This window comes from Mizuhopecten yessoensis, unplaced genomic scaffold (genome assembly GCF_002113885.1).
Source record: "Mizuhopecten yessoensis strain PY_sf001 unplaced genomic scaffold, ASM211388v2 scaffold11101, whole genome shotgun sequence".
NCBI classification, from domain to species: domain Eukaryota; kingdom Metazoa; phylum Mollusca; class Bivalvia; order Pectinida; family Pectinidae; genus Mizuhopecten; species Mizuhopecten yessoensis.
Genome location: NW_018408880.1, coordinates 530,288 through 602,376, shown reverse-complemented (window position 1 = coordinate 602,376; position 72,089 = coordinate 530,288). Strand labels below are relative to the sequence as shown.

Genomic DNA, 72,089 nt, shown 5'->3' with positions numbered 1-72,089 from the left:
ATTTACAGATATTTGTTCCATGTGTGCAGAAAATTGATATCAAATTCCCTACTGTATTTTATATCATGCATTCGCTGGTAGGTTAATCCATATCCTTTAATTATAATCGATTGTATAAGAAATACAATTAGAAAACTAAACAAAAATAAAAGCCAAACAGGAGTCAGAAGGTTTCATAGTAACCTTATTTTCAACTTTTACTCGCAATACTCTCCCTTGCAAAAGTGATTTGTTTAGGTGGTGTCAGTATAATACTGTGCCGGGTGCCTTCGGCTTGATATTCGAGTGATTTAGCACTCTAAAATCGGCATCAGATCGACGCTATTGCCAAGAGGAAAGCACGCTAACAAACTTCCTCCAACACATGTGCATCCATTACACACATGAAGGCACGTCCTCTAAATGGCCTTAGCTGTTAATAGGATGTAAAACACAAACAAACACACACAGGATGGCACGTCCCCTGAATGGCCTTAGCTTTTAATAGGACGTAAAACACAAACAAACGCACACATGAATGCACGTCCCCTAAATGACCTTATCTGATACACTAGATTATTCATTAAAAATGGCTTTTAGCCCTTCTATCAACATTCATTAGTGTAAACATTTGTATAGAAAAGCAGAGAACAAAAATTAAAAGAGCAGGATAAAACAAGAATTGCCCGTTTGATACGCATCATTTGAGCTTACAAATCACAAATAACGAGTGGATGTGCACATAATTTCAGGTTTGTTTGCTCAGGGACATTCTACACATATCATCCTTGATATTACCTTTTTAATTAAAAACGGCTGTATATTGAATAGCGTCAACTGCGATCTTTATCATAATTAACGTGCTTTTGTATTCTTGTGAACTTCTTAATGCATTATTTTGTTGAAACGTTTCCACAGAAAGTTGCCTTTGACACTACAATACATGCATTTTCTGCCATCAGGCCAGTGTCAGCGTTTAACACCATTTAAAAGGCCCAACTACTGTTTACAAGCTTGTGTTACTATCAAAAAAAGCATTAAAGTTAACAATTACACCGCTTTACAAAGTAAAATGACATTGAATTGAATTGTTATTCGTTGAGAAACGGCAGTCGGCATTGAACATTCAGCTTAAATAGAAACAGTGAATTTTTAAATGTCTCTGGTTAGGAGTGGCCAGCTTTGGTGTCGTAACTATCGTAATTATAACTTATGACTGTATAGACCACCAGGATATTTAAGCAATATTGACAAAATTCTTTTATGAAAAGTAATAGTTTGTGATGGTTACATGATTTTATTTTTATATATTTCTCAAGTCAAGTGAGCAAACATAGATGCTATTAAATAGGATCAGAATCTCAATATTTTATCGTTTTATGACCCTAAACAAAGCCCTTTCAAGGAGGGCCGAACCCCTTAGACTAACTGTGGTACATTTATATACATAACCTCATGTTATGATCACGGAACTTAATCCTTAGCGGTCGTCAGAACTACTAGGAGACATCTGTATTTCGGTTTAATAGGGTTTAGCGTAGGTCATTTATTGTCGTGCCTCCATGTGTGTGTACAGAGTTATGTATGTTTGCTGGAGGCGGGTATGTTATTGTATTTACCTACATTGTACGTGCGATAGCACGGATCTGATACCATCCTTAGAGGGCTACAATGCTGAAGGCATCTAGCAAAATTTATCATAACTCATAACAACTACCATTTTCAGGACTTTCGTATGACGTAGGACGAATTCATAGGTCCAATTTGTAATTTCAAGTTTGACATGAAGCAATTCTCCGTTTGAGTGAGAATTCGTAATCCACGATTTCATGTACATGTACTAGCAAAATGCTGTTTTGTTGGGTCACGAAACGTAAAAATAAATATTTTGGGTGGGAGGAACTCACCATGGTTTCAGTGTTATTATTCGTCACCAGTACATGTATTATATTTTTGAAATGCGACTTTCAACCATCCTTAGTAATTAAACATGTACATAAATTATGTATTACGAACACATAAGAAGACTTAATTAAGATATTATGTGATAACGTTTACTGTTGATTTCAGCAGTATAATGTTATGCAGAGATAGAAGTGATCAGGCTAATTAAACTACGATACGAACTAGTGCATGGCATAAATGTGAAATATATTCACAATAGACTACGTAAACGTACATGTATACAACACTGTACTTCTCGTCAATCATATGTTCTGTGCCATGACCGAAAAGACGACGGACCCAGCAGGACTGAAATTAATATCTTAACGAACCACACCGGGGAACATGTCGACTGAAAACAAGCAAACTTTAAATAGTAAAGATCCCTGTCTAACTGCACTGTATTTTTCGTATAAACAGTTACCTCCCCTTAGTTTCTTTTCGGATATGACTGTAGCACCATATTGTATGAATACTTCCGTTAACCATGCTGGTTAGTCGCTTAGAGCGGTAGTATAACAATCTGAGATATAGGATTCGAATCACGGCCCAGCTTGTTTCACACTCAGAACACTGTTGTTTATCAAATTTTGTTATTTTCATCTTGATGACCTTTGCTTTAAAGTCTCGCATGGTTGGGTTTTCTTTCAAGAAATGATTTCATAAAGCTATTGTCTAGCCCGAAAATAAGTTTCCAATGTGAAGTTACAGTGTTTTGGGAGTGGTAGGGCGATCCTTAAAATGTCTTCTGCGTACTGATGAAATAAGGATGATCACGTTAAATTTGGTTTGGTTTTATTTTGTTTAACGTCCTATTAACAGCTAATTAATTTAAGGACGTGCATTCATGTGTGTAGTGTATGTGTGCTTGCGTGAGTGTATGGAGTAGACTCGGTGTGTTAGTGTGCTGTTTGCCTCCTTGTCATAGTGCTATCTCACTAAAATCTTTATGACATTTGCATTAAAGTCTCGCATGGTTGGGTTTTCTTTCCAGAAATAATTTAATACAGCTATTGTCTAGCCCGAAAATAAGTTTCCAATGTGAAGTTACAGTGTTTTGTGAGTGGTAGGGCGATCCTTAAAATGTCTTCTGCGTACTGATGAAATAAGGATGATCACGTTAAATTTGGTTTGGTTTTATTTTGTTTAACGTCCTATTAACAGCTAATTAATCTAAGGACGTGCATTCATGTGTGTAGTGTATGTGTGCTTGCGTGAGTGTATGGAGTAGACTCGGTGTGTTAGTGTGCTGTTTGCCTCCTTGTCATATTGCTATCTCACTAAAATCTTTATGATGACATTTGCATTAAAGTCTCGCATGGTTGGGTTTTCTTTCCAGAAATGATTTAATACAGCTATTGTCTAGCCCGAAAATAAGTTTCCAATGTGAAGTTACAGTGTTTTGTGAGTGGTAGGGCGATCCTTAAAATGTCTTCTGCGTACTGATGAAATAAGGATGATCACGTTAAATTTGGTTTGGTTTTATTTTGTTTAACGTCCTATTAATAGCTAATCAATTTAAGGCCGTGCCTCCATGTGTGTAGTGTATGTGTGCGTGCGTGAGTGTATGCAGGAGACTGGGTGTGTTAGTGTGCTGTTTGCCTCCTTGTCATAGTTCTATCTCACTAAAATAGCATGCCGAAGGCACCACTCACATCATTTCGCCTGGTCACATTAACCTGTCAACGGGTTAACCAGTTGTTGCTATTCCCCTAATTACTGAACGTTAAGCAGGGAATAACAAGTACAACTTTTAAGGGCTTTGGTTCAGCATTAAAGCCAAAAGGGAGGTGTTACCAAGCAAGGCGCTAGGAAATAAAGGGTAGTTAGAAGTAGAAAGAAAGATAGAGATCCCAAATATTGCAAAGGGTGCATCAGATTTATTTTGGTCGCTTTTGTGTCCCCAAATAGAGGACACCGAAGCAAATCCCAGTTAACCAACTGTAAACAGATATATTTTATTATTCAAGTATATTTAGTGGTATTAAACTGTAACACCACCTCATTTCAAAGTTTGTTATGTTACAGAAGTTAACAAATAACATATTTGAACCGGCGTTATTGTTGTTGTCTTTTTTTATCCAATTTTCGTTTTGTCCTTTGCTGTTACCGAAAGATTCGAAGGAAGAATTCAATATTTAATGAAGCAGAAAAATGTCACATATTTAACAAATAGAACTAACCAACGCTCTCCTAAATTCATATAAGTTAAGGTTTGGTATAAGGTCAACATCCATGCTTGAGCATGAAAATTGTTTTAAACCAAGGTGTTCCGGAAGGGTAACAATCCTTCATTTAGTCCGGGTTGGATGCATGTGTTAAGAAAAGGGAGAAGCAGAAGGGTGGATTTGTTAAGAATAACTAGTCGGTCAAAATATGAAGTTACAGTGTACAGCCATGATTATACATGGGTATATGGTACATATACATACAGATATATGGGACACTTGTGCATCAGTTTTAGTGTTCCTATGAACCCTATCTTGATAAGATTATTACTCAACTTTCACATTGGAATATAAAGTAAAAATATTGTTTATTTCTTTATTTTATTTTTACTATAAATTGTAGATCAACATGATTTTGATTGATGTTCAAAAGTGAATTATTCCAGAATCATTGATTTTATTTTGTATTGTAGAACGTATCTCTGCTCAAAAGAAATGTCTGCGGTCAAGTGTAATACTGCATCAGTTAAAATATCGAAGAAGAGATTCACTTCCGAGCTAGTTTTAGACTTGTGCGGACCCTTATATAGAATATTCAGCGACAAAAGAGTATCTTGTCCTGCACTTGTTAAGGAGATACATTGATTTGTTTTTAAATACATATTTTTTAGACCTTGCTGCATCTGATGAGTTCTTTCTCACTTTGAGGTATTTATAATATAGATCAAAACAAACTTTAATGGAATAATTTGAAATACATGTGGATGAATTTGTAATCACGTGACATACCGAAGGGGTCATTGAATGCTTAATTTTTTCCGTCCATTGTCTTGAACGTACGTCACCTTTTTTAGACTAAATGTCTAGCTCCTTTACACATACTATATGTTGAACTGTCATCAAACCTTATACCTTGGTACATGTTGAAGACACCTGCATGAACATCTGGGTCACCGACCTGTATTTTCCTTTTTTCTAGTCAAACAGTTTGGCTATACTCCATTTCATTATCTTCCTTGTACCCTGGATGGCCACATTTATCACATTTGAGTAGTGGCAAGGTACATAATTAACATAGACTTGATACATAAGAGAAATATTGCATGTTGCCCCTGTATGGGCTAAATTATCAAGGGTCATGAAAAGGTCTAACCTCACATGTCGTACCAACAGATCTATGGAAAAGGCAAACATTGCTACTGTGACCTTTGACCCGATGACCTTGAAAGTTTGTCACAATGTAGCCTGCATAATTGGCTACGATACTTTGATGCATAAAAAATATCTACTATTGTAACTATGGACGCAAAAGTGGTGAAGAATGACACTAAGACTGGATTACAATATACACAAAATTTTTTTTTTACAAAATATACATGTTTTTGTTATTTATAAATAGCATAAAACTTTGCTTTCTCACTCTCACACAAAGTAAGTTTAAACAACAACATGATACTCACACAAAGCAAACAGGTAGACTATACATCAATACTGGCAAAGTCAATGTATCAGTCACTGTATGAAATCACTGCCTGGATACAGTGAACATGACAAGGCTGGTCCACCGCGGTCTGTAGTCCCCGGTCACGTCTCTCCTCTTGACCACCTTGACCATATAACTCCTGTGCTGATGGGCTCAACAAAATCCATATGAGGGGTTTCACCTAACGAACAGTCAGACCAACTGACATAAAATGTCCACACAGGGCACGGTCCGTCCGCATAAACAATTCACTGCCCCGGTAGCTATACAGCACACAGCACTCAGTTCACACAGAGCCTAAAGACGTTGTCCACACAGGACGGTCATCATAAATAATAGCTACCACCTCAGCTAGTGGTTCTTGCAGCCCTCACAAGATTGAATAACAGGCAAGCCTATGTATTTTATTACCATTGATGGCTCATAATTTGATCGAATATACATATACAATGTAGTTACAAAACAAATGATGAATTAATTTAAGGATACTTTGAAATGAAAAATTATATATATATGTATAAAGAGTAATACTAATTAAAGGATCAGGGGAGACAACTCCAAAATGATAAACACAAAGGGGATAAACTCATAGGACATCACAATAACAATACACAAACAACTCACAATTATACATCCAACACACATACAACTATTTTCTAATTAAATGAAGCATAGTCATAGTCAGTATATCAAATGTACAGTTAGAGTAGACTTTGACCAAAAGTCCATGTTCATGAATGTGCACAGGTCATTGCTACTAATATTGTTTATGAGTAAATATGTACAAATTTAAATAATGTTACAGAAAGGCAATATAGTATTGTGTTTTTAATATATTGAACAGAAAATAAACAAGATATAACAAAGCTGCCCAACTGTAATCTCATTTATCATTATGCATCAAAAAATAATATTTACCCTTCTTTCACCACCGTTTTTAAAAGTTGAAGCTTCTTCTCTGTTATTAACTTTAGTTTATTTTGTAATTTTTTAAACAGAGCAAGAGATGGAGTGGAGAGTTAAACATATCAGTATCCATAGTGTGTACATTGCGACACATAAAGGGAAAAAACTCTCAAAATAGTTATTACTTCTACACATAGGTGGGTTAAAGAGTCAGATTTGTCTAAAACAGAAGAGATTGTAATTATGATTGTTAATAAAAGGATTTGTGACATCTTGTATGTATTGAGATGAGAGTCCATGCATTATCTTATACATCATTATTTGTTTATGTTTATACCTTCTTGCCGACAATTATTCACTAAAAATAGTTAGGTTCTACCTCGGGCTTCCAAGGTGTGTGTGTGGGTAGGGGGGGATATATATAACTGTTTATAAAACTCTTTATAATACTAATAATCAATGATTGATCTAATACCTCTCGTTGATTTGTTCCCATATTCTCTTGTGAAAAACGATTGTGCTTACTGTTTACTGCTTCGTGTTCTTACGGACATCTACATATTTTTGCATGGTGGAATGTCCTGTACTGAATTGGAAACATTGCAAAAGTATGGTCGTTTGTTTATTTGCTATGGTTCAACCATTTCTCGTACAGTTGTGCTTATTTTCCAAGCGTTATGGACATATACATGTCTTTTAGAGGACGATTCATTTATTAAAAATGAGGATGATACACAAATAGGGCCATTGCTACACAAAGTTAAGCACGGCATGGTTTAACATTTAAACTATTGTTCTATACAAATAATTACAATATGAATCATTACGTGAGCCAGCATTAATATTTTTAAACGATTTTAAGAATCGTGAATTCATTTCAATCAATGTGCAATTCATAATGTGGTGAAATTTTCTGTTGCAACGTTCTGAAATCTTCCGACAAATGACATGCATTCTACTCGAATTTTAAATGTATATATGGAGACAAAAACCATGTGGTTTCGCGGTTTTCTTAATAAATGCTGATTTTGTTGACGTATTCGCCTCCGAGAAATGTAGACCGACATCTAAGAAGGGGATGTTACAACACATTTGCTCACCCGGGTGAGAAACCGTGCTAAAATTGCTGCGTTCGCAACAAGTTTTTTACCACTACAGGATTTTTCTACCAAGTAAGAAAGCGTGCAAAACGTTGGTATGGTGGAGATGCTTTTTCCATCGGCACGATTTGTCACTTCTTTCTCTTTCCACTCTCCCTCTGGGATATAATCAAATCAAATCCTCTCTTCATAAAAGTCTTAACCCTCAAAAGATACGTGCCATTAATCTAGTTAAATATGAGGTGTAATACTGTGTGCGTTATGCTATTGTTTTTGAATTGGTCCATCCACCCTTACATTAAAGACTAATCAGCAAAAGGTGGTTTTATTTTTTTACTTAGTGATACTGCCCCTTGTTCAAATACATTTGTATGTGTTTTCATTTTGATAAACATCATGTATTGCATACATAAATTTATTTATTATGTAATAATCAACCGAAATTAATTTAAATGTATTTACAAGCCTAAGGACAATGTCCCTACTCATTACGCAATTTCTAACCCGGTTGTGAATTCGTGCACTTTCTCATCCGAGTGAGTTATCTTGTCTGTCCGTCAAATTGAATGCCGAGATGAGGGAGACAAGTTATCGGGGAGTACACGCATTATTTTATCATATTAATACACAATATCCCATATCATATACGTACATTGCAAATTGTCCTCAGAAATACGAGTCTCGGTTTACTACCTAATCTGATTTTGCATTTGTTACAACCGTTATTTTACCCATGTGCGTCTCTAACAGCTGCACCACGTCTTCCTTTTCAAAATGCTTTGCGTCATCCAATGGTGTTTTTCCCCATCTGCCAAAGACAAAGCAAATATAACAGTACCTATATTTGTAAAAACATCAGGGATATTCTCTCTCACGCTTTAAAGATTTTCCAAAAAACTGACATGAAAATATGGATTTAAATATGTAGATAATTTTGTCAAACGTAGAAAATAAGAAGCTACCAATGCCATTAAATGACGATATTATAAGGGTTTGAAATCGTGAACATAAAACAGGTTATCTTCACATTTTTCATCAGTGAAACCAAGCAAGCAGTTATTGTACCTTTATGAATTTTCTTGTGCAATCTATAAAAACATACTTTCCCGTCAGAAAACCTAAATTATCAATGCCTGTTTTCAAAGTGATTGTAGGAAAATACACAGCGACTCTCTTCTCTTTTCGATTTTACATGTTGGCTGTAAAATATGACTGCTATAATAAAACTTAATGATACATCATCTTTTAAAGGACGCTTTGACATTTTTAGCACTAAAAACGTTTAGGATTCGTTTGAAATGTATGATTTAAATGCCTACCATTTTTTATGCATATTTGCACGGATTTGACAGGCGACAACATGACGGATTCATGCAGCATGTGGTACATAAAACAGACACTCTCGCAAAACACAGAATTAACAAAAGTAAATATCTTTGCCATGTACAGAAGACCAACTGCCACTAGAACTGTATGTAACAGGCATATCAATATCTTAATTTATTTGTTTGCAATGTCCCAAACAATCAGGGGCCGTGGCAGCCGTTTTGAATCCTAAACATGAAAAGTGAGTCGTTTAGTGTAAAGTATATCCATTATGGTTCACTCACAGTAAGATTAGTTGTGATTGGTCAAAACATTTTGAAAAAATGGTAACAGAGATGTCAAACTCAAAACAAACAAACCGTACTTATGCAGTGTTGGGGTAAAATGCACTAATCATGAATTGTAAGTGATGGGTAAGCATACCTGTCTGGTATTCCACAATCCACATCGCATTTCTCTATGAGGAATCGGACGACGTGTATTTTCCCTTCGGCAGCAGCTACATGTAGCGCCGTTCTTCTGTCGTAGTCCTGCTGTGTCATCTCAACGCCCTGAAGGGCAAACCTTGGAAACGCAATAATATGCATGTAGAATGAAAAAGATCTATTTCACAAGGAGGCAAATACAATGTACACCAACATACTGCCTCAAGAACACACACACACACGCATGCATGCCATACAAATATGAAGGCACGTCCGTAATTTCTTTAGTTGTTATTAGGTTGCTAAACCAAGCCAAATTTGAAGAAAGCAATACGTTCTTCCTCAAGGCTGCTTTCGTTGTATTTAAGTGAGGAGGGTTACGAGCCATTTTATGTTTTACTATTCTTAGACTTTGAATTGTTTTGAGTAAATACAAATGGTCGAACACCATAAACTAATGTCTTACCTTTTCATTGCAGAGACGTCCCCGTTGTAAGCTGCATAAAGAAGACTATGGACCTCTGTTGACTGTGAATTGGTGTTGGTATTACGGGGGTCACATTTCGTCCCACATGCGACGTCGAAATTATGAAAATTGAAGTTTTTAACAAAGTTCTGTTCAAACAAAGAAAAGAAATTATTTTTCTGTTTTTATGAACTATTATTCAGACATCGTATAATTCAAATGTAATACATAATCCTGTATTAAAAAATACATACAACCAATAAAAAGGCATTGTAAGTCCTATTTACAGCTATGGTCATTTAAGGACGTGGCAGGTTTTGGTGGTGGAGGAAAGCCGGAATTCCCGGAGAAAAACCTCCGACTTACGGTCAGTACTTTGCGACTGCCCCACGTAGGCCTCGAACTCGCGACCAATGGGTGGAGGGCTAGTTGTAGCAGAATGCAAGACGCATTAACCACTTTGTCAACAACAAAATCATGTTATCAGGAAACATTGAGTAACAAATATAAATGTTTTTTGGTACCAAAACTATGAAGTGATAGGGCTGTGCACTACCTTTAAGTTGTTATTATTTAAATGTAAAAACATTGACATACATACACACATATATAACAAACACGGAGGGATTTTCTTAAATGAAATAAGCTTTTATTAGGACGCATACTTCATAAAAGAAAGAATCTGTTACAAATTTGGAGGGAACAATATAATTGCGTTTTGTCGGAAATACATATAATGTTATGATTATGACGTCATACTCATTTGACGTGAGATTTTTTTCTTGAATACAGTTGAAATAATAAAAGTAAGCATATGATTGGGATTTTTTACTATACGATACGTACCTTAAATGCGAATTGTCCGGAGTAATCATACAACCCGCAGGAGAACATTAGAGAGGCGGTGTCGCAAAAAGACTTGGATTTAAGAACACGTTCGTCAGTTGTGGGGCACATACCACCATTGGCTAGTGTGGCTGCAGTATTAGCTCCCGAGTCACAGGTGATCCCCACTGAGTAGAGCTGTACAGTTCACAAAAGTAATCAAAAGTGAATCAATATAATATTTTAGCATTTCTTCGATAACGGTTACGATTGATTGAAATCGTGTATAAGTATTCTGCACAAGAAAATGGTTAATGTAAATAAATACCAAGTCACATTTACATAAGGGAAGGTGGTGCATTCTGATTTAACTTTAAAAAAATAACTCAGGAGGGTCGTTCTATTACACTACTATGAACTTTCTCAATCTATTATAACGCAGCAACATTCGAAGTCTAGACAATATATAATATAATATGATGTTTTGACATCTTTTGATACCTTTTATCGATAATATAAACAAAAAACACGTTCAAAAACATTAAAAACTCTTGGGTTTCATTATTTATATATAATAAGGTTGTTGTTTATTTTTGTATATAAAAAGCATTGTTGTTGATAATTTGTATGCAAAAAGGACTTGATTATTATTTGTATATTATACATTATTGTGTATTATTTGTATATTAAAAGGCATACCTGGAAATGTAAGTCCAGTTCATCATTTAGCTTGGTGTCCTCTGGAAAGCACTGAAACACTCATAAAAAACAATTACTTATTAGCTGGAAAAGAAACTGTAAGTATGCTTGACAGGCATAAAAGAATACAACGTTATACCTGCTTAATATATCGAATTCTATGATTTCAAAAAAAAAAATTCTATTAAAGCTATACTGTTACTGCGCTCAATGAACAAATATATAATTCTTCGACGGGGGTTGTTTGCAGTCATGAATATGTATACGTTTGTATTTATCGAATCCAAGTTCATGATGAGCTTTATTGCAAGCGCATTCATAAATGAGAACATATTGTGTAATGTAAGTTGGGTTCAGTGGAACATTGAATTTACCTTGTTAGCTTTCATGTAGTGAGCTATGGCAATGGTTTGGTCAGCGATTTCCTTCTCGGCAAGGTAGCTAGGGTAAATCATCATATCTCTTAAACACGTTTTATTGACAAATTTGGCTTTAGACAGTGTCTTTTTACAGTGAAATATTGAACTTCTCAAGAGCAACATCTAGTGTCAAGTGTGCAAAAGGAGACTTTTACTTCTAAATATGTTATAGACATACATAAGTCGATCACTTGCGGGGAAAGTGTTGCAGTGGACCAGTGGTTAATCGGTCAAGCCGTCTATGGTCACCGTCCCTCAACCACTTGGTCACGGTTGAGCAGTCGCCAGGCTCTTGTCGCAGAACAGTGGTGGTTATTTCCGGGCAATCCGGTTTTCCCTTCATCACCACCATTTGGCTCGTCCTTAAATAACTATTGTTGTTAATAGGACGTTAAGCATAAACAATTCAAACCGAGCCAAGATCATTAAGGTCTAGCAAACAAAATCCGTATTACATACAAATTTATGTTACAACTCTGGTAATTTTATCTATGAGAACCAGGGCCAAATATTAGTCATTATGTATTTTATTAAGACTGAAGAAAACTTTCTTTCAATTTCTTAGTAAAGCTGGAATGTTTATAGATGATATTAACAGGAACTCGTATAGGACAAAAAAAGATGACACATCAGTTTAGGTTTTTCCTTTAAAACTTCGAGTGCAATACACTGCAAAATGCGGTTGTCGTTAATTGGTAACAGGGTTTGACACTTCGAACCGTTGTAAATATAGTTTACGTTACATATTTATTATGCATTCTTTAACAGGTATCTTAACAAACCCTCAACTAGCTCGAAAAAAAAGTAATGCTTTATATATTTCATAGTAGTTAGTAAGTATTTTTGTTCGAAATAAAATATTATTTTTTATCATTATTTATCGAAAAAAAACATGTTTATCTCAAATATTGTCGAGAACTGTTAAATATTCGATCGACAACGCAGAAACGTTACTTTAATTTGCAACCATATTACCTAAAAAAGGTTTTATTGTAAACCTGTTGCTACGATTTACACTAAATCTTACTGACAATGAAGTTGGTCAGAAAAAAATCACAGTAAACCTCATGCAATTTAATCCACTATTTCTCTACTACCATAGAAAAGGACACAATTGACAGGAGATCGTCCTCTCCCGCCTTCGCAAGGGTTATACATGATTCGGCGTGAGGAATAGCGATTCTGATCTCCAAGAAAAAAAAAATAGATTGGTTGGCTGTACAGGGTTTAAGTCTGATCAACAGCTAGGGTCATGTTTCATTTTTTACGAAAACCAAATTGTATATAATAAGAATTTAAATAAAAGCATGATATATCCGATAATTTGACACTGGTTTGAATGTAATTAAGATACAGTTTCTCTTCATTTAATATTACATTTAGACTATTTACATTCAATTGATTTAAAAAATGAGTTATAATTTTTATGCAATCGGAACGTCTGCTATTTGAAACAATATGCATTTTTATCTTTTAACTTTTTAATTTAAATTTATTTCTTCGTCTGGCCAAGAATAATATAAACTTGTCCATAAAACAATATAATAATAAATAAATATGTCCATGACTACATTGCTGGTCAATTGCCTTTTTTGATGAGCTATAATATACTTACATATGGAAATGCTTAAGTACGGCAGATCCATGAAATATCAGCATTAAATTGTATGTAACACTAAATGGAATATCCCGAACGTCCCTGACCTATTGACGTGACGTTAACACATTTTGTTCGGAAAATAAAACGTTTAAACGAACATCACCACCCTGTTATAAGTTCTTTGTATGTGCTGATATAACATACAATATAGCCACAATCGCAAGTATATAAATACAACTTGTGATATACAAACATAATCGAGTTTGCCAGCAGGATCCATTCTTTGTTTTACTAGGGAACATGACATCACGCCGCCAGTATTTATCATCGGATTGTGAGGTTTCCCTTTAAGGAAAAACAACATTACGTTATCCAAACTCAACGAAATTATGCACGTTGCAAAAATAAGCTTTTTCGTACCTGTGCATAAAACTGTGTCTAAGTGTTGGAAACTATATGATTCGGGTATGACCATAGTTTTGATATTTCATTTCTGAAATACTTAACCGTACTTTAGGCTACTTTAATGAGAAATATAAGATAGCAAATAAACCAATTTCTGTATTATGTTCTGAGTGAAAAAATACAACACATCCCAACCGGAATTCGAAGTCTGAGGTGTTTTACCATCGCTCTAACCGATTGAGCTACCTTATTAACGAAAATGTCCTTGCCAAACACTTTTTTACAAACGGAAGTTGAGTGGAGGTCACTGTATATTTGACAACTCCATTCCAGTGGGACAAAACAATTTGTATCAGAATCGCAAACTATGAGATATGTTGTTATTTTCAGCGTTATCTATATTTTATTTGCCATTGAAAATTATTTGAAATAAAAATAGATGTGTAGTTCCCATTTATTTTTGTTGTACGCATATTCAGTTTCACAATATATCAAGATATTAGAGCAAGTAAGCTCCCTTTCCAAAATTTAAAATTTCTTTTTTAAATGATGTAACAAAACGCAAAAGAAGGAACTAACGCCATAGTACCATCACGATCCAAACACATGTCGTTGAACCACTAGGTTCCTGACCAACATAGCGATGCATTTCCTTAGGTCCGAGTTCATCGAGGACCATGGAATATGTAAGCGCCTTACTGACAGATTGCAGGCAAAATGGATGGTCGAAGTCGCCAACGGAGTGACTAACGGAGGAAAATATATACATGATTCAATGACCATTTCTTTTTTAATTTTAATACACTATAGCATATAAGAGGTCGTTATTTTAAGTAGTAAGGACACATGAGAACATGTACCTGCATAGGAATATCAATGGGTAATCTTACCTGAATGCTGACTTATATGGAGTATGGAAATATGTCCCTAACCGTTGCCCATCCACAGTGCAGACTGATACAGCCCAATGATTCGGATTATGCTTCGCCAACTGGGAATTACGCTTCGACACCTGTGGTGGAGAAACGTAAAGATTACAAACGCAGCAGCATTTAAGTAATTATAGTTTTCATGAATTCGTATAACTGTAATATAAAAGATATTATTAGATTTCTTACAAAATATTACAAGCTCGAAGACTACTTCATGTGAATATGATTCAATAGCACGTTTTATTTTGGTTATCTCAAAAAGGAGGAAGAATGTTGCATCTTGGACCAAACAAAATAATTGGGAGATTGTTCATTATGTCAAAAATGATATTTAATTCAATAAATTTTTCAAGAGCCATTGTGTAATTGAGTAATAAAACTGACAACACATCAATTTTGAAAGATAATAACAAATAATAGCAAACCTGCAAAATAATAAATTACATAAATGTGAACCACAAACTATAATCTGTATACAAGTCTTAATGCTGTGCTAAGGGATTTTTTGAACTGGGTGTAGCTTCTTTAATAATTGTTCTCTTTCTAACATAGTGGACACATCTAAATCAGTTCAAGAAAAAATGGTTTGATAAACACAAAAATAAAAAAAAGTTACCAAAAAAGAGTTCTCTGGAGTTCATCACAATAAACTTAAGCACTTCCTCCAAAGCAGTTGATGAAGATCATCACTCTTTTAGGAATATATTGATGATTTAAATGACACTGAAAATTGTTGCTGACAACATAATAGCTTTAAGGAGTGGGCTTGGTACTTGTAGTACAACAGAGCTACTGGTGCTGTCAACAGGAACACTGGTTGTGGAGCTGTCCCTGGAATAGCACGTTTTATTTTGGTTATCTCAAAAAGGAGGAAGAATGTTGCATCTTGGACCAAAAAAATAATTGGGAGATTGTTCATTATGTCAAAAATGATACTACAATGGATAATGATTAGGTTACAGCAAAGACATTAAATATCAAATAGACATGTCCTTTCGCAGAATCAAAGCTCATTTTATTGAGTCACAAATTTCTCAATAGTCATTGAATATTGACAAAATACTGAATTGACACATAATTAAATGAAATTCAAAACTATTTTGTGCATTTTGGGAAAGTCAGGTTTAGAAAAACTTTAAATTTTAAACCTGATTCATAGTGCTGGGACAGAAGTTTATGTCACATTGTTTTAACGCAGAATACATAAAAAAGAAAAAAAGAGCTACAAAAATGCACCATGTGGAGTAATTGCGAATAATTTGCACTAAAATATGTATATGATATACACATACATGTTTATGATTGACATTTATCTCAATGAATTCATTAGAATTCAACCATATCCTATTTTTGTGTAGGAACACCGGACTGTAATACGACTTCCTGTGATATTATCAGACTAAACTGAAATCACAGAAATCACAGAAATCAAGAATATTTCTGTATCAAAATAGTAATGACGAAAAAGGATATACAAGTGGAGCCAAAATGGTGGAATTCAGGTTTGAAAAATGCCTTGATTGTTGCCTAGAAATATAAACTTATAAAAGTGTGTGTGTGTGTGTGTGTGTGTGGAGGGGGGGGGGTTATATGCACATACATTAAATTACCTATTCCAAAATCTCAAAACCTTGACAATAACATACAAAGGTATTAGGTCAGCTGATGTTCTGTATTTTTTTTATAAATGGTGTAAAAATTAAAATGATGTAATTTGACAAACTTATTAAGTTTACCCTTTAAGTCACTTCTCCCACAGGGGTTTCGTTACAAATGTCTAGTACACATAACGTTATGCCATACTGATATAGGTCACAGCACACATAAACATATATGTGCTGTGACCTATATCAGTGTACATGTATGTTACACATTTGTAACAAACTCCTGTGCTTCTACCGTGCTGTGTACGCCCTCGAAATCTAGCTACCTATAGCTAATGGATATCGATTTTGGTCGCTTGATCCATTTTTTTTTTTTTTTTGTAGAATATATCCTATTACCTCCGAAATCTTTAGTTTTATTTTCATAATCTGTATATAACTATCACGAAACGAAATGTCAGTCATATTTGACAATGATGTATCTGTTTGACATAAACATATAAGCTTGCGACGTCATCATGTGTATGCATTCGTTTTCTTAAGTTTTAGCCACGATGATTACAGGATGTCAAATCAGTGTCACATTATCGGTCTCTCGTCACCTAGGTAAACAACGTGGATATCGATACCGGAAACCGGTCTGTGAGATAGCACGCAAGCACAGTACATGTATATTGGCTCCAGCGAGAGGGTCATACGCCGTCACGGTTAGGTGCACAAATACAAGAGGTGGACAATGCACACACGAAATAAAAGTGGTGTTGCCAATCCCTGCTATCTAAGTCCGTGGTGATATATAATACAATACAATACATATACATGTAAACAATGATATAGTTGTAAAGTTTCAAAGCTCGACAATGTAATTATAATGGGGATGGAAGGGGTGATGGTGTGTTTTAAGGTATTTCATACAGGCTCATGTCAGTGTATATAGTATGAGATTGGCTCATGACTTTTCCTCAAAATGATAAAAATGTGGAAGTTGGTTGGGATACCCATGTCAGGAAAAATGTCAATAATGACCTTTGCAGAAATTATTTGTTGAAAACATTGTTGACTTTGTCTGAAAAGTAACATTTGAATGCAGAATTCTAGTGGCGCAAAATTGCAATGAATAATGGAATTAATGAAAAAACTTACCTGAACATGCATTCCTGAAGTATCCATTTTTGACTATTATCGAGAATAATAGCATATATTTCCACTGAATAAATCACACAACTGAGCACAAAGCCAACAAGGCTGCTTGAAGTTGGGGAAAAGCATGCAAAGCAAGTGCGATTTTACCTGTACACCTTTCAAAACACCATCAGGTTCTCACTCAGGTAATCTGGCTTGACTAGTATCAATAGCCTTGTTAGCTTCATGAATTATTGTAAAATATCCAATGAAAATACATGCCATCATTCTTGAGATTTGAAGTATTTTCTTACATTTTTCTCGATAATGGTCAATACACGGATACTTCAGAAATGCATGTACAGGTAAGTGTTTTCATGAATTATAATATTCAATGCAATTTTGCGCCACTAAAATTCTGCATTCAAAAGTTACTTTTCAGACAAAATCAAGAATATATATATATAAAAATAAATATATTAAGCAAAAGGCAAAAATGCCTTTGTGCATTACATAATAACAATTCACAAAGGTGGTAAAGGTGGAGTGGAACATGAACATGGACAAAGAAATATAATTGTAATTGGTATAATACACATACATGCAGCGACAGGTACGAGGACTTGTTTTCAAACTACCCATATTTAGGCGACCATATATCCATTACCACGTGTTTCATAGCAATCGAGAAAGTACATATTGTTTGTATAATGTTAAAAGTTTGTACCCAAAAACCGTGGTGTTACATATGTGATCAATGGGAGATTACTCTCGATGCCATTAACTAATGCTACACAATGGTTAAATGTATATATACACTTGGCTCGTGAATCAAATAGATATTTAACGAATTGAGTAAGTGCGTAGCAAAAATACAGAATTTAGGATAAAGTTGCCAGAAACACGTACAGAATAAATACCCAGTCGCCCAGAGTTAATTATTAAAAAGAATATTATTTCTGATCTCGTTTGGCTTGAAAATATAAATTGCTAGATTTCTTACAATTGTAACATTATATGATGTAATTAAATCCAAAAATCTTTCCCTAGTATAGTATCTTCTTAGAATGAACTGTGTCCTTACCTCAGAAAAATTATTACATTCAATAATAAAATGATACTCGTCTTCTAAAACATCACAAAATATACATTTTCTCATCTCATATGGTATTACAATAGGTATATGCCATCGCCCTACCTCTACACTGAGGCGGTGTGATGATACTCTTAGCCTTGTCAATGCTATTCTAAATTTATTTACATTTACGATATCCAGATACTCTTTATATTCGAAAATGTCACCCAATTGTACGCAAAACCTAGCTCGAGACGACTCAGCTAGCTCAGCATTCAAGTTTTGGACAAAAACATCGTTCACTCTTGTTTTAAACAGACACATAAACATATTTATACTGCCAACAGCCTGTAGATTCCAGACCTAACCGAAACCATGTGTAAAAAGCACGGTTGTTACTAAGCTTGCCCAATTATTAACATTGTGCATCTCACATTGATCATATAAAACATTGTAAACAGATTGTACTAAATTATTTGCATTTCCACATACAATTTTTAGCCAGTACTTAATAATTCTACTATATATCAAGAACCTTAAAGGCATTATACCGAGTTCCCCATACACAAAATTATTCTGCGTTGTTGATTTAACTCCCAATAACCTTTTACAAAACTTCAGATGTAATCTCTCAATAGCCATAGCAGTACGAAAACCCCACACCTCACATCCATAACATAAAAAGGGACTGACAAGTTTATCAAATAAAGTACACATATGCTTTGGAGTCAATTCAACAAACTTTCTTGTCCATTTTTCTAAATGAAATAATGCCTTGGAGCCTTGTTCCGCTAATGTCTTTTGAGTTTCAGAAAAAGCACCTCCCGCTGTGAATAAAACACCTAAGTACGAATACTTGCTGACCACCACAATCTCTTGGTTACCAAGAAAAACATATTAAAGCTTCACTTAGCCTTCCTCCCCTACGAAACCCCATGATTTTAGTTTTACCCACATTTACTTTCATTTTCCATCTCTCACAGTAATCATACAAAACATCTAAACCTTTTTGCAAACCAAAAGCAGTATCTGAGAGTGTTGTGATATCATCTGCATACAAAAGAAGGAAAACTTTAAGTACATTTATCGACACTCCCTCAAAACCTTTGTCAACTAATTCACTCTCCAAATCATTAATATACATTGCAAATAAAAGGGTGACATACTTTCGCCTTGCCTTACCCCCGTAGTGCAAATGAACTCATCTGATACTTCATTATTTACTTTAACTCTAGACCTAACAGTACTATACAAAGACTTGATAATGTCCAACATATTTCCTCGGACGCCCAACTTGATCAACTTACACCATAAATTGTCCCTGATCACATAATCAAAGGCCTTGGAGAAGTCTATAAAAGTACAAAATGATTGTGTATTAGAGTTAATAAAATGGGAAATTAAGCCATGTAGGATACAAATATTGTCAACCGTACTATGGTTAGATCTGAAGCCTGCTTGGGCATCAACATATACCTTGTGTTCCTCCGCCCAGGCGGTAAGTCTATTATTTAGAGTTCTTGTAAACAATTTTCCTACTACACTCAACAGAGTTATCCCCCTAAAGTTTTCAACGTTTGAAAAAGACCCCTTCTTATGCAAAGGAATTATAAACCCATCAGACCAAGACTCTGAAAAAATGCCAGATTTGAATAATTTGTTAAACAGTTTGTGAAGATAAGGCAATAAAAACTCTTTACCATTTATCAAAAACTCATTAATAATCAAGTCAGGACCAGCACTCTTACCATTTTTAACTGCTTTATGGCCTTTTCGATTTCTTCAATTTTAATGTCAACATTCAAGCACTGAAACACCACTTGCGTATGGTTATTTTCATATCTCTCATTAAAATCAATTATATCCTCATCTGGTGTGAAAAAAAAGGATCCACTGGATTTTTTAACAATTGAAAAAAAGAAAAAAGAAATCTTTAAATTCGCTTGCGTTTATCTTTACTGCTGTACTTTTACCTGTTGACCTCTTTAATATTTTCCAATATTCTTTAACATTTCTTTCATTAGCAACTAATAATTTACTAGTATTTTCCTGATCATAGCTAATACGACATTTTCTTGCTTCATTCTTAAAAATGTTTCTGGCCCTCACCATGTTAATTCTACTGGATTCAGACTCTTTTGCTCTATAAATATCCAACATTTCAAAAAATAATCTGCACTTTTCTTCACATACCTTGTTGTACCAAGGAATAAACCGTCTTTGTTGACAATGTTTAACATTTGATACTCCTGTACTGTATTTTGCCATAATAGGATCTGCAACTGCAGATAATGTCTCATTCAACAATTCCACCGCCCTATTTAGAGATTCTCCATTAAATTATCAAGTTCATTAAAATGCACCAGAGAATTAACCTGTAGATTTTGTAAAAATGTGACCCCAAGTTCTGGTTTCCATGTAAACTTTTTAAATTTCACATTACCGTTATTAACAAGATCACCCTCCTCAGGCTTAGTTAAATATTACAAAAGAGAGAAAGAAATTGACATATGATCACTGTACAAATTAGGTTCTCCAACAACAAACTCTGAAAAAATGTTAAACAATTCTGGCGAGGCAATTACATAATCAACAAGACTGCAACCTTGACTATTTGTAGAAGTATAAGATCCTTTTCCAGCATCTTTATTAAGTCTACCATTTACAATCCGTAGACCAGTAGTTTTACAAAAATCTATTAATTTAATACCATTTCCATTAGCCAGCCCCTTATCGACGGAGGCCCGGTTCACAATATTGTCAGATTGATAATCATCATTAACAGGTAAGTATGTATCAAAATCCATATCTACATAATCAGGTGTGGTACCAGTTCTGGCATTCATAATAAAATCGCATGTCTCATTAGAACAATTTACAATATCCATCATGTGGTTATGTAATCTATCTAAGGTGTCAACATTGATAAATGCCTGTCTACCCGAGTTTTCTGGCAAAACATAACACAGGCCTACATATATGTCGTAAGTAAATCCAAAATGTGTTTTTTTCATTTTTATACTGCATCATAACGGACCAATTCAATTCCTTTGGATATAATACTACGTATATAAACAATCAAACCACCAGAGTCCCGTTTCGAACCTTTTACCTTCTCAGTTCTATGTAATATGAAATTTTCAAAGTCATTTACGTTTAAATCATTTAATTCAGAAGACCATATATTCGACAATTAATTTCAGGTCATTATTGGCATTGTACTTGGCATGAGTATACCAACCAACTTCCATATTTTTTTCATTTTGAGAAAAAGTTATGAGCCCATCACATACTATCTATATACACTGACAAAGGCATGTGTGAAATACCTTAATAGAGTTGAGATGTCTGGACAGAAGAAAATACTTCATCACACTAATTTATCCCGAGGAGACTGCTATGGTGAAATCTACAAGTGATGAAGGGGCCGCGTCAGTTTCCAGACCCATGTAGTGCGCACCGCGCTGATTGGTACAGAAGGGAGTAGTGCGTGAAGCTGATTGGTCCAGTGGATTACTCACCCAAAGGTCACATGTAGATCACGCCTCCACTAGCCCCTAAGGGTCCAGGCGAAGTATGAAAATCACCCTTAGTTCACGTGATAGTTTAAAGATAGCAATGATGCGATGATCACGTATGATCTAACTGCTGGGTTGCATACCATACGCAAAACCTTTTTGCTACAATCCTTTAGAATTGGTCGCTGTACCAGCCATATTGACTGAGGGGTTTCCACATGGATATAAATAAAGTCTGTCTACTTTGATTGGCTAGCTAACATACTTTACACGCAGTGATTAGTTACCTGCTGTCTGTGATGTCACCATTCGTAGAGGTACAAATAGGGAAACTAATTGCAAATAAAATGCGAAGGATAAAGTCAGATATCCGCATGTTCGTACAGGATTGTTGGGCATTGTTCTGCTATACCACGCACGGGGGCGCTGTTGTTTGGTTATGGTCGGAAATTGATAAAATCAGAGAGCTCCGAATTGTATGCTATTTCAGGGTCATACTAATACCAGAACCAGTCGGAAAACCAGGACCAAGTGTTTTAGTGTGTTTCTTTCATGTTTTTAAATGCAGCTACCTTAATGAATTGATATGACATGAATAAAAATGTATTTTATCACAAGTTTTTATAAAAAGATACATTGCATTATGATCTAAAACAGAAATCCAACACATACCAAACATACCGGTCCTGACATTACCAGTCCTGGTTTTAGTAAAAAAGCAAAATCACAAAAGCCGTAATAACAAGTAAAAACAGTATTTGAAACATATCTTTTTATTTTATTTATACATTAAGTATGGTGTTCTTGTATTCCCTACGTGAAATGACCTTTGAAATTGAGGTAATAATGCTTTAAATGAATATTGGGTCCCGGTTTTCCCTGTCCTGGTTTTATAGTAATGATTGTTTTGGTCCTGGCAGGATTTGGGTCACTAAATCAAAAAAAAAAAAAAAAAAAATTCTTATTTATGTGCAAGTATTAATATGTTCTGTTAAATCGTATAACAGAACATTTTCTAACTTGCACAATAACTTTAAATTAAAAGAAAAAAGCATGCTGTTCCTCACAATCCGGTTCTGGTGTAAGAGTGACCTGATATTTTACGTTGTAACTGTCATTGATTCTTATATCTTCTAGTCATTAGTTGCACGCTATTCATGTTATCTCTTTCTCATTTGATATTGATGTCCCTGGTAGGGCATTTACATTAAATCACATGTATATATTATGTAACAGGGTTTGTACAGGCCTTGAAAAGGCCTGTCACTCAACTGAGGAATAATCCTGCAGTTATGCGACGTAACCTTGTTCACAACATGTGTACGAGAGAAACTCCACAGTACCACCTGACCAACAGGCTAACAGTTTGTCCGCTCGTGGACGCACTGACCAGCAATTTATATATATTTTAAATAAATTCTCAGCATAACTACGCGAGCTTCTACATACCCATCTATCTCAAACTTTAGTATAACTGCTTACTAATGAATAAAGCTGTTGGTAGCCCTCTTAGTTTTTTGGAAAGTTAATACATGTGTTACTTATAATCAGATCAATGAAAGCTAAGATTCTGTACATATCCTTGAAGATACAAATATTGACATAATTATATAATATTTATGGTAATTGCAAAATTACATAAATACATTTATTGTTCCAATAAATTACATTTGTTTAATCTTTAGGATGTTACCTTCTCATTAAAAAAAATATTTGGTACTACTGGATTGTAACAGTGTGTAGGATAATAACACAGCTCCTTACTGATATTGACTGTCGAGTTGTACGGTTATGAGGTCAAACATTATTCGTATTGCTTTCCTTTTCCCGTGATATCATCAGCTATGTTTAATATTTGCAATTCTAGACCGAAACTTCATAAAAAATGTGGAACTGTATAAATTGCAACAATGTATCATTTTTAAAAATACACTAATGAGCAACGAATGTTTGCATATTATTACCTCCCATGTGCACAGACACGACAGTCTAATCTACCGGCAGATATTGACAAGCGTGACCTACCTAGATTTGTTTCAAATTTAGTCTCAAATGTTTATAAAGGATAAGAGCGACCACAGACTCAATAACACTTGAGATATCGTGGTTTATAATGTAGTATTTGTTAATATGTTTTGCATGTGTAGGACGCGTAAAGTTCAGAGGATTAAACGTGACTTACGTTATGAAATGAAGACAATAGACTGTACCATGAGATCGGGGCCCGGGGCCCGGGGGTAGGCCTGCTGTACCACACTGCATTTCGTAGTTTAGTTTAAACATACATGTATCTTATTGCCAAAATAGTGACAACAGGATTGGGCACAAGTTATTACAACATTATTTACGCCCTTTCCTCAAATATATACATCAGATTTACAAACATGGCACAACTGGGTATCAAATAATATGTATAATAGTAGCATTACAAAAACAGAAACAAAAAGAGAAAGAACACCATTGAACAGTCTCACAAATTTAGTATAGAAGTATAAAACGCCTTACGAATTAAAACCTACCGCTGGTCTTTATGAATTTTTGTACGTTACGAAAAATATCATTATTTTGTTTGAGAAGACAGATCTAAGGAGATTTCATTAACAAAATTTAGATTTTGAAACAATTTCGTAAGAGGCGACTACTATGGGACCCCTGTCAATTAGGGGTTTCTTCTATGACTTCTGCTAAGGGGACATTAAAGTAACCTAAATTTATCAGCAGCTGCCACTTCATCACTTAGGATCTATATCTCATTATTGTACTTCCTTTATCTCTCCTTTCGGCGGTGTCTCATCAGGCCCCCTTCCTCGTGTGACCTTAGCTGTAACGAGAACGTTAAATACAAACACGTATCTATACGTCTACCTAATAAATAACATGTGACATATTGTGTCTTTACATTCTTCCCTGATGTGTTTCTAAATTAAGAAAATTGGCAAATTCATTTGTTTTGTTTTTTAAAACGGGCGTGCGTGAATTCGAAACAAGGAAAGTTAATAAACAGTTTTGCCCTCACAATTGCAATCTAACAAGTTTGTGTTCTGTAGGAGAAAGAAAAAACATAATCAATTATTTTTGTTATACTGTAAATGTTGAAATTGTCGCAGTGTTTAAATGCTCACGTTTTTCGCGTAAATTACTACTAAAATATACGCACGCAAAGATGTATCTATAAGGTTTCCAGAACTATTCCCAACGCAAACCTCACCTCGAGCATTTTATAGAGTCACAGAGCGAGAATTCGTCTTTTGCAGTAGCATTTAACAAAGGGAGACACGACTGTCATGATCAGATGCTTGAACAAGTGTACAGAAATAAATCGTTTTTGTTTCGCCGTACCGAAGTAGCGGAAGCGAGACAAAGGTGCTGCTTTTCCGGCGGCGGCGGCGGCGGCGGGTGTCAACAATAAGTTTTTGCATATAAGTAAGTTTTATTGAAAGTGTAAGTGCTACACCAACCAAACTTTGACCATAGACGCATCTTAGGTAGAACATCTCAACCCGTCCATCAAATGCTTGGTGCGGCCTACCAATCATGGTCCATTGACTTTGTCAGCATCTCCACCAACATTAAGTGTTTGCGTTTAAGTTAGTATCTCTGATATGTGCATTGATGGTCAAAGCGGGGCATAGGCGAGACATATCAATCCAAATGGCTTGTTTATTGTAAACGTTTGCTATAAAACAGGATGTAAATAAACCATAGGCCCACATCTCTAAACCGTTATCTGATTACGTCGAAAACTTAAGTAAGCAGGTGAGGTGACGAATGTTTGGTCCCATGCAGAATCGGGGGTGATTTGTTGTGTTTTCTTTTACGGTGGCCTTGCAGAAACCACATCGGAACACATCGGGCGTTAGAGAGTCTAACGAAAAGAGACAACTCGAGCTCGTCCGATACTGTGTGAGGGGTTCCAAGAGGTTTACTCGACAGGGAAAATGGATCGCGTGAGGGAGACTCGATGTTTTATAATCACGTCATGTGATGTGTTTAAACCAATCAGACATGCTGTAAAATCGATGAGGAATAATAATATGTATTGAAGCACGAAGACCAGTTGCAATTCATTGCATGTAAAAAAAAAAAGCGTTGATCTATACACTTTCCATGACAGTATACAGGATTCAGTGTTTTATATACGAAGTATGACCTTCCTAGATGGAGACGACAGGAACCCAGAGATAAAGTGTAAAAAAATTATCCTGTCAAATAAATCTAAAGCGTCACTGGGCCAAGGAGACACAACTTTGTATAAACGAGTTCTATTTGCGACGTTCGATAAAATGAAATGTACATGTATTGTTCTAATTATCTACCTACATTTCGTTAAAGAAATACTTTTTTTTCCTACAAAATAGCCTTCGTGATTGTACCGTATGTACATTGAATGTGTGTAGTTATGATATGTATTACTGCGTTTATTACATATTACATACATGTACCTACATTCCGTTATTTTTTTCTATTTTTTTTCAGCAAAATAGCCCGTATTTACTACACTCAAGTTGTGTACTTATGATTTAGGATATGTATTACTACGTGTATAACATATTACAAACCTTCGACTCGTTAAAGAAATATAATGATATTTTCTGCAAAATAGCCTTCATGATTGTGCCGTATTTACATAAGTTTGTAAAAATAAGCAATATTATCGAACGTCACAAAAAAGAGTAAAATAAGTATCATATTTTCTTCAAAATAGCTTTATATTCATGATTATGCCATATTTACACTATTTTAGACTGTTTAAAGTGTACGTATGTTATATGTAAATAATCAATCAACTATGACGGACACAAAGACGTCACACGTGACTATGGATTTGCTTAATTGTTGGGGGCCTACTCTTGTTTTAATATGTCGTTTAGATCGGTAAATAACCTGTTCCTACGGGGGGGGGGGGGGGGGGGGGGGCTGAACTATCGATATTTGTTTGGTGTCCTATTAGTCCTACTTAGTAGACATTAAAGAGGCCCTAGTTCCTCTCCTGTCCATATCGCAGGACTTCGAATCTCTCGTTTGCCTTCTCTTCAATACTTTTTCCTTTCTCTTACGCCGATGTCTCCCTATGCATCCGTCGTCATATACGATCCTGACTACTGCTAGGATGTCGTGAAACTTCCTATTTTGTGAAGATCGCTTTTTTATATATATTTGTCAGATAAATCTTCAATAAAGTTTATCAGTTTGGAAATATGTGATATCAAAGTTTTACTTTCTGCACAAAAAAATGTACATTTACGTATCAAACGTTCACTCCGTTTAGCTTTGACTGGGTGATGTAATGTTCGACCTGTACAACGAAGTGACGAAATTGTATATTTTTTATAACACTCGATCCGGGTCGATAGGGAGCGTATACTATATCTGATACAGTGTGTGTGCGCTCCCTGTCGATAGGCGAAACGTCAATGGTCGAGTGACATAAAAAATATACAATTTCGTCTCGTCATTGTACAGTTAAATACACATCGCTAACTCAGTAATAGCTTGACAAAGGACCAGTCGGCCTTGAAACGTTGCGAGATAGTGATGGTTTTTAATTTTACTGCTGCAATTGTTTGTGTATTTCTCGCATAATGGGACAGACAGTCAGGCAATGTTCCGAACATAGTTTGCCGCCTCCCGCCGACAAAAATAGATACCTACGTCCAAAGTGAATGTAAACCGCATGTGTTAGACAAACTTCCTATCAGACAACAGGTGTATCTACTTATTTCCTGCAATAGTTTTCCACTTTTCTGTGCATCATTTTTACAAACAGTAAACATGTTGCATTGTTAACTAACAGCATGGACATTTTGTAATAAAAGCTGGGTTGCAAGTTTCTTAATTGCTTTGTGGTCATTCTGGTAAAAGAAGACTTAGATTAGTTCAAAACCGGTACAATATTTATCTATATGTGAAATGGACAAAACTTACAAGATCAAACTGTCTAATATATTTCAATGTTTACTGTTGATGCAAACTCACCGAATATTTTCTCGAGACAAAATCTATTTGAACGCTGCATCAACAGTCGTTTGTCTTACCACAACATGAAGATATTTGAAAAAGTACAAATATAATACGACCGGGTGTTCGGGAAGGGTAAGCGTCGTGAAAACACGACCATTTCACACCATTTTTCTGCACCATGTCACTGTTTTATTTTCATAATACATGGGTTCTGCAAAGTGTGTGTTTCGTATTATATTACTGTTATGGTTTCATAGTCTGGTTTCCATAGTATGATACTGCAGATACAACACATGTACATGTACTTACTAAGGTGTGTCTTCTAAACTTTGAAAGTGTCGAATTCCACAGGTCAAAGAAATTACATGTAATTCGGTGCAAAAATCTGAAAACACTTCAAACAGTTACAGACATACTGATAATTGTTTTTATTTCATAACAATCACACAACTACTGTTCTTCCTTGGATAATAATATGCAAAGTACAAGGTTAATAATTAACAAATATTCATAGTTCGTAGTTCAACACAATAATATCAATATCCAAACAGAATAGTTTCTTAATGGCCGGAATATTGCGCAATACTCCGCATTATGTAATATCACCTTAAACTCCGTATTGTTAGTTCACGGCCGTTATATCACCTAATACTCCGTATTGTTTGTCCACGGCCGTTATTTCACCTAACACCCGTATTGTTAGTTGACGGCCGTAATATCACCTAATACTCCGTATTGTTAGTTCACGGCCGTAATATCACCTGATGATCCGTATTGTTAGTTCACGGCCGTAATATCACCTAATACTCCGTATAGTTTGTTCACGGTCGTAATATCACCTAATACTTCGTATTGTTAGTTCATGGCCGTAATATCACCTAATAATCCGTATTGTTAGTTCACGGCCGTAATATCACCTAATACTCCGTATTGTTAGTTCACGGCCGTAATATCACCTACTCCTCTGTATTGTTAGTTCACGGCCGTAATATCACCTAATACTCTGTATTGTTAGTTCACGGCCGTAATATCACCTAATAATCCGTATTGTTAGTTCATGGCCGTAATATCACCTTATAATCCGTATTGTTAGTTCACGGCCGTAATATCACCTAATACTCTGTATTGTTAGTACACGGCCGTAAGGTCACCTAATAATCCGTATTGTTAGTTCATGGCCGTAATATCACTTATTATTAGGTGATATTACGGCCGGGAACTAACAAAACGGAGTATTAGGTGATATTACGGCCGTAATATCACCTAATAATCCGTATTCTTAGTTCACGGCCGTAATATCACCTAATACTCCGTTTTGTTAGTTCACGGCCGTAATATCACTTATTATTACCCCTTTGAGAAAAATCTAGGAATCTGATTGGTTAAAAACTACAGTGTACCAAACCGCATTCGTAAATCTCAAGGGGTATACGAAAATCTCAGGGGGTATACGGTCATGTCACGTGAATCTCAGCAGTTATACGGTGGAATCACGTGCTTTTACAAGGGGTATACGGGTCACGTGTCTTTGTATCTTGCGGCCGGGCAATGGGAGACAACTCGCATTCGTCGTCTGCTTCCGGCGATGTTTACAAAATGACAAAACGTTTCGCTTCGCATACTGATGAGGAAATACTCGCCAAAAGGGCTAACTATGTGCCACAAAACACACAAAAGTCGAACAGACGAGCGGCAAACATGCTGAGGACGTATTTAAAAGAAAAGAATCAGGAAGAACAGTTCGAGGAATTTGATAAAACGAAACTAAATGAGGTAGATCTACTGTGCCATTTTTATCTTGACAACAGAAAAGTTGACGGGGAACTGTACAAAACCAATATAAAAGACTCAAAGGGGTAATAAATTCGTTACACGGATTTTTGGCAGGGTATACGGGATGGTATGACCCTACAGGATTTCGTATTTCCTTCGGCCTATATATATCGGCCTCAGGAAATACGAAACCCTTTAGGGTCATACCATCCCGTATACCCTGCCAAAATCCGTGTAACTAATAATACTCCGTATTGTTTGTCCACGGCCGTTATATCACTTCATACTCCGTATTGTTAGTTCACGGCCGTAATATCACCTAATACTCCGTATTGTTAGTTCACGGCCGTAATATCACCTGATGATCCGTATTGTTAGTTCACGGCCGTAATATCACCTAATACTCCGTATAGTTTGTTCACGGTCGTAATATCACCTAATAATCTGTATTGTTAGTTCACGGCCGTAATATCACCTAATACTCTGTATTGTTAGTTCACGGCCGTAATATCACCTAATAATCTGTATTGTTAGTTCACGGCCGTAATATCACCGAATACTCCGTATTGTTAGTTCACGGCCGTAATATCACCTGATGATCCGTATTGTTAGTTCACGGCCGTAATATCACCTAATAATCCGTATTCTTAGTTCACGGCCGTAATATCAACTAATATTCCGTATTGTTAGTTCACGGCCGTAATATCACCTAACACCCCGGGGTGTATTGTGTGTTCACGGCCGTAATATCACCTAATAATCTGTATTCTTAGTTCACGGCCGTAATATCAACTAATAATCCGTATTGTTAGTTCACGGCCGTAATATCACCTAACACCCCGGGGTGTATTGTGTGTTCACGGCCGTAATATCACTTAATATTCCGTATTGTATGTTCACGGCCATACCATCTAACAACCCCTGTTGTTTGTTCAAGGCCGTAATTTCACGGCCGTAATATCACCTATTAATCCGTATTGTTTGTTCATGGCCGTAATATCACCTAATATTCCGTATTGTTAGTTCACGGCCGTTACATCACCTAATAATCCGTATTGTTAGTTCACGGCCGTAATATCACCTTATTATCCGTATTGTTAGTTCACGGCCGTAATATCAACTAATAATCCGTATTGTTAGTTCACGGCCGTAATATCACCTAATAATCCGTATTCTTAGTTCACGGCCGTAATATCACTTAATACTCCGAAAGCCATACTATCATCTAACAACCCCTGTTGTTTGTTCAAGGCCATAATATCACGTTCTACATTGTACACCATCTTGTATGTTATACTGCCTGTTATATTACGTATTTCACAATATTGTTCATGCAAATGATGTATGACGTCACCCCAACCTGTCAACAAACTGTTGTCAACTTGCATATGATAAATATGGTAGTTATTACACAGATACAGACACTAATATGTAATAGATGAATTATTTGAAATAGTGAATTATGTCTCGTTTAAGAGGTGAATTTCCTAGAACCATGGAATCAATATTTCCTACATTAATGAAGGACCACAATATCCGAACAGCAAGTCTCGAATTGTTCTCGTTACGCGAGTCATTAGTTATGTATTGCAGTGGGTCTACTTGGCCGATACTTCGTTTGATTCCTGGAGAACATCCGGCGAATACCTGTTATCGCTTCTTGGCGAAAGTGTTTGCACACAAAACAATACACAATCGGGTTGACCGCACTGTTTAAGAAGTAACTTCGGAGAAACAATTGTTGAATTGCTTTATGTAATGATGAAGTGTTGTGAGTCTCGCTTTGAAATGTCCGGATATACGCCAATATCAAATAGGGCACGAATGACAGGATAAAGACGAGGGTCACCAGAAATAACATGGTGTTTGTTCTGCTGACGTTACCAGGTACGGAAGAGGTGCTATTCGAACGCGAGGTGTTGCGTCTTCCAAGTTCGAAGCTAATTTTCCTATTTGAGTGAGACTTATTTGATGTAGGATCTACGCGACGAAAAGACTTGTTGCTAGATAGGACAGCTTTCCCGACAAATGAGTAGAGCACAACGAGGATAACGTCACTCACAACATGCGCAATTGATAGTACTATCAGCAGAATCTCTTTGTAGATGATGTCCAAGCCGTCACGCGGGAGACACGTTTTACCCTCATACACAAATCTCTGTGTGTCCGTTACGACAGTTGTCAGCACCAGTGTTTTTGTGCCGTAAAATAACGCAAAAGGAATTCCTGTTAAACATCCGAATATCATCGAAAAAATCATAATTCTTTTTGCTGTGGACATCTTCATTTTTGTCTTAAGTGGATGGCGGATCTTTCTAAACCTGTCGATGGCTATAGTAAGCAACACAATCGTTGTCGAGTGATTACAGAATGATGTTATAAACCGGCTTATCTTACAGATTGCTGGGAAGTCGAATTTTAAAAAATTCCACATAAGGAAAAGTTCTGTTGATATCGAAAATAAACAGTTGATTAAATCAAGAATTGCCAGTGTTAGAATAAATAACCGGGAAACAGTTTTCTTGCTTTTAAACCCGTAAACGTACACCACTAAACTATTCCCAGGAATTCCAACAGTCAAGAGTACGCATGCGTAGACGAATGACGGAAGTAAAACCGTGGAAAAGTATTTGTCATTAATTGCGTCAATTTTCAGACCCGACGAAATAAAGGTGTTTATTAAATTGTCTGCGTCCTCTGACGTATTTCCGGTCATGTTGGATGATGACGTCACTAGTGAGGTACTAGGGTGTGTGCTGCCATTGAAAAGGGTGTTCATTGAAAAATACGTTGTATTCTTCATTTCTGCAAGCCAATCTACAAAAAAGGAACGTTTTTGGTTAGTTATTTATGCATTTAATGACGATTTTAAGGACATATAGTACTTTGCTGTAATATGTTTTTTATTATGAAAGAATCACCCGGGGTCGCGATGGCCAAATGATTAAGGCGTCTGACACTCTGCTACCACTAGCCCCCAACCACTGGGCCGTGGGTTTGAGGCCTATGTGGGGCAGTCGCCAGGTCCTGGATCTGCGGCTTTCCTCCACCACCAAAACCTGACACACTCTGAAATGACAATAGCTGTTAAAAGGACGTAAAACACAAACACCCCAATCAAAAGAATAAAACAATACACATAAAAAGTAAACATATTGACTGCCTATATCTTAAATTTAAAAACTCTTCTTAAGACAATATCTTACCATTTTGCTGTGTATTTTTTATTTATTTTATTTTGCGTTTTGATATTTGTAAGTGTACCTTGCTAGTCTTAACTCCTTAACTAGTTTTACCCGTTGTCAGTATAATGTGACCGAATAGAGTGCTGTGCTGAGTGCTTCGGCATGGTATTCCAGCGAGGTAGCACTCTAAACTCGGCATCGTCAGGGCCACCCATACAGCCTCCAGCACATACACGTACCTTACACACATGAAGCCACATCATCACAAAACTTCAATTGTTTACAGGATGCTAAACCTCTAACCAAACGATACCTATTCGATATCATTTAATTCATAAAGAATTGAGGTAACTGTTTTGTGATACAAGAAAAAAGGAGGAAGGTGATCAAGGAAGGAAAAATATCCTAAGTGTTGCAAAGGGGGCCATATACAGTAAACACAGAAGACAACTACCTCACTCTCTAACATGCAGTTGGATATAGCAGGCCAATTTTACACGGAACCTGCTGGAATATAGTAGTTATCCTACTATGCTTGAATTTTAAACACAGGCGGGTTTTCCTCTCTATTTTATCAAATGTTGTTATTTAGTTAAATAATCATGGATAACACCTACGGAAATCACATATATAGTGCGTAAGGTAGCATATATGATGGATTCTACAAGGAAAATATTATATATAAGTTATTATCAATGCTAGTAGATAACGCATGCAATCGTATTTTGTGCAAAAATTAGTCATTGTCGCAATTTATGTTGTCCTCAGAATTAAAATCAACCTGAAAGAGACATTGGTATATATCTAGATACCGTATCCATTATCACTGCATTAGAACTGTATCTACTTATAGCACACGCACATTCATTGCAAACATAAATGAGTGTCCTAACATTAATTTAGCTGTTAAGAGGATTAATAACCCAGAAAACCCAAACGCCAACTTGATTGTTATGGGTACCGTTACAAATGTCCCCAAAACTACCCTAGCAGTCGCAATGATACTGATTCAAGTCACTGTACCGTTCGTAACGACAAAAACATACCAACATATCAAATTTGATCGAAATCTGTCAATATCCTAATTTCGACCAATCAGAGGCTGCGACGAGAGACAACACAGAAGTCTCCGAGTGGAAATCCCTGTACTGTTCGTAGTGATTTAAAACTCCAACATACTGCACTGCTGCACCTAATTTTATCGAAATCTGTACATATCTTGATTTCCACCAATCAGAGACCGTTGCGTCCATCTTGGTTTTAAACTATGGCAACTGTGAAATCATTGTACTTTTCGTAACGACACAATACACCTTCATACAATATGATCGAAATCTGTCAATATCTTACGTTCGACCAATCAACGGCCATTTTGGATGCGCTGTTGCAAAGAGTGGTTGTTATTTGATATGAAAGCATTTCCAACAATACTTGTATTCAGTTTCATTGAAATCCGCCCAGTAGTTTCCAAGAAAATAGCAGGTCATCTTATGACATATGAGAGGCCGCAGCAGCCGTTCTGGATGCGCAGCCACAACAAAGGATGTTTTGCACATCTAAACACATGACCAAAAACTTATGTGAAGTCAATTTGTATTCCGACAACTTGTCTCCGAGAAAACTTGCAGATAATTGCTCGGCGGAAGAAGGAGAAACTAAATCAAAAGTCCCTATGTTTCGTTTTGGGGACCTGATAAGAAATGGGGTAAAGTAAGAAATCACTCACTTTCGTTTTGGGGACTTCGATGTTAATACATTAAATAACGTATACATGGATTGCTGAATTTGTCTTCCATCTTGTCTTATTGTCAAACATAGCGTATAACCTATTGAAATGATAGTTAATATCCCACCATAGACAATGTATCATGAGAAAATCCACCTCGTCACAAAACTATAGCATTAGACGTACCGGCGAAACACAGAAAGAAACTTACAAAACAGAATAAAATGACAATCAAGACATTGGAAAAACAGCAGCTAAAGTGCTGATATGGTGCCAACCGTGATTCCAAAAAGGCCTTGTTTGTTTGTTTGGTTGTTTGTTTTAGGTTTAATGTCCTAGCAACAGACTAAATATATTGTTAATGCCTAATTACAGGTTAAACTATAACGTTTCTCGTTTCATGTATTTGCACTCTGATATATAAAAATGCATTATATAAGATAAAATTACATCAATGTATATGACGCAATCGAGAAAATATGAATAGAAACGAAAGGAATTATTGCCTAATATATTAGTGAGCACTTCAATTTTACAGATAACTGGAAAATGGAATATATTTACCACATATTAATTTAATAATCCCCTTGGTTTAAAATCTACCGTTGGACACACCAAGATGTATTTGTTGAGCGCACTATAACCTTGTGAAGACGAATGCCTAATGAGGCACCGCCGAAAGGTACGATTAGGAAATAGAGAAAGGATTGGTGAAAGGGAGGATAAAAAGAAGGGTAAAAGGAAGAGTGAAAGAAAATGTGAAAGGAAGGGTGAAAGGAAGAGTGAAAGGAAAAGTGAAAGGAATGGTGAAAGGAAGGGTGAAAGGAAGGGTGAAAGGAAGGATAAAAGGAAGGATGAAAGGAAGAGTGAAAGGAAGAGTGAAAGGAAGAGTGAAAGAAAGAGTGAAAGGAAGAGAGAAAGGAAGGGTGAAAGGAAGGGTGAAAGGAAGGGTGAAAGGAAGAGTGAAAGAAAGGGTGAAAGGAAGAGAAAAAGGAAGGGTGAAAGGAAGGGTGAAAGGAAGGGTGAAATAAAGGGAGAAAGGAAGGGTGAAAGGAAGGATGAAAGGGAGGGTGGAATAAAGGGAGAAAGGAAGGGTGAAAGGAAGGGTGAAAAGAAAGAGAGAAAGGAAGGGTGAAAGGAAGGGTAAAAGGAAGGGTGAAAGAAAGGGTGAAAGGAAGAGTGAAAGGAAGAGTGAAAGGAAGTGTGAAAGGAAGAGAGAAAGGAAGGGTGAAAGGAAGGGTGAAAAGAAAGAGAGAAAGGAAGGGTGAAAGGAAGGGTGAAAGGAAGGATGAAAGGAAGGATGAAAGGTGGGGTGAAAGGAAGGGTGAAAGGAAGGGTGAAAGGAGGATATAAATAACTTAAGTATTGCTATGGGGACAGCAGATCGAGTGTGGCCTCTTCAATTTCCATGTAGTACAACAATCTCTCCCAACATCGGAAACTCACACTCAAGTAATACTCATGCAATAAGGATTTCAAGAATACTTCTATATTATAAACTGTATACACTTGCATTTGTATATCACTTAAATATGTCACAGGGAGGCACACACAAATAATAAAGACTAACCTTGCAAAATACGTTGTTATGACAAAACCGGAAATTCACGCTCAAGTAATACTCCAGTGAGGACAGAGTGACAATACTCGATGCAGTTTATCCAGTGTGTATGATAAAACCTCACCACGCTAGATTACGGAAATGCGACCAGGGTATTACGGGAACCCCTTGATATGTATAATTATTGTATCAACCAAACGTGTTCGTAGATCCGGGCATTTCTTGGTGTGATATCCTAGGGTTTTCGAATGTAAAACGTTAAAAAAAAATCTCACGCTGGTTGGAATTGAAATATCATTACAACTCCCTAAATGTATACAAAAGGTTATTTACAACGTAGATAGCAATAATTCGTTTATACGCAATAACTGTAAAATATGATCAAGTATGAAATAGACTAACATGATATTTATAAGAGCGCAGCTTTCGGGCGCCATAGGCGCCCGAGCGAAGCTCTTTAATGGTAACACATGCGTGCGTAAACAGAGTTGCTTCCCCTTTCTACACCTTCCCTTTAATTTTTTGCGTCCGGAAGTAGACGTCCAGTGGGGAAAGAGGAAGTGTATCCTTGAAGCAAAGACAACTGTGTTTCAACCCATACATGAACATCTTCAATAAGTGAAAACAATCTTCTTGTTTTATTACTTGTTTATTGAGATAAAAACTAATATACAAATATGTACATTCTGAATCAAAAAGTCTATCACATAAAGTCTGATACTAACAGGCATGAAACTTCGTTCGAAGATTATCATACTATGACGTCACAAAAACGTCACAATCCATCGGCCTTTATCGGTTATTTCAGGAAGGATGAAAAAAACCGGAAAATTCTGATGTCCGTTGCATTTATCTCTTTTTCGGCGCTTCAAGATTGTTTTATTTTATTTCAGTTTTTGTCACTGGCACAAAAAGTAAAAATGGGGATATTTTCTGGACATCCTTTTTGTCATCAACCAGATTCTGTTAATATTTCTACCGGGAGATATCTTCAAAAAGAGCCGGAATTAAACCAATAGACCTGTCTACGTGTACATTTATGTTTTCACCATCTAAATATTTCATCAGTTTTTGATTTCCATTTGTTGAGAATATGAACGAAAAATTTAACATTTTTGAAAATCTGGTTATAGACTTTACATAATTAATTTATGCATCACCACTCTTAAAAGAAACAATGGTAAACGCATTTATGACGACATTAACAACAATTTTCCAGACAACCAACCCGAGTTCAACGCCCTTTTTCAGCAACGTATTACTTTTTCGCAACGCGTGCCGATTTATAACTAGTAACAGACAGAAACTGTTAAATTCTATTTGGCATCATTACCTGTCAAACCTCGGTGACAATTACAAAATGTGATATTCAATACGGTGTTTTAGGATTGAACAGTGATTGAGACTACATATCGATATAACGACGATCTCTCAGTTACATTAAAATGTTACAATGTTTTCTTTTTTAAATTTTAGTTTTTAACCAACGTCTCTTTACATTTACTTAGACTAATTGTCATATATGTAATATGCACTTTTTCTATAGCATTTACCAAACAGGTTTCCCAAACTTATCTCAATCATTCTTTTTGTGCCCTGACGGAAGCACGCAGAGGATTTAATTCTGAATGTGGGAAGAAACTGGAGTATCCGGAGAAAACTGCTAGGTCGGGCAGGTGATCGTGATTGAATCCGGCCTATAGATCTTGGTGAAGACGAGCACGCTATCCACTGCGCCATCCGACCCATCATATCCGTTACGCACAAGAACAAATATATATAGCTACTTTAGCTTTGACTGGAAGAAAATGGCGTCATTGATGTTAAAAATATATTGTGAATACACTTTTATCAATCATCATTGATACAAAAATCTACACACGGTAAACAGGGTAAAGTTCGGCCACCCCTGATATTTATTTATTTTTAGCTAACATTTACATCTTTAAGGATCTTAGCAGTCTAGTTGGCTGGGCATTGAACGAAAAAATGGCGAGGAAAACTCTAATGTAAAATTACTTAACAGGAGAAAATTACTTTTGAGAGGGTAGAAAGAAAATCATGATATCGCTTCTAGTTATGCGAATTTTCTGTAAACGGAATTGCAACATTTTACGGTCAAACGTGTAACACACTGACAGCTTCAAATGATATACATAAAAGCCAAGTCAAGCCAAGCACTCACATTGCCATATTGCTGTACGATAGGAATTTATTGAAATATCAATTTGGGCTCGGACTGGTTCGGCCCATGTAACACATAACAAGTCGTAAAATTGGCGGTAAAATCTGACGTTGCAGGCTTTATGACGCCATAATTAAGCTGATTCCAATGAGGGCCGAACTTACCCAAATGCCTGTCCAAACTTGACCCATGGCGGGCTCGTTCGGCCAGGAAAGGTTAAATAATGTTCAAAAACGTGCGTGCTGCCATACTTCCGAGAACGGACTTAAATAAAAATAGGTCGAACTTGCCCCGGTCTCACCTATTGTCATTTCGGTCTTAATCTCATAAGAGCTTGTGTTTTATTGTTATTTAGACTTTAAATAAAGTTTATCTTATCTGAAAATCTCATTCTGAAAGCAATATTCTGAATCAGTAAATATAAGAGACCAACATAAGCTACGCTCTTTTTAGGCTTTGCCTTTTCATATAAATAAAGGAATGGATTTGATTACCCGATATAACTGCTTCTTTCTTTTAATGTATAACCCACAAACGGCTGAGAGAGGCGATAAAGATATTCAACAAACAATTCGGTCGAGAATGTTCGTAAACAACCTTATCAACCCAGTTCGTTTACGTGATGATGTGACTTACGTGAAAAAAACATATGCAAAAACAGGACCAGCATTAGTCAGCCGCATTTCATAAATAGCTGAATTGTTCTACAATGTACGTAAACAAACACATTCTTAACCGAACGCGCCGTTTACATTTTTGATCAATAAATGAGTTTTCTTTCGAATTTTTATGATGCTCGTAACGGATTTCTAAAACAAAACAACAGCTATTCGCCGAGGTAGAGTGTAAATAATCCCTTACAACTGATTTCATAAATATCTCTGTATAGATAAATAATAGAACAATAAAAGATATCGACGGTGTGGGCAATACATATATATAGATATATATACGGGGCAAGGAAGTTATTCCAACAGTGTAGGCAATGTGAGGTTGTCACATTTGCAAGTAATTCGTATCTAACAAACATACGTTTGCAACGATCCAGTGTTATTTTGGAAGTCACCGTTTATATCACGCCTTTCACCCATATATATGATAACGACTATTCCTCTTCGCCTGTCTGAGTTTGTTATCGAGTCGGTATCGTTGTTCCTGTGCTTGTAGAATGGGGAAAACATTTCAGCGTATTTCTCACAGGTGTAACGTAATGAAACAGTTCACAGCGTGTGATTTCAACAAAACTTGTTTACCGGAATAGATTGCTGGAGATGATGATTCACGTTACGTAGTATACAGGGTTTTCGAGGATTGTTAAGTAGAACAAAATAGAACGACTCTTAAACGCAACAGGGTCAAAGGCGATGGGTAGAAACAGCAGTAGGATCAGGCAAATATATAATATGATACATATATTGCATAATACGAAATAACATATATACAGATATGAAAGACAGAAAAGTACGGGTTTTGTATTATACCTAAGTGTTTTATTCAAAGTCTTCACGTTTGTCCTAGTTGGCATTTTATGTAAATTTCTAAAAATCTCAGTGACCGTTTCTCATTTCTATGTAATATTAAAATTTTACTTTGATTTTACATATTTCCGAACTGATACAATTTATTTAAACACTCATTTTAATGTGTATGTAAATGCTAATTAGGCAGATACCTAAATCCCAATATGTTAAGTATACATGTATGTGGAAATATAATGATGTTATCTTATTAGCAGCTACAGACAACTTTCCATTGTATTTGCTTATTTGATGCTTTCACTGAAATTGAACCCCACTTTTGCTTAGTCAAATTTCCAAAATTAATGTTAAAAATAAGGATCCAAAATGGTGTGGAAGCGTCGAATACCACAGTGAGGAGACGATTACACAATGCGGGATTGAAAGGTTGTGTTGCTGTCAAAAAACACTTTTGACTACCACCCATCAGCACATCTGCTAGGCTATGGAAGCAACTATTTCTTCCAGGATGACGGTGCCCCATGTCACCGGGCACGAATAGTTAACGAATGGAAGGAGGACAACAATATTCTGTCTTTGGAGTGGCCCCCACAGTCCCCCGACTTGAACCCGATAGAAAACTTGTGGAGAGATCTGGGTTTTGAACTTCACTGACACAAGAGCAGAAACCTAAGGGAACTTGAAGCTGCCTTACAGCTTACATGGGATGGAATACCTGCTAGGATATGTAGAACTTTGGTTAGGAGTATGCCTGACCGTATACAGGCTATGAGCTCGTTGAGGATACACTAAAAATTAATGGAATTACAATGTTTTTGACAATTTACATAATAGCTGAGTTTTGTAACATTATGTTAACTTAACATAATAAAATAAACAGAATTAATTGTCCAATAACTAACAGATGATATATACAAATGATAATAAAAACAAGATTAGCATAATTCTGTACTTTAATTTTATATTTTAATGCAAATGTAACAGAACTTTTGGAGGGCAGTGTATTTATTTTGTTTACAAATTTAAAATAAAACAGTGCTTCCCGTATGACTTCCCGTACCACACGTACTTTTCGAACATTTTTCACAAATTCAGTAAAAGTAAAAGCGTTGTTGTATATACAAAAGTATCCCGGCTGGAACTCTTTGTACATGTACCTTACTATATCTGATACAATTAAGTGCGAATCAGTGTGCATAAAACGCACAGCTAAATTAGGGAGAATACTGTTACACACCCAGGCTATGACCTACAGATTAAAACCCTCTTGCCTAGCAGGAAAATATTAAGTCGTCTGGACAAGCCTCGGTAAGCGTTTGTGCGGTACAACAATAAACAAAACATCCCCACACTCAAAAATGCGATTTAACAAAAACAAAATGTCACAAAAGGGTAAGTCTTTCTTAAAGTGTAATTGATACCCGACAGCATGACTTTTTTATTTAAAATTAAGTGGAGACAGACGAAGCTAGCTAAAAAATCCAGTGAACATGTCTATTACCATAAATCACCATGGACGAATATGATAAAATGTCACACATTTATATACGACTTCAATTATTTGTTGTTATTTTACATGTAAAACACAACATTTAAATATGATATCAAATGATAGTACTTGCCTTCTATCTTGTTATGTGCAGTGTCCCCACCGAGTACAGTATATCCTATAGTAGTGGATCTGTGCACATTTACGTTACCACTGTCAGCTTGTGCTACATAACTTAAGATTATAAATGACCCAACGGGCATAGTCTAAATATTGGAATGGTGTAGTCTTCATTGATCAGTCTATTCAAATCGTTATGTTACACGTAATAATACTATCTATATTGCAATACATTTACAGTCTACACTAACATTCACTCAATAATCATTGTTCCTGCAAACTTTAGTTATCATCTCATAACCTGATTATAGAACGTCATACGTTTCAATGACGTTGAAAACAATACAAGTGTGCAGAGCTATGCACATTTTCTGCGAACGAGATATACTTTAATTATGTGACCTCATCAACAGTAGATGTCGGGGAGTTAATCAAAGCTTATGCAATTTAATATTATTAAGCCGATCAGAAGTTAATAAGTTTTTAAATGAACAGTGTGTCTTTTGATCTGACAAATTAATAAAACAGTTATGATATAAGGAATACACACACGGACGCTGACCTTTCAAATGACCTTAGCTGTTAAGAAGACGCATCACCCAATAAACCATAAATATTTCAAGAGCTTGTGAATGATATTTTTTGTTAATTGGACCTGCAAAGTTACATTTACACGCCTGGAATAAGTCATGACGAAAATGAGGCTCTTTACCCACCACATTGTGGATTATGCAAATAGACAAATAACAGATATCAGCCCATGTAGTAATCGGTTTTTGTAACCTGAAACCGATCAATAAGCTAACCACGTGCCATTGATTTTGTCATGGCATATTTCGGAGGTGCAGAGAACGTAAGTGAACCCAGGAATTCCTAGGACGGATAACATGTAAATGGTTTCCAAGCTATAGAGAAAGGCGCCGTGGCGAATTTGTCCTTGTTCGTTTCCGGATGGGCCTGTCACACTTTACCTGTTCTTATTTATTGAATTGTAAACACCAACCCTTATGCATAGCACGTCACTATACAATTATGGACTTTTGTGCTGGTAAATATGATGTGATATGAACCTGAAAGAGTGATATTGACCTCGGCGAAGCCCATAACTGTTTTATTATATGCTTCAACAATAAAATAAAACAAAACAAAACTAAAGGTTCTGATTTTTGTACGCGAGCCTCCGTGTACAACTTAGTCAGGTTTTAATACAACAGTTCATCATTGTAGCTTTCGAAGGCATCGTCTAGGTTCTTTTTCTTAAGATAAGCATGGAGGACATGCACTGCCTGTTCAATGGCTATTTTTACGCTAACAGCATCTTTATCCTCGAATAGTTTTGGTAATTTTCCTAACGGAGGAGAAACGTTCGCCAGCAGCCATCTTCTAATGTCGTCTGACAGATCGCGTTCCAGTCTAACTGCGCATGCGCAACGACAGGGTCTGGGGAATTTCCATACAGGCTATATTTAGAAATCGATATTCACCGGATAACCAGTCTACATGAGTTTTTGAGGACTGGTCACGTGTATAGGATCCGACCAATGTGATTGCGGGAAATTTTCATGCATATAATAAAAACCATTTACAGTAAAACGCTTGATACTAAGTTGCATTGACCTTCAGCCAAAACGAGGGAATTATAAAAAGTTAAATCTCTTCTTTACAATTCCAGATTCCCTGAAAACTGCTGGTCTGTTCCAAAAGACATTAATAATGATATCCACATTTCATATTTAAGTTTACGTTTGTATTTTACATTTTCGTTAGTAAGATGTCATTTCCTGAAACATATCCATCGGTCATCGATTAGCCATAACGACCCTGTCTATATTGATGGGCCGTGAAGATCATTGTAATGATGATTATGTACAACGGGACAATTTTCACTCAGTCAGACTCTCGCCCTTCGCCAGTTAATAGCTCAGTTATAGCAAAGCCCCATTTGGAGAACGCATTACGGTAATAACACTATATAAGACAACTGTATATGGCATTATAGCATTTATATTAAATAAAACTGAGTAAATATCAATGTTTGACATAATGCCATATTGGAATGCATGGGAATCTGTAGAAAAGTTCCCTGGGGTTGTGTTCGGGTTAATTTGATGAACATTGTTGTACTAATTGTAACAAGACAGGATGAGCGACCATGTACGTATCCAGGACCATCTGCTTACATATAAGTAGTAAATGATATTGGCTAAGATTTTTAAAATACTGGACAGCTTTAAAATTAATTAGTATATCTCTGAAATAATTGAATAATTTGAAATAATTTAAATTGTATACAATGTTATTTAAATGTGTAATATATATAAGTATCTGCAGATATTCATCAAGAAAAAAAAGTTTAATAAAATATCATTATGATATAAGAAAATATTTTATATGACGATATATCAAACTAACCATACTTTCAACGTGTTTGACCTGAATTTTATTGACACTGGTTCTCAGAAATATTTACCAGTCAACAGGGAATTGCTATAACACTGAGACCCCGGCGTATTGCTAACGGAGAACGGCTGATTTATGACTTGTTAGCTTGTCACGACATTAACGCCAATCTGTTATCTGATATAGTTTCTAAGTATGTCAAAAAATTGTGTTAGCTTACTTTGTACAGTTACATTAAAGAAATTGTTATGACCTTTATAAAATATAGGAATTATATTCTTATTTTAACATGTTTGCCTTCGATTTCTTTAAGATAACCAGGCTCTGAATTACCAATTCCAGGAACATGTGAATATCGATATTAACAAGAATTTCATAACTAATGCCTACGTCATGCAGTATTCTCAGAATCATATTTAGAACAATGCTTACAACTATCATGATGACCTTTAAGAATGTTTGTGTTTATTTAAAGAAAATGTTAAGATAAGAATACGCAGAAACGATAAGGTTGCAGCCGCTTGTAGACACACCTAGAACTATCAAGATATGTTAAGTGGTATTGGGTGTGTAGACTGGCGCTTCTCCATTCCTGTTAAGCTGACTGAGACTGGAACATGAAATTAAAGACGTATTTTTTTGTATATAGAGCATGTTTAGAATAAGTAGTTGAGAAGAATTGCCTTGAAGTGAAATTATCAAACCCCAATCCTTCGGACGGTTTGGTTAGTGAAGACTGTTACATGTATCGTGTTGACGGTGTGCTCATAGTCAAATTGAAAACATGTTTCACGGTATGATGTAAAATATTAAGGCGAAATGTTTAAAACATAAACTAATGTTGTTGTTTAAACTATATAAGATGTAAATATAGCTAGATACGATGTTTATTTTCGTTACTGTTGTGTTGCTGTAGATGTTGTTATTGTTGTTGTTGTGTTGCTGTAGATGTTGTTGTTGTTGAGCAGTTGCTGCTGTTGTGTTGTGGTTATTGTTGTTATTGCGTTAATGTTGTTATTGTTGTGTTATCCTTGTTGTTGGGTTGATGTTGTTGTGCTGTTGTTGTTGTTGTTGTTGTTGTTGTTGTTGTTGTTGTTGTTGTTGTTGTTGTTGTTGTTGTTGTTGTTGTTGTTGTTGTTGTTGTTTTAGTTGCTGTTGGTGTTGGGCTGTATGTGTTGTTGTTGTTGTTGTTGTTGTTGTTGTTGTTGTTGTTGTTGTTAGGATGTTGTTTTTATTATTGGGTTATTGTTATTGTTATAACGTTGTTGTTGTTGTTGGGCTGTTGTTGTTAAAAGTGTGTGGACATTGATGTTATTGCGTTAATGTCGTTGTTGTTGTTTCGTTATTGTTGTAGTTGGGTTGTTTTTATTATGGTTGTAGTTGTTGTTCAAAGGTTTTGGTTATTGTTGTTGTTTTTGTAATTGGGTTGTTATTGTTTTGTTGGTGTTGGTATTGTGTTGTGCTTGTTGTTGTTGTTATTGTTGTTATTGCGTTATTATTGTTGTTGTTGCTGTTGATGTTGTTGTTAGGTTGTTGTTATTGTTATTGGATTATTATTATTGCGTTATTGTTTTAAAGTTGTTGTTGTTGTTGTTGTTGTTGGGCTGTTATTGCTGTTGTGTTGTTGTTGTTAAAAGGTTGTGGTCATTGTTGGTATTGCGTTAATGTTGTTGCTATTGCTGTTTTTGTGTTATTGTTGTTGTTTGGTTGTTGTTATTGTTGTGTTGTTGTTGTTGTTGATGTTGTTGTTGTTGTTGTTAGGTTGTTGTTATTGTTATTGGATTATTATTATTGTGTTATTGTTTTTACGTTGTTGTTGTTGTTGTTGTTGTTGTTGGGCTGTTTTTTGCTGTTGTGTTGTTGTTGTTGTTGTTAAAAGATTGTGGTCATTGTTGGTGTTGCGTTAATGTTGTTGCTATTGTTGTTTTTGTGTTATTGTTGTTGTTTGGTTGTTGTTATTGTTGTGTTGTTGTTGTTGTTGTTGTTGTTGTTGTTGTTGTGTTATTGTTGTTTTTGTTATTGTGTTGTGCTTGTTGTTGTTATTGTTGTTTTTGCGTTATTATTATTGTTGTTGTTGTTGTTGATCTGTTGCTGCTGATTTGTTGGTGTTGTTGTTGTGTTGAAAGGTTGTGGTTATTGTTGTTGTTTTTGCTATTGGGTTGTTATGTTGTTGGTATTGGTATTGTGTAGTGCTTGTTGTTGTTGTTGAAAGGTAGTGGTAATATTGTTATTGCGTTACTGTTGTTGTGGTTATTGTTGTTGATTTTGTTATTGGGTTGTTGGGTTGTTGTGTTGTGGTTGTTGGTTTTAGTGTTGTGCTTGTTGTTTTGTTTTTGTGTTGTAGTTATTGTTGTTGCTTTGCAGTTGTTGTTGGGTTGGGTTGTTGTTTTTATTGTTGTTGTCTTTTGGCTGTTGGTGTTAAGCTGTAGGTCTTGTTGTTGTTGTTGTTGTTGTTGCTGTTGTCGTCGTTGTTGTTGATGTTAAAAATACAGTTCATAATTACATGTATATGTATATGATTTTAATTGGTTATGATCCGTAAAAGGAAACAAAACACAAGTTTTTAGCTATGCTTGGGCACTGAAATCGCATGATAAAGTGCTTAGATCTAGTAAACAAACATTACAGTTTAAATGTAAGTAGGCTGGAACCTCCCTGAGAGCCAAGACAGGTGAATGTGGCTAATCTTTTCAGAGAAAGCTGATATCCAAAACTTTTGCAGTGAGGAACAGCAGGATCTGTTATTTCTCCGAACCTGCACAGTATTTAGAAACATAAATTTTCCCAGAATCCTACAATGTTCCTTGTTCAAAAACATATAGATAACAGTAAAAGAGTCTACATTCAGAGGGAATTTGAACTTAACTGGAGGAAATGGAAACCTTTATTAGAATTATAGTTGTTTAATAATGAATACTTTTTTTAAAAATGCTATTATCGCCAGGACCCTGACATAGCCTTATTAGCTTGTTGCATAGGGTATTTAATTAGTGATGCACAACCACATATAGTTTTTTAAATCTTCCTGTTAATTGTTTATTTACGCACCGAGGTCATGAATTAAAAGGAAATAACTCCGCTCAAGGTTTAATCAAAACTGATCTTAGATTTTGATAAGTGGTCCTCGTGAACATGAAGATTATTGTGGTGTCAGCATCGACTGTCGACAGCACATCCTGTTTTGAAATATTTCAATCCAAATGCATTCAATTTGTTTGTATCGTATACACTACTAATTAGAGATCAGTATCAAGATGCGTCTCAAGAAGCTGGATCAGCTTACGTCGACGTCGACACTACATGAAAACTACTACTTCGCGAGTTTCAATCGGGACTTTACACAGGACATGCATACTTATACTGTTATACTCATTTGCGTGTCGACTTCGCCGAGAAGATCAGCCCTTTTGTCCTCCATACGACGAACAGATGACTGTGTCTAGAAAGATTTGAGACAATCATTATGATGCGCCTTACATTATCACTTTGTGATATACCATTAGTTTGTCAAAGATTTTCAAACATCTACGTCAAATATGTCAAAACTAGAAAAACATAGAATCTAATTGTTAATATGATGCTGAATTCGATAATCATACAGTGCTTCTTTTATTGGACACGTCAGCATTAATAACAGAAATGTGATTTCAAATTCAGTGTAAATTCAATAAACCACACAATGTTGTTTTTTACTGAACACATCAGCATCAAAAATAGAAGCGTGATTTCCAATCGGTATAAGTAGTTTATCACAAAAATAGCTACCCCGCCATAACTGTGGTATACTGATTAAACCACAGACAATCCTTTCACACACCTCATCGGATGTCGGGTTATGTACTGATAAAACGGATTCACAGTTACACGAGAGTATTGCCCGTGACTAACGATAGACGATGGCGCCCGTCACAGTGTATAAACTCGTACATGTACTTTTAAAGAACCACACACGTACTTATCTTATAACAAACGTACAACGATCTCTCAAGATTTTATTTGGCTACCATCACAGGGACATACTAATTTGTTACAGCTATATTTGGACCTACACAAGGTGTACACAGTAATTTTACATGTTTTAAAAGGTTTAGATCGACTTTTGGTAAAAAAAACACCCCCAAAAGTCGTATAAATAATCATTGGGGTGGCGTTTTTACCGAAAGTCGTATATATAATAATTGGGGTGATTTGTTTTACCGAAAGTTGATCTGAACCCCTAAAATATGTAAAATTACTGTGAACACCTCACTTTCGGTCCAACTAAAGCTGTAACAAATTGCCAGGCCCCTGTGGCTACTATTAGTGTAATCCTACGATAACACCAACACAATTAAAACAAAAAATAGTCTGATATCTTTAAGTACACAACACAATTGTTGTTGATTTTGTTATTGGGTAGTTGTTTTGGGTTGTTGTGTTGTGGTTGTTGGTGTTAGTGTTGTGCTCGTTGTTGTGGTTGTTGTTGTTTTTGTGTTGTAGTTATTGTCGTTGCTTTGCAGTTGTTGTTCGGTTGGGTTGTTGTTTTTATTGTTGTTGTCTTGTGGCTGTTGGTGTTACGCTGTAGACCTTTTTGTTGTCGCTGTTGTTGTTGTTGTTGTTGTTGATGTTAAAAATACAGTTCATAATTACATGTATATTTATATGATTTTAATTGTTTATGATCCGTAAAGTAATACGAAACAAAACGACAACAAATAAAACACAAACATCATAGTTCAGTGGTAAATGGTTCGTTTGTTTGTCGTTGTTGTTTTAAGGGCAGCAAATATATACATCACTAGAGTAGAATAGAATAGTTCTTTTAATCACAAAAATCGAGAAACTTCTTAAACCGGAAAATATGTGATGTCATTTGCGATGGAAGCCATTGAGCATAGCAACTACTTACAAATGTAGTACAATGCACTATCTATATGCATTCTGTGGATCTTAGCGACAACAAGAATATTCCAAAAGTATCTTCCACACTGAATATGCAGCCATACATAGCAGCCTCTGTATTCGTTAGTTAGCTATACATACATGTATGATATAACTTTTGTATCGAAAAGTGGAGTAAGCGACGTTCTATATGATTAATTGAAAACGCATTCAATATTCAATTAAAAACGGAAATTGGCGCCCGGCGCCCTATTGAGTGGTATTAGCGTACTGATAGCATCAAATTAGAAGTTGCCACCTCTGCATATTTATATCATTATCCGTTAGTTCTGTCATTTTTATCAATAATTATTTCGTGATTAGTAAAAACGATACCATTTCCTACACAATGATAAAATATGCCACACTGTCAATTAGAAATGGCAATAACAGTAACTAAGGACACACCGACAAAAATGGGAAAAAACAACAAAATGTCCCTTAAAAAATTAAACGAAATCGTGAGTAACCTTTTATTTCATTACAAGTGGCCCTATTATAATGTATCCTGTCAAATTTAAGAAATTATATGAACCATCAATTATCTAAAACGCCATTGTTTGTTTATTTTGTTTAGGTTTTACGTCCTCGCAATAGTCAAGAAGGATGCCTAAAAAGCACCACTGAATTAAAAGAGCAGGTACAGAGATAAACAAAGATACATTTAGTATGTACTAAGGCCGTTTTCTTTTATTGCGGTCCAAACGGTTGAACCGGCTGCACCAGATTTGTTCGTTTATGAAATAAGATCGGACCTAGTAATTTGATGCTGCTTTCAGACGAGCCTTGACAAAGCGAGCACTGGAAGGCCTGCGTAAACATTTGCAGGTCCACAAGGATTTATACCAGAAATGTTACATTTAAAAACTGACAAACCGGTTGCTCCACATAAACGAACAGGCCCTTGGTGCTATAATTGGGGCAGCAGATTGATTTTTTTTCAATGTCCTTTTAGTTAGAAGACACAGCTGAGAAACCTCTCGATTCTTCGGGGGTTCCCTTTGTCGACATTCAGCAAATTCAGCAGGTCTATTCTTTCCGGAACACACAACATGTTCCAAGGAAACAAAACACAAGTTTTTAGCTATGCTTGGGCACTGAAATCGCATGATAAAGTGCTTAGATCTAGTAAACAACCATTACAGTTTAAATGTAAGTAGGCTGGAAACTCCCTGATAGCCAAGACAGGTGAATGTGGCTAATCTTTTCAGAGAAAGCTGATATCCAAAACTTTTGCAGTGAGGAACAGCAGGATCTGTTATTTCTCCGAACCTGCACAGTATTTAGAAACATAAATTTTCCCAGAATCCTACAATGTTCCTTGTTCAAAAACATATAGATAACAATAAAAGAGTCTACATTCAGAGGGAATTTGAACTTAACTGGAGGAAATGGAAACCTTTATTAGAATTATAGTTGTTTAATAATGAATACTTTTTAAAAAAAATGCTTTTATCGCCAGGACCCTGACATAGCCTTATTAGCTTGTTGCACAGGGTATTTAATTAGTGATGCACAACCACATATAGTTTTTTAAATCTTCCTGTTAATTGTTTATTTACGCACCGAGGTCATGAATTAAAAGGAAATAACTCCGCTCAAGGTTTAATCAAAACTGATCTTAGATTTTGATATGTGGTCCTCGTGAACATGAAGATTATCGTGGTGTCAGCATCGACTGTCGACAGCACATCCTGTTTTGAAATATTTCAATCCAAATGCATTCAATTTGTTTGTATCGTGTACACTACTAATTAGAGATCAGTATCAAGATGCGTCTCAAGAAGCTGGATCAGCTTACGTCGACTTCGACACTACATGAAAACTACTACTTCGCGAGTTTCAATCGGGACTTTACACAGGACAGGCATACTTATACTGTTATACTCATGCGTGTCTGCTTCGCCGAGAAGATCAGCCCTTTTGTCCTCCATACGACGAACAGATGACTGTGTCTAGAAAGATTTGAGACAATCATTATGATGCGCCTTACATTATAACTTTGTGATATACCATTAGTTTGTCAAAGATTTTCAAACATCTACGTCAAATAGGTCAAAACTAGAAAAACTTATAAACTAATTGTTAATATGATGCTGAATTCGATAAATCACACAGTGCTTCTTTTATTGGACACGTCAGCATCAATAACAGAAATGTGATTTCAAATTCAATGTAAATTCAATAAACTACACAATGTTGTTTTTTACTGAACACATCAGCATCAATAATAGAAGCGTGATTTCCAATCGGTATAGGTAGTTTATCACAAAAATAGCTACCCCGCCATAACTGTGGTATACTGATTAAACCACAGACAACACTTTTACACACCTCATCGGATGTCGGGTTATAATGTACTGATAAAACGGATTCACAGTTACACGAGAGTATTGCCCGTGACTAACGATCGACGATGGCGCCCGTCACAGTGTATAAACTCGTACATGTACTTTTAAAGAACCACACACGTACTTATCTTATAACAAACGTACAACGATCTCTCAAGATTTTATTTGGCTACCATCACAGGGACATGATAGTTTGTTACAGCTATATTTGGACCTACACAAGGTGTACACAGTAATTTTACGTTTTAAAAGGTTTAGATCGACTTTTGGTAAAAAAAAAACACCCCCAAAAGTCGTATAAATAATCATTGGGGTGGCGTTTTTACCGAAAGTCGTATATATAATCATTGGGGTGATTTTTTTTACCGAAAGTTGATCTGAACCTCTAAAATATGTGGACACCTCACTTTCGGTCCAACTAAAGCTGTAACAAATTGCCAGGCCCCTGTGGCTACTATTAGTGTAATCCTACGATAACACCAACATAATTAAAACAAAAAATAGTCTGATATCTTTAAGTACACAACTCACTTTGGACTAGTTTTGTGTCTAAATATATCATATTTATTGTTTACAAACATACTACAGTGTATTTGTGTTCACTAATTATCAGGAATTCGGTATTCACGCAACGGTTTGAGGGTAGTACATTACACAAACTGTCTGTGAAAAAGCCATCATAGGATTAAGTTACATGTATCCGTTTTAATAACAGGAATGGCGCATTGTATCTGACACCTTTTCCTTGATTAATATCAGACGATAGCCCACAGCTGCCTGTTAACCCGTTGCTTCACTAACGATTTAGTTTAAACTTATTGATGTTTAATTACAATAGTACATGGTTATAAATACAGAAAAGGATCCAGAAACAAGTACATAGTACTTATGTAAATCCGTCTCCTTGTAGACATAACAGCAGCTATGGATCAGTACTGACAATATTATAATTCATATAAATAAATATAAATATATATAAAGTATAACATGTGCAGGGAAAAGAAAGAGAAAGGGTGCAAGGATTTATAGTGGGATGGGGGACGATGTTTGATGGGGAAGCGATGGGCATCAAAACTGCATTGAGAGAACAAACGCTGATTGCATGAATACAAACCACAACAAACATGATTACTGATATGAATGAAGTAAAAGTTTCTTTAAAAACGTCTAGACTGAATGATGAAGTTTTGAACACAGTCAAAAATAATTTCGTTTAAGTTAATTGGTAGTTCGGGTCTACCATAAAGTAAAAAGCTTACATTATAGTTAGGAGGTAGGCGACTAAAACATTGGATTCTCAGCTGCTGGTAGTTAGGACAGTGGAGGAGGAAATGTTCTGTAGTTTCAGTAGACAAATTACATGAGCACATGGGACTATCAACTAAATTTCGTGCAAACAGGTGAGTGTTTAAGGAGCTGCAGTTCATCCTAAGTCGTGCATGATGGATCTGACCTTGTCTGCTTCTGCAGTAGTAATAGTGCTGAGGAACAGAGAGAGTGTCGGCATTAAGAATTTTTTTGAGGTTAGTAATTGAGGGATTGTATTTTACGTTATCTGGTAGTGCATTCCATAAATCAACAGAAGAGGGGAGGAAAGAGTCTTTATATAGATTAGTTCGACAGTTGACTTGACAGAAGTTGTTAGCCCTTCTTGTATTGTAAGTATGTATATTTGAATGGCGAGCAGGTAGAACGTTAGCAAGATAAGAAGGGCACTGACAATGAACAATCTTATGAAATTGGATTAATTTGTGTTTTCTCCTTCGGACAATAAGGGGATCCCAACCAGATTCTGCATATAGTCTGTCGTGACTTGTGAGTTTGGTTGCCCCAGTCACGATTCTGGCTGCTTCGAGTTGTATGTCACTAACGATTTATTTTAACAACTCACTGACGACATTTTATACCTGTACAACGGTCTGTGGAGTAGACGTTACAAGCACAAGTGTTGATAATACGAACATTTACTTGCTGCAAATATCCCAGGAGTCAAGATTACTAACTTATCATATTCTGTTAGAAAATATTAATGCGCTAAACATTTACCGGGTATGGATATTTTTGTGATTAAATTCAATTTTATGAATAAGGCATCTGTAGTTATCTCCCTTCATATTTGATATCATATTGTGTTGTTATTTCAGTGTCACAATCATTGCCCAAAGTGCATTGTACAGTATAACCGGTCTAAACCGGATGTCACTGGGACCAAACTAGTTGTCCGGTTTACACAGGTACCCGGTTTATGAAGGGTCGGCATGTCATTTTTAGAAAATACAAAAATGTAGTGTTTTGCTTACGATCTGTATACAAGTATGTCAATATAAACAACAGAGAAATGAATCAATTGCAACGTTTAAATATTTACATAATATACAGTATATAATACAAATGAAGGGCGACCCAACATTGGATAGCGCTAATTTGTTTAGAATGTCTTTGCTTTAGATTGTAGCCGGCCGAGAGAAATATCAGGACCGGAATTTACATTCAGATGTTTTACTGTTCATGGATAGAAAGATCCTTACTTAAATTACCATTACCTAAATTGTAAATTTCATTATTTCCCAGGTCATCTGCTCTCCCTTGGGGAGAGAATAAAATTATCAATAGCAAAATAATATATTTGAATAGTTTTTAAAGTTCTTATTCTTTGGTGACATGACAAGTATTGTATTTCACTTTGTTTACTTGCTGTTTTCCACATTTTGTACATTTTAACAATGAAATTGAGGTACTGGTACCTATAATATAACTCAGGTGACCGCAAAGGCCTTTGGGCCTCCTGTTTCATTTGCTCATTGCCATATAGCATTCCTTGTCAGAACAGTTTTTTGACGACAGATAAATTATCTGTTAACACAAAAAAACAACGTCATTGTAGAGAGAGAGAAAAGAATCAGAATATTCTTGGTTTGTTGAAAAATGACACATTTGTATACATTGCACTCGTTGGTTTGAATATTTATAAAATATTAAAATGTTCAACCTATGAGTGAAATGTAAACAAGAAACTACGAATAGCCTGTCCCACTGCACTGCTGTTTTATGTACAGTAACCTCCCTTTAACTTCTGTTAGGATATATCTGTAGAACTATATTGAGCCAGGACACTTCCGGTGACCAGGTAGAGCGATAGTATAACAAAATGAAGTCGAGTTTTCGAATCCCGGTCTGGCCCTGTTGAACGTGTCACTCAAAACAATCCGCGTAAGGTTTTCTTTTCAGAAAGGATTTATCAAAACTGTAGTCATGCCGGTAAAATCTTTATTATTTCTCATAAAATTCCTGCAAGGTAAGATTTTTCTCCTCGAAAAAAAGGTTATCAAAGTCGAATTCATTGCAAACTTTACTTTAAAAGTTGTTTCTCTATATGTACATGTACCAGTCTGTCGTGGTCATTATTTATCGAAACTCTAATTTCAATAAATTATCAAACTTAATCAAGACGACAGATAAAAATAAAAACAAACAAAAACTGAAAATTAGCTACCTTGGATTAGATCAACATGATTATCAAAAATGAAGAAATGAAAAACACAAATTAATTCTTGTTCATGATTAAATATAAATACTATTTATATTACAACAATCTGAAATAGGTTGATCTGGTAGCGGGTATGGGGTCCAAGTGTAAGAGGGAACCTGAGTACCCAGAGAAATTCCATTTGGCCGGGCAGGTGACTCTATACCTTTTTACATCCGATCAGGGAATCGAACCCCGGCCGCCGTAATGAAAGACAAATGCATTATCCACTGCGCCATTCTATGCACGTGATCATGTTTAGCCAAGAAAACTGCATTTTTGCCCTGTTTCCTCTATTTTATAGATGACAACATTTACTCATCTCCACGTAATGAATGACAGATTAAAACGGACGAATTAAAGCACTACAAACGTTATTTTACGGCTGAACAAACTATCAAGTCGATGTCAAAGGTCATAGTGTATTGATCAATTCAAATGCTTTCAGTATTTTCACACGTCGTGTTAAACAAGTTATGTTCATGGTTTATGTCCTATGTTTCAGGTAACAAACAACCATAACACCTCATGATCCTCCTCCCCTACCAACTCCTTAGGCCAAACAACACAACCCCTTCTTATCCACTCCAAAACCCTCTCCCTTAGGCCAAACAACAACACCCGTCCTGATCCCCATCCGCTACCCTCTCACTTAGGCCAAACAACAACAACCCTCCCCTACCGACTCCTTAACCCAAACAACTACACCCCTCCCCTACCCACTCCTTAGGCCAAACAACAACACCCCTCCCATACCAACTCACTTAGGCCAAACAACAGCACCCCTCTCCCCTACTAACCTCTTAGGTCAAATAACAACACCCCCTCCCCTAACCACTTCCTTAGGCCAAACCACAACCACCCTCCCCTAGCAGCTCCCTTAGGCCAAACAACAATACCCCTCCTCTACCCACTCCTTAGGCCAAACAATAACACACCTCCTGAACCCCCTCCCCTTTCCTTTGGGCAAAAAAACAACACCTTCTCCCCTACCCACTTTTTAGGCCAAACGACAACACCCCCTCCCCAACCAGCAATCTTAGGCCAAACAACAACACCCCTCCGGATCCCCCTCCCCTACCAACTCCCTAAGACCAAACAACAACACCCCTCCTTTACCCACTCCTTTAGACCAAACAACATACCTCTCCCTTACCCACTCATTAGGCCAAACAACAACACCCCCTCCCCCACTCTCAATCTTTGGCCAAACAACAACCCCCCTCCAGATCCCCCTCCCCTACCCACTCCCTTAGACCAAACAACATCAACCCCTCCCCAACTCTCAATCTTAGGCCAAACAACAACACCCCTCCGGATCCCCCTCCCCTACCTACTCCCTAAGACCAAACAACAACACCCCTCCTTGACCCACTCCTTTAGACCAAACAACATCCCTCTCCCTTACCCACTCATTAGGCCAAACAACAACACCCCCTCCCCAACTCTCAATCTTTGGCCAAACAACAACCCCCCTCCAGATCCCCCTCCCCTACCCACTCCCTTAGACCAAACAACATCAACCCCTCCCCAACTCTCAATCTTAGGCCAAACAATAACACACCTCCTGAACCCCCTCCTCTTTCCCTTAGGCAAAAAAACAACACCACCTCCCCTACCAACTCCTTAGGCCAAACAACAACACCCACTCCCCAACTCTCAATCTTTGGCCAAACAACAACACCCCTCCAGATCCCTCTCCACTACCCACTCCCTTAGACCAAACAACATCAACCCCTCCCCAACTCTCAATCTTAGGCCAAACAATAACACACCTCCTGAACCCCCGCCCATTTCCCTTAGGCCAAACAACAACATCCCCTTCCCAGCCCGCAATCTTAGGCCAAACAACAACACCCCTCCGGATCCCCCCCCCCTACCAACTCCCTAAGACCAAACAACAACACCCCTCCTTTACCCACTCCTTTAGACCACACAACATCCCTCTCCCTTACCCACTCATTAGGCCAAACAACAACACCCCCTCCCCCACTCTCAATCTTTGGCCAAACAACAACCCCCCTCCAGATCCCCCTCCCCTACCCACTCCCTTAGACCAAACAACATCAACCCCTCCCCAACTCTCAATCTTAGGCCAAACAATAACACACCTCCTGAACCCCCTCCCATTTCCCTTAGGCCAAACAACAACATCCCCTTCCCAACCCGCAATCTTAGGCCAAACAACAACACCCCTCCGGATCCCCCTCCCCTACCACTCCCTAAGACCAAACACCCCTCCTTTACCCACCCTTTAGACCAAACAGCATCCCTCTCCCTTACCCACTCCTTAGGCCAAAGAACAACACCCCTCCTCATCCCCCTCCCCTACCCACTCCTTTAGGCCAAACAACAACACCCCTCCCATACCAACTCACTTAGGCTTAACAACAACACCCCTCTCCCCTACTAACTCCTTAGGCCTCCCCTACCCACTTCCTTAGGTCAAACAACAACACCCCTCCCCTACCAGCTCCCTTAGGCCAAACAACAATACCCCTCCCCTACCCACTCATTAGGCCAAACAACAATACCCCCTTCCCTACCCACTCCTTGGCCCAAACAACAACACCCCCTCCCCTACCCTCTCCCTTAGGATAAACAACAACACCCCTCCTGATCCCCTTTCCCTACACTCTCCCTTAGGCCAAACGACATCACCCCCTCCCCTTCCCACTCCCTTATGCCAAACACGACACCCCTCCGGATCCCCTCCCCTCTCCCTTAGGCCTTACAACAACACCCCCTCCCCTTCCCACTCCCTTAGGCCAAACAACAACAACACCCTCTCCCCAACCCTTTCCCTTCGGCTAAACAGCAACACCCTCTCCCCTACCCTCTCCCTTAGGCCAAATAACAACACTTATTATAATTCCCTTCCACAACAACCACTAATTCGGTTGTCTAACCATCCAGCCACTGCCAACCCGGTTATCCTACAATTTAACAGCCGCCAATCCGGTTGTCCTACAATCCAACTGCCGCCAATACGGTTGTCCCACCATTCAACAACCACCAATCGGGTGGTTCCACCATCCAGCTACCGCCAATCCGGGTCTCCCATCATCCAGTTACCACCAATCATGTTGTCCAACCATCCAGCCACCGCAAATAAGATTGTCCAACCATCCAACCATCGTTAATCTGGTGGTCCCAATCTGGTGGTCCCACCATCAAGCCAACAACCATCCGATTGTCCATCTATACTATTACATGTACCACAAGGCTGGTCACCAATACGGTTGTCCCGCCATCAAGCCACCAACATCAATCTAGTTGTCCCATCCTCAAATCATCACCAACCTGGTTGTTCTTACTGCTTCATGTACCGTCAATCCGGTTGTCTTCCCCTCATGCCATAACCATTCGGCTGTCCCTCCATCCAGTCACAGTCAATATTGTTGTCCTACTTTCCAGTTACAATCGATTCGGTTGTGTTACTACCCCTTCTTGTCAATCTAGTTGTCCCATCATCCAGCCCCCACCAACCCGGTCGTCCCACTACCCTACCTCACCAATATGTTCGTGCCATCATCAAGCCACTGCCTATTCGATTATCCAGCCCCCACCAACAAACAGGTCGTCCCACTACCCTACCTCACCAATATGTTCGTGCCATCATCAAGCCACTGCCTATTCGATTATCCAGCCACCAACAAACAGGTTGTTCCACCACCAATTAAGCCACAACCAATATGAATGTTCCACCATGCGGTCACCCGGTCACCACCAATCCGGTTTTCCCACCATCCCGTTTCTACCACTTCGGCTCTCATAAACTGCCGTCTGCTTAGGAAATATTGAGGAGACAAAATATTCTTTCCCCAATGCAATTTTTAATATCTTTATTTTTTATTTCATCTTTTTCCTATTCTTTCGTTCTTGCGTTTTGTCCCTAAACATCCGTCTTTATATGAACGAAGCTGTTGCTAGGACGTTGAACCATATATATACAAACAGTCATATCCGTATTATCACCATGAATGCGGTTGTCCAACCATACTAACACCACCAATCTTGTGACGGAAACAAGACAAACCGTTTTAAACAGAATCTTTTACGATTTGGAGTGTGTGGTGACAATCATGTGAAGATACCATATCGAAAAATTGGGAAAACCGTGTGAATGTTTTTGCGATAGCTAAAGACCTTTCCTTTCCTCTAACATATTTAAAATTCATAATGCAATAAAAAATGTGGGAAAAGTAGACAATTCAAATGACAAATCTGTTTATAACTTTATCGAAGACAAAACCAAAAAAATGGCAAATCATATTTTAATTTCCATAGTTAAATAGTTAAGTATTAATGTATTTATCCCACTTATAACATTTCAATTAATCGATACTTTCCTTTACAAGAAAACATCAGAGGGGCTTTATTGTAAAGCAATCTCTGAAAAGAATTTGGAATTCCATTTGCAGTTCAAATATCATAATCTTCAAAATGAAAATCGACACAGCATCATTTATTTGCCAATAATACATCGTAGGGCCTTTGTTGACTTTTGATATAACATCATTATAAAATCGTTAAAGCATACATTATGAAATGTTAACACTTACACTGGAACCAGTAGATTCCCATATGGCTATTTTCAATCACGTAAAATCTAATTGAACATGAAATTCTTCAGACAAACAGTCTGTGCATAATCAATTTATTTTGTGCATAACACTAGTTTATTAACATTCTTTGAAATATATATAATATACAAAATATGTGACCTATTTCGTCAAATATATAAACGATTATTGACAAAATAATATTATTCGACCAGTTCATGTTTGTTAACACAACACTGCAAACACACAAACTAATTTAAATTAAGTTAGAACGATTGAGATTTAACAAAAAAGGTACTACCAGTCAACGAGTATGTAGGAACAGTCAACAATTAATTATCTTAGAATGTCGACAAGTAACTGTTAGTATGTTTGACAATGAAGTATTTTAGAGTAGTTGATAATTGACTGTTACCAATGGTTGACAATTCAGTATTTTAATTTGGATGACGATTAATCAAAAGTTTTGGTTGTCAATAAAGCATTATTAAATGTTAGCAAAATATTCTGATTGAAAAGTTGACAATTGAGTAGTTTAGAATGTTAACAATTAAATGTTGGTATAGTTGACAATTGAGTATTTTAGAATGTTGACAATTAACTGTTGGTATGGTTGATAACTGAGTATTTTAGAATGTTGATAATTAACTGTTGGTATGATTGATAACTGAGAATTTTAGAATGTTGACAATTAACTGTTGGTATGGTTGACAATTAAGTATTTTAGAATGTTGACAATTAACTGTTGGTATGGTTGATAACTGAGTATTTTAGAATATTGACAATTAACTGTTGGTATGGTTGACAATTGAGCATTTTAGAATGTTGACAATTAACTGTTGGTATCGTTGTTAACTGAGTATTTTAGAATGTTGACAATTAACTGTTGGTATGGTTGACAATTGAGCATATTAAAAAGTTGATAATTAACTGTTGGTATGGTTTATAATGGAGTATTTTAGAATGTTGACAATTAACTGTTGGTATGGTTGACAACTGAGTATTTTAGAATGTTGACAATTAACTGTTGGTATTGTTGATAATTCAGTATTAAAGTAATTTAGAATGTTTACAATTAACTGTGCGTAATTATTGACAATCTGTATTTTGAATGTTGACAATTATCTGCTTGTATGTTTGATAATTAAATATTTTAGAATAGTTGACAAATAAATGTTAGTATGGTTGATCATTAGGTATTTTAGAAAGGATGATAATTATCCATTAGTAATGATTGACAATCGGTTTGTGTTGAGTGTTGACAATTACCTGCTAGTTTATTTAGGGTTAGGTATTTCAGAATGGTTGATAATTGCTGGTACTATTGTGGACAATTTAGTATTTTAGAATATTGTCATTTAACTGCTAGAATGGTTGGCATTTAAGTATTTTAGGACAGATGATAATCAACTGTTAGGATTTTTGACAATTAAGTTTAAAGAGTGTTGACAATAAACCGTTAGTATGTTTGACAATTAAGTATTTTAGAAAATTTGCGAATTAAGAAAGAGTATTTAAAAATGTTGGAAATTCACTATGTGTATGAATGACAATTATGTACTTAAGAAATGATGATAATGAACTTTTAACAATGTTTGACCATTAAGAATATTTTAGACTGGTTGACAATTAACTGTTAGTATGGTTGACAATTGACTATTGTTTTATATCATTGTATATTTTAGAATGTTGAAGATTAACTGCTGGTCTGTTTAACAGTAGTATGTTTGACAAATTTCAGGTATTTCAGAAAGGATTATTTTAAAGTTAGCATAGTTGTCAATGAAGTACATGTATCTTAGAATCTTGATAATTCACTGTAGGTATGGTTTACAATTAAGTTCTTTGAAAAGGTTGATACATTACTATTAGCAATGGTTGACAATGAAGTATTTGAGAATGATTACAATTTACTGGAAGTAATGTTGAAAATTAATATTTTAGAATGTTGACAATAAACTGTTAGTATGTTTGACATTTAGGTATGATAGTATGGTTGTCAAGCAGATAGTTTAGTTGAAAGTCAAGTATAACAAAAACAAAAACAAATGACATTTAACTGTTGGTATGGTTAACAATTAATTGGTTTAGAATGTTGACAATTAAGTATGTTTACGTGGTTGAAAATTAAGTATAAAACAGCAACTAAACGTTAGGCATGTTAGCATGATAGAAAGTTTGATAACTAAGTGTTGGAATGGATGACAAATAAGTGTGCAAGACGTTGGAAATTTACAGTAAATATATAAGAATGGTCGACAACTAAGTTCGTTAGAAAGGATGACAATTTTGAATATTAAAAGGGTTGACAAAAAATGTATTTTAAAAAGATTGACAGACAAGTATGTTAGAATATGGATGACTTGCATTAAGTTTATTAGGCTGTTGACAGTAGGTGTGTTACACTGTTGACAACTAAGTATATATTAAAGGGTAATCAATGGTTAAGAGGTGACATCACATTGGTAATTACACCCTTTAGAATCAGACTCAATGGACGTCCTGCTCGATATTCTAGGCAACTCCTGTTTTCCAGTAAGATATTTTCATACCAACTGATACACTGATTTCATTATAATTGAGTATGTGAGCTTACTCCATTAAACTGTGTTTGAGCAATTATCCTGATATCAGCATTGCATGTACAATGTACATAAAAAGACCGAAATACTCAGAAGTGTCAACAAAACCAGTCTTCGAACTAAAAATCGATAAAATTAGGACAAAAATATAAACAAGGCAAAGTACAAGGAGAGTAAACTCGGGGTTGCAAATGGTATGTGTTGTCTGTTTCAATTTTCTTTTCTGCAAGACTTTGTAAATGTATCGGACCATTATATTCAAAACCACAAGTTTATCACATCGAGAATGATAGAACAACACAGCGCAAAGACAAATTATACATATTAAATGCCACGAGGAATGTAGAGACTAAAATCCCGATTTTCACTATCCGAACGAGTATGCAACAGGTTCCAAGGTCCAGTATTTTATTCATATCTTTATCGATATAGCTTTCAACTCAATTAATTTTGCGAACGGTATCTAAGAAACGGAATTACGAAAACAATAAACGAAATATATCTTTAATTTTTTAGCTGAAGGGCGCCATGAAAATATGCTTGGGGTGATTTTATACTTTAATGAGATCCGGAAATTTTTGGATAAACCTCAACGCCCACCTACTTTTAGAGGTGATCCGATCAAAGCCCACGGAACCCCTCTTTTTCACTGGAAAAATCATGTCATATTTTTCTTTGCAGACTCTATTGTTTAATTATCATTTCCTTTGCATGTACTTTTTAATTTATGCGATGTTTTTTGACATAAAAACAATATTTCTGTCTCAATACAATTATACAAATTTTCAGAAAAGGTAATTATGTTGACAACCATAAGCAAAATTTGACGACCTTGCATTCACTGTATTTATATATCTCAACGTGACCTTGACCCTTGATTTGACCTCATCTGTAAATTTGTCCTTTGTAACTTTCCACGAGTGCACTTACAAGCAGCTATCACCTGGTTCCGGAACAGTTGACTGACAAAACAGTAGACAACCGGATTTAACACGCTGTTCAGGAAATACGAACGAAGTAATAAATTGTAAATAGATTTACCAACATTTGACAGGTTTACTATCTCTTCTCTGTGAGTTGCTCTTAAAATAACCACGACACAATAGGGTAAAAATGATATGGCGAACACAACCGTTACTAAAAAGAGCATCATTGTTGTCTTCCCTGCATGAAGAGCACCTGAAGCATTTGAATGTCCGCTTGCCTTCGAGAGTTGTCTACGGACTATTTCTGATCGAAGGGTCTTGGGTTTCCCTGAAGGTCGTTCTGAAGCTTTGGCAATTGTCAATTTTGAGCGACTGGCATTGTTTGCAATTTTGTTCCAAACGACGAATGAGAAATTCCTTGACCTCATTTCTGTTGGTTTCCCATCTAGTTCGTCCATTGTACAACTCGCCGCCGATATTTCAGGCGCTACATATCTATTTCCGCATTTTAACGATTTCCTGTTCTTTCTTTGTCTGATTATCGCTTTGCCCACTTGGATATACAACACTAGGAACAGAATATCACCAGCAAAATGGCAGGTAAATAGAAATCCAACAAGTAGGAGCGGGTAGAACGTCTTTATCCACCGTTCTTCGATTTCACAAGTTTTTCCAATGAGGACAACATTTTTGAATTTCTTTAGCGTGAGGTCATGTGTACCATAGAGTACAAATAACGGCCAAGATGTAGCCAAAGCGATCACTACAGCAAACAAGACGATTTTTTTGGCTGTCTTGATGTCAATCAGTTCCTCCAAGGGACGACAAATCCTTTTAAATCTATCAACAGCGATTGCTGATAAAACAATCGTCGTCGAGTTGTTACAAAATGACGTCACGAACCTGGTAACTTTACAAACATAAGGGAAGTCAAACTTGAAGAAATGCGTAAGAAGATAAAGTTCGGTTGCCATTGACGACATGCAGTTTGTTAGATCTATGGCTGCAAGAGCCATTATGAAAATCCTGGACGTTGTATGGTTCCATTTGAAACCATACACATACAACACCAATACGTTGCCTGGCAACCCGATAGCCAATAATATACACACATACACTAGTGACGACAACAACACGTCATCAAAGTACTTATTGTTTGCGAGGTCAAGCAACGGCCCGGATGTAATAAAGGTCAAAGCTGTATCATTTCCTCCCAAGGTCACGTTTAGTGTTGAGAAATTTAAAGATGGTTCGGTGTATTGTGACATTACTGGCGTAGTGGCAATTCCGGTTGTAACGGAGGTGAATTCCTCTGCCATGCTGCAGATTGAATTTGACCTGAAATATGAAAAAATAACGTCAACCTTATGATTGATAGATAATTCTTTTATATACCTTGTAGACCCAAACAGTTTCAATATACAATTAAAAAATTAAGTCAATTTCGAAACGAAATCAACATGAACAGGTTAAATTATAATTTGATTTGCAGCTATTTAGCAAATTGTCATATAAAACATACTGCAAGATTATTCATGACGATTACACATAATTTATATAACAAAATAAGCAAGACGTCTGTAACATCTAAACAACTGTTAACATAACTACAGTGTATAAGTTTGCACCAAAGAGATACCAAGAAACACATGTTAAAGAAAAGGAATGACATAAACCAAATACGTATACACAAAAACACAATTAGGGTTCAAACAGGTAATAGTGTCATCAGTGAATATGGTATATAACCATAAAGTCAACATATTTATAAAATCATGCATTCTGTATAGATCTATAAGTATACAGTTTATATAGATCTATGAGTATACCATTTATATAGATCTATAAGAAGTATACCGTTTATATAGATCTATAAGAAGTATACCGTTTATATAGATCTATGAGCATACCGTTTATATAGATTGATAAGTATACCGTCTATATAGATCTATAAGTATACCGTTTATAAAGATATTTAATAGTACAGTCTGAGTAGATATGAAATCAAACATACAATATAAATATATAGCCATAGAATCTATATAGATATGAACTCATACAGTCTATATAGATATGTAATCATACAATCTATATAGATATGTAATCATACAATCTATATAGAAATGAAATCATACAATCTATATAAATATATGTGTGTGTAGTCATACAATCTATATAGATATGTAATCATACAATCTATATAGATATGTGTGTGTAGTCATTCAATCTATATAGATATGAAATCATACAATCTATATAGATATGTAATCATACAATCTATATAGATATGTGTGTGTAGTCATACAATCTATATAGATATGAAATCATACAATCTATATAGATATGTTATCATATTATCTATATAGATGTGTAATCATACAGTCTATATAGATATGTAATCATACAGTCTTAAACGAGTTTAATCATTTTAATAAGATATTGACACGAATAGAAGATTATATTTGTCACATAACATTCATAACTTGAAAAAAAAGCTACACAGTTATGTGTTATCATCTGACTCATTCTAAGTCAAAACCAAAGTACTCCGATCATAATATTGTCGTTCACGCATTGAAAGTAGTTCTATTTATTTAATAAGGAACCGTTTTAAATACATTGATAATAATAATGACATCATAAACATTTTAAATGTATCGTGTTGTTTATTTAAGAAAAGTAGTACTTGTAGTGGCGTAGGGATATGTTCAAACGATTTTGTCCAATCGCAGCAACTTTAGGTTTTATCACACATGTGTAATGCCATATTTATGACATGGCCGTATGGCATTGTAAACTGGGTCAGTTATTTGATAAAAATATGTAATCATACAGTATGTATTGATATGTAGCCTAACCTATATAGATTTGAAATCATACAGTCTGTATAGATATGTAACCTAATTACCTATATAGATTTGTAATCATACTGACTATATAGATATGTAACCTAACCTATATAGATTTGTAACCATACAGTCTATATAGATATGTAATCTAACCTATATAGATTTGTAATCATACTGTCTATATAGATATGTAACATAACCTATATAGATTTGTAATCAGACAGTCTATATAGATATGTAACCTAACCTATATATATTTGTAATCATACTGTCGATATAGATATGTAACCTAACCTATATATATTTGTAATCATACTGTCGATATAGATATGTAACCTAACCTATCTAGATTTGTAATCATACAGTCTATATAGATATGTACCCTACCCTATATATATTTGTAATCATAGTGTCTATATAGATATGTAACCTAACCTATATAGATTTGTAATCATACAGTCTGTATATATATGTAACCTAACCTATATAGATTTGTAATCATACTGTCTATACAAATATGTAACCTAACCTATATAGATTTGTAATCATACAGTCTATATAGATATGTAACCTACCCTATATATATTTGTAATCATACTGTCTATATAGATATGTAACCTAACCTATATATATTTGTAATCATACTGTCTATATAGATATTTAATCATTCAGTCTATCTAGAAATGCAATCAGAAAGTCATTATAAATATGTCACCATACAGTCCATATAGATTTGTAATTAATGTATATAAATATGTAATTAATGTGTATAGATATGTAATTAATGTATATAAATATGTTTTTAATGTATATAGATATGTTATTAATGTATATAGATATGTTATTAATGTATATAGATATGTAATTAATGTGTATATATATAGGTAATTAATGATAAAAAGTGATTAAATGTCCATGTGAAGGAAGTAAATATAGAAAAAATAAAATTAACGACCGACTAAAAAACTAGCTGCTTTCACCCTTCACAGGGCTCTTCAGGTTTATTCAAAAGAGAACAACGTCGTGACGTCACAATTACATGTCATCACACTACAATAGTAACGTGACGTGTAATTAATGTATATAGATACGAAGTGTATGTTATTAATGTATATAGATATGTTATTATTGTACATAGATATGTAATTAATGTATATAAATATGTAATTAATGTAAATAGATATGTTATTATTGTATATAGATATGTTATTAATGTATATAGATATGTTATTAATGTATATAGATATGTAATTAATGTATATAAATATGTTATTATTGTACATAGATATGTAATTAATGTATATTAGATATGTAACCTAATTACCTATATAGATTTGTAATCATACAGACTGTATAGATATGTAACCTAACCTTTAGATTTGTAACATACAATCTATATAGATATGTAATCATACAATCTATATAGATATGTAACCTAACCTATATATATTTGTAATCATACTGTCTATATAGATATTTAATCATTCAGTCTATCTAGAAATGCAATCAGAAAGTCATTATAAATATGTCACCATACAGTCCATATAGATTTGTAATTAATGTATATAAATATGTAATTAATGTAAATAGATATGTTATTATTGTATATAGATATGTAATTAATGTATATAAATATGTAATTAATGTGTATATATATGTAATTAATGTATATAGATACGAAGTGTTTGTTATTAATGTATATAGATATGTAATTAATGTATATAGTTTAAACTTTATTCTATTATCGGTATAATATTCAAGTAATGCAAGCATGATATACATATAGGATTCGAAAACAAGTACAAAGTACTTATGTTAATCCGTCTCCTTTTTTGTAAAACGGCAATCGGACGGCACTGACGAATATTGTGCATATAGATATACAGTAAGTATGTGGAAGAGAAAGGATGGGGGAGGGAGGAGGGAAAGAGGTGCAAAACGGTTTAAAGAAAGTGTTGTTGAAGGTAAAATGTATCGGGGAGTACATTGCATTACTGCATTATGGGAGGAAAAACTGGTTGGAGTTTATTTTTTGGATATGGGCACATGTCGAGCCTGTAGATGTCACTGTATTCAACACACAATAAATTAATTGCATATAATGAAAACTTTCCAATCCGACCCCTGATTATTCCGGCATCCAGTGGTGAACAGCAACCTGGTGTAATTTAAAATATTAAAAGTATCATCAGACAAGACTATGATGGTTTGTATATATATATCCATACTGACGTGTTTTGACATACAGGGGCCGTACCAGTGAGTTCAAACTTAAAATCGTTTCCACTAGTTGATGAAATGTTGGATACAGTCGAAAAATTCTCATTATATTTAACTGACGTATCATGATTTCCGTACAGAAGAAGATTTACATTATAGTCGGGAGGAATGCTTCTGAAGCATATTATTACAAGTACACATGGGACTATCAACTAGATTTCGTCTATATAAATGACTAAAGAGAGGATTACAGTTCATCCTTAATCGTTCATGATCGATTTGGCCGAATCTACTTTTGCAGTAGTAATAATAAGGCGGAACAAGATGAATTTCAGCATTCAAGAACTTCTTAAAATTAGTAATCGACGGGTAAAGCTTTATGTTATCGGGAAGTGCATAGTGGAGGGTAAGAAATAATCCTTGTGAAGCTGGGTTCTAGGGTTTATTTGGCAGTAATTATTTGCGTTTCTAGTATTATAAGAGTGCAAGTCAGAATGACGAGCAGGAAGCATCTTAGTTAGATAGGAGGGACACTGACCATGGACAATCTTATGGAATTGTATGATTTTATGTTTTCTTCTTCGAACAGAAAGAAGATCCCAGCCAGATTCTAAAAAATCGGTCATGACTAGTATATTTTGTGAGCTGTATATTTTCGAAAAATTGACTTTGTCCAATCGTTATATTGTCCCATATTACATCACCATGTTCTGAAAGGGGTCGTAGAAAAGTAAAATACATTTTTTGTAAAGTCATTCTGTCAATATTGAATTTGCATTTCCTAAGCATACCAAGTTTCTTGGGTGTTTTGATGATTACATATTGCACCTGGTCGGTCCACCCTCCGCTAGCTGAGATAAAGACGCCTAGGTGTTTATGGCAGGGGACTTATGTTAAGGGGATGTAAGTCATAAATAAGGATGGATGAGTTGGTTTATTATTTTTCTTACTTACAATCATTGTCACTGTGTTGTTAGGGTTAAAGTTAAAATGCCCTTTTTTAGACCAATCATGGATTGTATTTATATTGTAGTTCAAAAGGATGGCAATAAGATCCGGCAAGTCCACTACAACGTTATGTATATATATGTACTCATACAGTATATATAGGTATATGTTATTATGCAATATAAATGTTTATGTTACCGTCTATATATAGACATACATTTATTATCGTTCAGTTTTCATAGATTATTTGTAGCATTTCCAACGGGAAAATACCCATTAATCATTGGTCTGGCCTGTCACGTGATGGTCATTAATTTAAACCTTATGACATCACAATTAAATGGCGCCTATGCCAATTGCATCTAGAGGATGTTAAAATAAAGGATGTTTCGTGAAATAAAACAGGTGAGCAGATCTGTGCTACAGTCTTTGACACAATAAAATCGTTATATATTCATAACTGATCGTCTGTTGTTCTATTAAGGTTAAAAAATGGCTGTGTAACTAATAATGTAATCTTTCAGTTCCCATAGATTATATGAAAATTGCAATCCAAATTAAGGATATGTGTTCGGTTACGCTAAATGATATGTAACGACTGAGACCAGCTTGTCTGTCTGTCTGTATGTAACGGATGAAACCTGCTGTGTCTGTCTGTCTGTCTGTGACGGCTGAGACCTGCTGTGTCTGTCTGTCTGTGACGGCTGAGACCCGCTCTGTCTGTCTGTCTGTCTGTAACGGCTGAGACCTGCTGTGTCTGTCTGTCTGTAACGGCTGAGACCTGCTGTGTCTGTCTGTCTGTCTGTAACGGATGAGACCTGCTCTGTCTGTCTGTCTGTCTGTAACGGCTGAGACCTGCTGTGCAGGTAGGAACGAATTCCACACCGAATTTATAAGCATTGATTTAAAATAATTGTAAAGACATTTTTTAGCCTAACTCATTATACAAAATGTAACCGATTTTGAGAATGATACATTTCTGTGCCTTACGAAATAATTTGTGTGCATGCAAAATTGAAAAAAAAACAAAAAATCAGTTGGAAAGATATCTCTCGGAATTTGTCATTGCTTTTAAAAAAAAGGCTGATTCGTTCAGATTTATTACACAATGTTAACCCTTTTACGGGTACAGATAAAAAAAAAATGCCACTTACCTTATGTTATTTTATGTATCACCAATAACCTTATCTTCTATCTGTCTGTCTGATAATGTTTGTAAACCACTGATAGGCGTCCATACATCGGAATTTTACAGCATTACTGACATTGCAATGTGTACCATGTTTACTTGTCAGCCTATATAGCGTCGTGTTAAAGTACCCAAAGTATCATAAGGTTTTAGCAATCGTCCCTTTGTTGTCGCTTCAAGGAAACTTATTTAAGCCTCTATGTGTTAAAACTCGTACGACCGACACTTGGGTATCCGGTATCCGGCAGTTGCCCCTAACCAAGTGTATAATTTGTCCGTCTCACGCATTACCTGTTTATTGCATCTTTCTTAAAAGATTTCAACTTTATACTGCTGATAAATACTTTCAATAGTGTTTGTTTTGTTGTTAGTTAATATAAACTTATTTTACAACATCTATTAATCAAGTTATATCAACTTTGTTAATCACTCTTGTTTGCCTGGATGTTAGCGCGCAAGGAGTCTTAATGTAGAAGCAATCAAAAGGACCCGGAGAAAAACCCACGTGACCCAATTCTAATTCACGTCCGATCGGTGAATCGGACCCAAGCCTTCTAAGTAAAAGATGAGTGCGCTGTCGACTTCGCCTTTCTACCAGTATTTGCGTCGATTTAGATGGGTTTCTCATTTGGAAAAGAAACACGCAGATAACTTTACCAAAATCGTAATTTGAACTCATAATAAAGGAATCATTGCAAAATATTAGCAAAGGTAAAGTTTTCAATGAAACTTTCACAAATAAAACGAGAAAACGACCAAGTGTTCCGAATGAATAAGCGTCTTTAAACTTCCTATAACGTCAAAATTCCCGTTAGTGTTTTGGCTCTAGTATGATCACCTGAGTATTCGGTCGTTTAAGATGACCTTCAATGCATGCACATTTCTTGACCCCGAACGAGGTCACGCTTTTCTAACGTCAAAATGTTTCAGGAAAAATCAGGCTGTCATATTGCATGGTGTTTGTTTGTTTGGAGTTTGACGCCCTCGTAGCGTTGGTTTGGTTTGTTTGTGTTTGACGATCTATTAACAGCTATGGTAATTTAAGGACGTGCCAGGTTTTTGGTGGGTGCACGTGGTGGTGGTGGCGGTAGTGGTGGAAAGCCGGAGTCACCGGAGGAAAACCACCGACCTACGACCAGTACCTGGCGACTCAGTGGTGGAGGGCTAGTAATAGCAGAATGTCAGTCAGACGCCTTAACCACTTAACCACTTAACAGTAGCCGAAGCTGTAAGGGTTATTTTACAGAGTTAAACGGATACTTTGTAATTGTTGATATTGTTCTATTTATTTCTATTTATGTACTTGAACCACTTAACTAGGAATGTTTAAGCCTAACGCCACCACCTTTTGTTCAATAGGAAACATTGTTTAACATCGTAAGAAATATTGCATTATAACTGTACTATGGGAGAGGTCATAAGTATAATTTTACACTTGGTATTTCTTCTGAAAACGCTCGATATGGACCTAAAGCACTTTTTCGATAGTTTTAATATAGTTATCCTGTAACGCAAGCTGAACTGTACCAGTGAATATTTGTAACTACTGTTTCGCTATTTGAACGCTGATTTTCAATGTGTAAATAGTAAAATTGATTAGAGAAATTAATTTCCAATGCAAGGTGAATTGTGCGAGAAAATATTCAATAATTGATCCGACATTCAAACATTGATTTGCTAGGTTAAAATTAATAAAGAAGAAATAAAAACGGGGAAAACAACAACGACAGTGGTCTTTGTGTTGTGTACAAATATTACAGGACTAAACCAGGATTCGAACCATTGAACCAAGGTCATTGTACTGTCGCTCTAACCAACTGCTACAGGTATACAAAAACAAATTAGGGGAAACTTAACGTATATACAAAATATATATACCGTAGAACAGAAGAATTATCGTATGTCTTGCCTGCAGATAATTTGTCATACAATTTTCTTAAAATTTCAAGTCATTCTTTTCGCCAGTATTCCAAAGCCGCTATTCCGATATATATGTAGACCCTGTGTATATTTGCAAAACATATTAGAGACTGGAATTTGAAGGGCATGCTATCACCCGTTATTATTTTATTTTCTCAGGTCTGATTTTGTCACCGAGGTTTCATACCTTGACACATGAATATCATTTTATTTTTACAT

At 35.9% G+C, this 72,089-nt stretch overlaps 3 protein-coding genes across 9 annotated transcripts in view; all 3 read right to left on the bottom strand.

The window, feature by feature from the left end:
- Positions 1–11,779, bottom strand: part of LOC110465817 (glutaminase liver isoform, mitochondrial-like) — a 16,300-nt gene extending 4,521 nt beyond the window's left edge. The window contains exons 1-5 of the mRNA XM_021521920.1: positions 11,696–11,779; positions 10,644–10,820; positions 9,798–9,946; positions 9,330–9,470; positions 8,312–8,388 (exon numbers count right to left, since the gene is read on the bottom strand). Of these exons, the coding sequence (XP_021377595.1) occupies positions 8,312–8,388; positions 9,330–9,470; positions 9,798–9,946; positions 10,644–10,820; positions 11,696–11,779 (628 nt within the window). The remainder of the gene's footprint in view (positions 1–8,311; positions 8,389–9,329; positions 9,471–9,797; positions 9,947–10,643; positions 10,821–11,695) is intronic.
- Positions 11,780–28,366: 16,587 nt separating this feature from the next.
- Positions 28,367–41,575, bottom strand: LOC110465779 (cardioacceleratory peptide receptor-like). Of its 7 annotated transcripts, none has more exons than XR_002464651.1 (3): positions 41,488–41,575; positions 30,206–32,547; positions 28,367–28,874 (listed from the first exon to the last, which is right to left on the bottom strand). XR_002464651.1 is itself a non-coding variant. In XM_021521854.1 (2 exons), exon 2 carries the CDS (start codon positions 32,531–32,533, stop codon positions 31,307–31,309), a length of 1,227 nt encoding a protein of 408 aa, XP_021377529.1. In that variant the 5' UTR covers positions 32,534–32,547; positions 41,488–41,575; the 3' UTR covers positions 30,139–31,306. The 7 variants fall into 7 exon arrangements, 1 of the variants encoding a protein (XP_021377529.1); XR_002464653.1 differs by having other exon boundaries at positions 30,323–32,547; XR_002464655.1 differs by lacking the exon at positions 28,367–28,874 and adding an exon at positions 29,902–30,127 and having other exon boundaries at positions 30,362–32,547.
- A 16,926-nt stretch (positions 41,576–58,501) lies between these two features.
- LOC110465813 (cholecystokinin receptor type A-like) lies at positions 58,502–70,129 on the bottom strand. The gene is made up of 2 exons (XM_021521911.1): positions 69,916–70,129; positions 58,502–64,082 (listed from the first exon to the last, which is right to left on the bottom strand). The coding sequence occupies exon 2, from the start codon at positions 64,061–64,063 to the stop codon at positions 62,675–62,677; it is 1,389 nt and encodes a 462-aa protein (XP_021377586.1). The 5' UTR covers positions 64,064–64,082; positions 69,916–70,129; the 3' UTR covers positions 58,502–62,674.
- Positions 70,130–72,089: the final 1,960 nt, after the last annotated feature.

Bases quoted from the DNA above. Each gene is read 5' to 3' on its own strand.
- LOC110465779 (XM_021521854.1), bottom strand. From the start codon at position 32,533: ATGAAGAATACAACGTATTTTTCAATGAACACCCTTTTCAATGGCAGC.
- LOC110465813 (XM_021521911.1), bottom strand. From the start codon at position 64,063: ATGGCAGAGGAATTCACCTCCGTTACAACCGGAATTGCCACTACGCCA.